The sequence below is a fragment of the Gekko japonicus genome, unplaced genomic scaffold (assembly GCF_001447785.1).
Source record: "Gekko japonicus isolate JY-2015 unplaced genomic scaffold, Gekko_japonicus_V1.1 scaffold4245, whole genome shotgun sequence".
Classification (NCBI taxonomy): Eukaryota; Metazoa; Chordata; class Lepidosauria; order Squamata; family Gekkonidae; genus Gekko; species Gekko japonicus.
In genome coordinates, this window is record NW_015165369.1 from 35,758 (window position 1) to 98,778 (window position 63,021).

Here is a 63,021-nt window from a genome sequence, read left to right on the forward strand (position 1 = left end):
GTTGGCCTCTAAGGTGCTACGGGACTTTAATCTCACAAGGAATATTATGCATCTTCTAAAAAGCAGGACGGGGATACTTTGAATATGGCTAGTGAAAGGCGGAGAGCTTAGCTCTGGAAGCTTGCCTGAGACACAAAGTTACTTGTGCAATAAATGATTATCTTGGCTAATGGAAAGGAAGTGCTGAAACAGGGCAGAATAAAAGGGCAAAAATAGTATTGTGTGATGTAAGAGCCTACTTCTGGGGGTGAGGGTAGATTTTCTGTGGCCAAGCTGCTTAGGGGCCTTACTGCAGCCCTTCCCCATATGCTCTGCGGTGGGTATTCTGCCCCTCATCTCCAGGCTCCAAAAGCTGAGGATCTCATGGCTCTTTCTGAAGTGCATGTTAGTGCTTCTTACCAAGAAGGTGAATGTTTTAGCTGCCCATACGTTTAAGAGCAGCAATATGCCTCTCACAATTCAACAAAAGAAGAGTGAGAGCATAGCAGGCTTGTTCCTTGCAAATGTGTCTGCCATAATAACTTTATCTCAAAGGGCAGTGTTTCTCATATTGGAGGCCAGGTAGCCCTGGGGGTCCAACATGGGTATATCTGGGGGTGCACAAGACAATCGAACAGCCGTTCTTGTGCCATCTAGCTAAAATAAAAATGGATCTTTCTCAGTTTTCTCAGAATGGAGGCACGATAATCTTCAACTCAAGGGAAAGTGAACAAATTGGGTTCCTTGTCTTTTGAAAAACAGAAGCTTGTAGAACTGCTGTCACCCATGTAGCTTCCAGGTCCTTTCAGAGCACACTATAAAGCCAAACCATAGCATCATCCCCCAGTATCATGATGTCACTTCCCATTTTTGCAGGCAGCGATGACAGTTGTTTATTACGGTCATCGTCCAGCAATATAAAACATAAATTAACAAAAAATATTTACGTTGACACTCCCAACCCATTTTTCTCCATTTCTCCCCTCCACCACCCTTTGGGAGCAGTGCCAGGGGAGAGTGGAGTTTTACGGGATGTGATGTCACATTTCCCATGAAGCTCTAGGAATTTCCTCAGTCACTATGGTAAATAGAGACAGGGGAAATTTCAAGAATGCCATAGAGGATGTGATGATACTGCAGGGTAAAGGCGTAGAGAAGGTGACATCACATCTGGGTTGTCAATCCCCAGTTGGGGGCAGGGGACCCCCCCCCTCATTTGGGGCCCCTACCCATGCTTCAGGTCTATCAGAAAGTGTATGGGAAAAATAGCTGCTGGGAGCTGCCGTGTACACTATGAAGAACAGTCCCCATAGGGTATAATGGAGGCTTTGACATTGTGCATAATGAGTATCAGGGTATAATGGAGACTGAAAAGGCCTCTGGGGGGGCTGTTTTTTTGAGTTAGAGGCATCAAATCTTCAGCATAGCTGCTGGTGCCTCTCCTCAAAAAACTCCCCAAGTGGGACTGGTTAAGTGGCTCCAAGGAGGTTCAGTCCTAATGCAGATATCACAGTTACTTCCAGTATGAAACTGGACTGTTTTTCACTCTGTTCCCCAATGCAAAAGATTTCAGCATTAACAGATGGGGCGCTGGAGTTGGGGAAGAGATTGCTTCCATGGGCAATAATACTGCACCCCACCCAAATTGCTAGTTGCAACCCAAACACTGGAAGTAAGGAATATTCAGCACAGCTGTAGTTACAGGTAAGCAGGTGCAATCACTGTGATCCAGTTGCAGCACTGCAATTTGTGAGTGAAAACAGGTTTCTTCTCTTGGATATCTGCTACTGAGAATACCAGAAAAGCTCATGAGAAAAAGAAGCAAAAGAGAAATCCACATTTCATAGAAAAGGGGTGATGCTCGGTGCCCCAACAACCCCCTGCCCGCTCCAGAACATAGTTGTAAAAATCAATATAATGGGAGTCAGCCGTCCCCACAATATGGCTCTTTCATAGCTTTAAAAATTAACTATTCTAAGCAAAGTGAGCAAGTGATTTGGCTGCTGCATAAATTAGTTTGCTCTGGAGCCATCCTTCCTGAGCTAGAACAAAAAATGTGTGAGCCAGAGGCTAGAAAACTGAGCGCTAGCTCACACTAACTCAGCTTAGAGAGAACACTGCTGCCAGGCTCAACCATTTCTGTATCAATCAGACAAGATGCCCAGGCCAAATTTCTCCCTCCTACTTCCTGCCATGTAGGACTATATCTCCCACCACATAGTGCTTCCAAATATGTTGTTTATCTACCACTGACCATCCAAAGTTCCCGCTCAGATTTGTAGGGTTGCCAACTCCAAGTTGGGAAATTCCTGGACATTTGGGGGTGGAGGCTGCAGTATGGGGAGGAAGGGACCTCAGCACAGTATAAGGTCATAGATTCTACCCTCCAATGCAGTCCTTTTCTCCAGCGGAACTAATATCTGTGGTCTGTAGATCAGTTGTAATTCCAGGAAATCTCCAGGCGCCCCCTGGTGGTTGACAACCCTACTTGTGAATCAACTACTGCTTTTCATTTCCATTTTCTTTTGCAATACAGCAAGTCTCCACATTGAGAGTTATTTTCAAAGGAACATATGTGAAGACTACAAGATCTGGAGAAGTACAAGCAGCTAAGAACAACTATGGATGCTGGCCTTGTTACACCAGATCACTGTACAGCAATGGCCATCTACATTGACCTGTACTTTATATGTATATTGTTTTAATGTGAAAATTTTATAGTATTGCATTTATGCATTGTGTTTTATTGTATTTTAACTTGTTGTACACCGCCTTGAGCCTGCCTGTGCTGGCAAGATGGGATATAAATCGAAAATAATAAACAAACAAACTTTGGTCTGGCCTAAAATCTAAGGATAAAATCAGCCATGCTGTGAGATGTAAGTAGCTGGAGCCACCTAGTGATAGTTAAATGTATACGTCTTCCTCAATCTTGCTTTTATTTACAGTATTTTATTTACATTTATTGTATGAATTGATTTTGCTGGTCTCCTGTCTCCCAGCTCCTTTCATATACTATTCTGAAACTAAGGCATAGTTGCATATTGTGCTATAATAATTATTTGCAACTGCACTGACTTGTTCACACAGGACTATTCAGTCACAAATGGACAATATTTCATGATGTGTGGATGCAGCCATAATTCTTAATGCAGTTACTACATATAAGACATCAGGGAAACAGCATTAAAAAAAACCCAAAAGTATTCACTACCAGGGACAGGAGAAATAAGGAGGTTCAGTAACGAGGATTACAACTATTTGCAAGTAGCATGTAGCTTTTGCTGGGCTCATCAAGTTATACCATTTTAGCTTCAACTCCTGGGGGCACAGAACAGTTAATAGCCAAGCTTTTATTCTTGAGGCAAAGACTGGTCTTCCTTAAACCTCAGGATTCTCACTCTGTAAATGTGAACCCTAGGGTTGCCAGGTCTTACTTGGCTGCCAGCAGTGGGTGGTGTCCGTTTTTTTCCTCCGGGAGATCTTCAGTGCACCCTTGATGTACTGTGGCCATAGTTAGGGTTTCTGCATAGGTCTTTGCACCATGCACGGTGTAAGCCGCTCAGAGCCCTTCGGGGGTGAGCGGGGTACAAATAGAAAGTATAAATAAATAAATAAATAAATTGTGGGGGGATGCTCTATCGTTCAAGGAAAAACCATAGAGTTTTCCCTCAAATGATAGAGCATCCCCCACAAGGTGCCTGCACAATGACGTCACCTCTGGGTGATGTCATCACACCAGGCATGTTGGTGCAAACGCAGCAATTTGGGGGCAGGGTTCCCCCTGCAGCCTGATCTGGCCCTGCAGATCAGGGGGCCATAAAGCAGGCAACCCCCCACCCCCAGTGGGGGAATGGCAACCCTAGTGAACTCCTCTCAGAAACACGAGTGGAGGAATGGCAACCCTACTGAGCTTCTCTCAGAAACACAAATCATTTATCAGTTTTGCCGAGTTTTTGGGCTCAAGCATTCACTATGCTAGTTTGTTTTATCATAAAAGACAGACTCTGGAACTTATAAAGTCTCTTGAGAAGGGATCATCAGCCTACCCGCTGTAAGCACAAACCCTCTCCCCAAACATTCACTGGTTTACCCTGTTTGCATTCAAAATGGACTCTCTGTGACCTAGTCAGTCTCCTGAGATAGGCTCGCCCCCAAATAATGCTCTAGAGATACAAACCCTATCTGAAGTGAGCTGACAGTGTAACAGCTTTTTCTCTCTTGCTTCCTCAGACATCAGTGGGCCCTGATTGGTTGTTGGCTGGTCTGCAAACCCAACAAGCATACAGGGATTGGTGACAAACAGAAAGTAGCAGAACTTCTGTACATCCATCACAGGTACACTAATTTTAAATCAATAAAGAACTCGTAGCATGATTATATGCAAATAACTTTGCTCTGGTGCAGTGCCATATTGGAGATATATGGATTCTTCTAAGAATACTGTGCATGCCTTTTTGTGATAATTACTGAATGTATAAATTGGAGATGGGAGGCAATAATGGCACACATCACACACATCTAATTTCCATGCCTCTTAATTTTCTTAGGTAAATAGCCCATCTCTTCACACATGATTGTGATTACACACAGATGGCACATGACATGTATCTCACAATGTGTTTAAGTATTACTGCTAACACAACTATTCAATGCATCATCAGACCCCACCCCCTGCTCTTCCTGCAGCCTTACCTGTGACAACATCAGGCCCTGTGCAATGAGTCTCAGGGTTTAGGATTAGGAGGGTTTGGCAATCTAATCCCCCAGGTACTCATGGCCCCACATCATAAAAAATTTGGCTATAGGTGTAATTAGATCATGAGAATTCCTATGTATACTGCAGATACATACAACATATTTTCAAAGATATGTTAATTGTTTAAATGCCGAACTGGGCTGCAGCGGGCTATGCCGATCGGGTGTGTGCACTAAGTTTGGCATCAATGTTGGCCACAACTAATACACTATAACGCAGAGGTGTCAAACATGCCGCCCAAGGACTGGATCAGGCCCTCAGAGGGCCCCATTGCGGCCCCCAAGGACCTGGCTGTTTCCTGCTTCCTTTTCCAGTTTTGCTACTGCCATGTCACAGATTGCTTTACCAGTCTCTCTTAATCCCACAGGAGAGATAGATAGGCAAGCCTCTCCTGTGTGATTGAGAAAGTCCAGTAAAGAACTGGCTGAGGCTCCTCCCCCTTCCCCTCCCAAGGGGAGGGAGGGAACAGCCAGAGTTTACTTCCTGGCCAGGCTGCAGGAGACAAAGGGAAGCCTTTCTTTCCTTCCACTGGCTGAGGATCCTCCCTGAATGGAGGGAGGGAATGGAGGGAGGCCTTGTTCTGCTGGGCTGCCTCAATTGCACAGGAGAAATACCAAGCACCTTTAAGGCCAATAAAGTTTTGTTCAAGGCCCTCAGTCTGTGTCAGGATGCCTTCTCATGTTCTTGACCAGCACATGAAGCAACTTACGCACAAAAGGTTACAATGCCCAGCCATTTCATGTTTTCCCCTGGGTCCTAGTCTTAGAACACTGAGCATGAGATTTCTGTAATGAATGTCAATAAATCAAAAGTAGATTTGCAGCTTAGATACACACCTGAACATCATACTCAAGATTGCTACAGCACAGTCATTTTGATACAATAATTCAAAGCAAGAGGTATCAGTTATCAGAGACTGTTAAACAGACAAAATTTTGTTAGAGTGCTAATGTTTTAAGCATGTTTTATTTAAAGTTTAAAAATATTTAATTGTGTCTGTCTGTGTTCTTTATAAAGTTTATCTCTCCACTACCTGGCACTACATTTTATGACACACATGGCCCAGCCCAACAAGGTCTCATTTATGTTAGATCCAGCCCTCATAACATATGAGTTCGACACCCTTGCTAAAAGGTGTGTTATAACAATAATACATTATTGAAGAGTTCTCTGTCTGCAATAAAGTTTAATTCTATATCCACATAAGCTGCTAGTACTATTGTGACTGTATGGGACTGTTTTGCCCAAATAATATACTTCCTTTGGCTTACCATAGAAGTTACTTTCTATTTTCTATTTTTATTTTTTCCTACCTCTCAGATGGCAAAAACTATGATACACAAGCTAAGACAGAATATGGTACAAGCAATCTGCATCTCTCTCTCTCAAGTATATTCAGAATTTTTGTAAAGAACTAAGACATTTATAGTTAAAATAATAAATATATAATTATAAATTCCATAACTCTGCATTCAGCACATATCCAACCTGTGGTGCGTGAGCACTGCCTTCTGGTCGAGTACTGGATCAGGTTCAAGGTTATGGTACTAACGTTTAAGGCCCTTAATGGTCTGGGACCCACGTATCTTTGGGACTGCCTCTCCTAGTATACTCCCCAGACACTACTGCACTTGGTTGACAAGAGCCTACTAGTGGTCCTTGGCCCAAGAGACATCCAGCTGCCCTTAACCAGGGCCAGGGCATTTTCTGCCCTGGCCCCAACCTGGTGGAACTCTCTGTCGAACAACATCTGTGCCCTGCAGGACTTAATGCAGTTCCGTGGGGCACGTAAGGCAGAGATGTTCTGCCAGGTGTTTGGTGTTAGGAGCATGGACTCTAATCTGGGAGAGCTCCTCCACATGCAGCTAGTGGTGTTACCTTGGGTCAGTCACAAGTTATTTCAGAGCTGTTCTCTCAAGAGCAGTTCTCAAAAGAGCTCTCTCAGTCCCACCTACCTCACAGGGTGTCTGTTATGGGGAGGGGAAGGGAAAGGAGTTTGCAAGCTGCTCTGAGACTCCGAGTGAAGGGTGGGGTATAAATCCTCCTCCTCCTCCTCCTCTTCTTCTTGGTTGAGGACAGTGACAGCTTTCCATCTGGCTGGCACTCCCGTATTTCCTGCCTCGCCCCCCCCCATGAGGCAGTGGCATATTCTGGCAGTCGTATTGCCATCTTATTGGTTATAGGCTCACTACTGTTTTATTAATATAATATCTGAATTTTATTTAATTGTGAATGTATTATGTTTTAATTGATGCGCACCACCCTGAGCACTGTTCCACAGGGAAGGGCAGTTTAAAAAGCTAATGTAATAATAAATAAATATTGCAAATACTAAAATGTTGTGCTAAGTTATAAATTATATATTTTGTGGTCTTAAAGCAATAAAGTAAGCTATTATTGATATACATTTCAAATTTCTGCCAAATTTCTGGTTTCCCTCCCCCCCCCCCAAAAAAGAGAGAAGAAAACCTGTTCTATTTTAATAGTTAAGATCTCCACAAGATGCACATTTCTACAGAGATTAGAACTAGGCTACCAGAGATCATTTGGAAGGGGAACGTTTCTGCCATATCCATCCATGGCCACATCCATCTCATTGATCTCAACCTATGGCAGTTAATATTTGACTGTATGGCAATTACCTGTAACTCTATTCATTCCCTGGCCATAAGGAATGGAAACAAACCATCCCACATACAGTTGAAATGAACATTTTGCCTATTCTCTCTAGCATCAACTATAGCTGTCTTTCCAGCTATTTGAGATAAGCAAATTGATCTAGACATAATGTGAAGATAGCAGAATCTTTATTTCTATGGAATAGTTCTTGTCTTATTAAGTAACACTTTGCATTGATTAGGCAATAAAGAGAGGCTTAATTATGCAATGGGCAATTCCATTAATGGTTTTGTAAGTCCTAAACATTTCTTTATATCTCAGAGTATAACTGTCATAGATGCAACGAACATGCAATTGAGCAAACTTCAGAGGACGGCGGAAGACCGGAAGGCCTGGTGGGAGCTGGTCCATGGGGTCGCGAAGAGTCGGACTCGACTATGCGACTGAACAACAACAACAATAACTGGTTCTATCAGCAAATTGTTGCAGGGATTGCCTTTGGTCACCAAATTGATCAGAATGAACCAATCATCAAATATGAATGCAGTTAACTGCTAATTAAGAAATCCTGTTGAATTAGTCTGAACTTGAAATTAAATGCAACTAGCGTCATGTGGGGCACACAGAGAGAGAAAATGGTCCTATTCCATCAGATCTTGACTGCTACCATGGGAACCTATCATTGGCCTATAATCCAACCTTTATGGGGCCTTTGGGCACAATCAGTTTATTATACTATGTTTAAGTTTGCAAGTATATGGGATTTTGAACGCAAAAAAGGTGAAGGAATATCTTAAAGGGACCAAACTGTTATACAAGAAATATGTGCCCAAATTAGAACTGTTAAACTGTTGAAACACCTGATTCTTTCCCTTTCTATTTGTATGATTATAAAACTGATTAATAATATGGTACCATAGATAACATGAAATATAGCAGATAGGATATAGAAAAATGAACTATATATTGGGAATAGAATTTTGATTAATGATATTTGTTGTGGAATATAAAGTTAAACAAGGAGGAAAAAGGAACTATGTATCTAAAGATGTTGTGAGCGAGACAATGTCTAGATATTTTTAAAATGTATTGCTCTTTCTTTTGTTTTGTTTTGTGTAATCCTTAAAAAACTAATAAACTTTGCCCATTTGGGCAAGTGTTTTAAAAAAAGTTTATTATACAACAGAATTACAATTTATTGCACTTTATCCTCCTATCTTTCCTCAAGTTGCTCTTCAGTTTTGAGGGTATTGTATTCTGAAAAGGCAAACGATAATATTTTGTACTTGGAGAAATGCAATATTGTCTCAACATACTGTGCTTATCGGTATTGTTAAGTGGAAAGTGGCTGACAAATAGCCATGTAAAGACAATCCGTGAGCTGAACATGCATGGAGGTAGAGCATATATAAGTGTGCTGCCCTCCCCACACCATCACTGGATCATGAGCACAGCGCCTACATGCAGAGGAGGTTTCTATATGTATACTCCCTCCCCGTGACCAGCAATGGTGCTTTCCAAACACTGGTGATCATGGGAAGGGAACGTGCATGTGGACACTTTCTCCATCTCTGGAGGCCTCATTTATACTTTTACTCTGTGCCTAGTGGTTTCACTTTGGAAGTAAGTCAATATGTTTTTAGTAGAATATAGGTATCATTTATTTATTCATCTTATTATAGGTATTTAATTTCACATTTTTCTATTTTTACAGCAATTCTTTCCTGGTCCATCTTGTATCTATGCTACACAATTGTATGATGGTATTGTACTATGATATAAGCCAATATGCTCCTCATTGTGTTTGACCTCTGAAGAAGGCCTATACAGGCCGAAACACATCAGGTCAAGTCCACTGGCCCTTGTGTGCTACATTTTGGCATTTTTATATGAGGTGTGATTGGTCCCATATATGTTTTTTTTAAAATTCTTTCTTAATAAATACATGCATCTTTGTATGCTATATAAATTAAGTTTTTATTGTTGGCCCTCTATTCTGTTTGACTTACCTTTTAGGTTCCGGATCCCAGGTTTCAGGGTTAAGTCCCCCCCCCCTTTTCTGTCCCTAGCCCTTTCTCCAAGCATTCAGATGGTACAGACAAACCAGGGCTCATTCACAGGAGGGAGGCAGAGCTGGTGCACTAGTGTCTGCTGTTCTCCTTGCGCGTTCAGTCAGCTCATGAAGGGAGAGTCATTTAGCAATAAGAGACCTCACACTGTCTTCATAGGGTTGGCAGCTCCAGGTTGGGACATACCTGGAGACTTTGGGGGTGGTTCCTGAAGAGGATGGGATTTGGGAAGCGGAGGGACTTCAGTGGGGTATAAGAAGATCATAGAGTCTACTATATGCCTGTGATACGGCTCCAGAATGGGAATAGTCTTTCCCCCATGTATTTTAAAGTAGCAAATAACAGCATGGCTACCTTTCCCCCACCCTTGTAAATCTGCCCCACAATTTGTGAACATTTAATTTATGGTTGGGCATAAACTGGAAGTAATAGCAGCTCAGCTATTCTCTTGCCCATCTCAACTAGTTTATGTGGGTGGAATATAAATGGTTATTGTAATAAAAAAGACATTTGCAGGAATATTACATAAACTCTACAATGTGACCAGTGTTCCCTCTAAGCTGAGTTAGTGTGAGCCAGCTCACAGTTTTTTAGCCTCCAGCTCACACATTTTTGTCTCAGCTCAGAAAGGATGGCTCCTGAGCAAACTAATTGATGCAGGAGCCAAATTGCTCGCTCACAACTGTAATGCCAGTAGCTCACCAAGTAGAAATTTTACTCACAAGATGCCACAGCTTACAGGAAGCATTGAATGTGACCTATTAATGTAACAGTTCCATCAGCCTTTTCATCCAGATTTGCCTTCTGGATCCTTCAATTGAACCTTTGTAAACTAATAGCTCAGGACATTTGTCTTGTATTCCATCAGGTTTGGTTTTTACTGGTAAAGTTGTGCTTTAGTGAAATAAATACACAATATTCAGAATCCATTTATTTTCTTTTTTAAATGTATATCCCATTTTAACCATTTTAACCCCATTAGGAGTCCAATGTGCTTCACAACAACAGTAGAACTATATGAAATACCGTGTTTCCCCGAAAATAAGACACTGTCTTGTATTTATTTTTTCTCAAGAAGACACACTAGGGCTTATACCACAAATGCATAGAAATCCTGCTAGGGCTTATTTTTGGGGTAGGTCTTATTTTCGGGGAAACAGGGTAGCATTAAAAAATGCCAATACAGGACAGAAAGCAGCAGACTAAGATGAAATTATAATCAACAGCAGCAAAAGAGTTCAATTGCAAAAGCATTGTGAAATAAAACTGTTTCAATCAGTTTTCTAAAGTTCTAAAAGGAAGAAGCCTTGTGGTTGTCCTTAGGGAGAAAGTTATGGAATGATGGTGCCATTATTTTTAAAAAACTGAAATTCTTGAGATCATTAGACAAGTCTGTGATAGTAAATTAACTCAGAGCAGGGCTTCACTAGACCCGAGTAAACAAGCAGGTTCAGGTTCAGATAGGGATAGCTGTAGAGCTGGTAATATCACAAATATTTGGTAGGAGCTCCCAAAGCACTTTGAGATCAAAACGTCCATCTGTGCAATGGGTGGACACAAATGTGATGACCAACACTTGGAAAAAGCAACGTGCTGTGTAGAACACACTGTCATTTCAGCCTTATGGTGAGATATGTAGTGGTTGTAACACCAATTGTGAACAGTGACCACAATGCTATTAAGTTCTGCATTCAGATCAATGGAAAATTACCCCTAAAGTCCAAAATGGTAACATTTGATTTCAAAAGAGGGAAGTTTACAAAAATGAGGGGAACAGTAAAAAGGTAGCTGAAGGGGGAAAACAAGTGAGTCAAATCCCTAGAGGATGCTTGGAAGCTATTTAAAGCCACACTAATTGAAGCCCAAATAGAATGCATTCCACGGGATAGGAAAAGCACTGCCAAGAAGGCCTGTGTGGTTAACAACGCAAGTCAAGGAAGCTATAAAAAATAAAGAGGCTTCCTTTTAAAAATGGAAGGTCTGCCCCAATGAATAGAACAGGAGGGGACCAGAAGCTATGGCAAAAGAACTGTAAGTCAATAATTAGGCATGCAAAAAAAAAGATTTTGAGAAGCAGGTTGCTAAACGCATCCAGACAAACAATAGACATTTTAAAAATATATCCAGAGCAGGAAAGCAGCCAGAGAAGCTGTTGCTGTCTGGCATGACTCCAAGCCCCACTGCTCACCTCGGTGCCTGGGTGCACCAGTGGCAGTGTTTGGGAGCTGCTCCAAGCTCAGAGCAGCGCCTGGTATCTGCCGGCACCTCAGCCGGACCCTAAGCAGCTTCTACACAGAGGCCAAGCAGCAGCTCCACCACTGCTACAGCCTCCATAAAGCTTTGCTGCAGCTACTGCTGGGCCTGCTGCTCCCAAGATCCTCCAGACATGCTGGTGGGCCTCTCTCTAGCTCTGAACAGGCATTTAATTTATTTAATTTAACCCCCTAATTAGGCCTATAGCCAGAAAAGTTTTATGGGGGGGGCAAATGAGTACAGTGGTGGTCAGCCCATCATTATTTATTTACTTTATTATTTATTTATTTATACTTTATTAGTTATTTACCAACTTTCTACTTGAGGCTCAAGGTGGATTACATGGTATAAGAACATTTTAATCAAATAGCATGAGAGAGCTAATAAACAATGCAATAGGACTAGCTTAAGAAAACTTACAAAAATGCAAAAAAGTATCCAACATGCTATGTCAAGCAATGCAGAAAATGGAATTACAAAAAATTAAAACAATGCTATAAGAGCATGATAGAACATACAACATAGACTACAGACCTGTTCTGTATAAGCTTTATAAAAATGCCCTCCGAAACAACTGTTTTGTATAGTTTGCAGAATTAAAGTGTGAGAGCCTTCTTCCAGTTACTGAAACATGAATCTTTAAATTCAACCTTATTTTTTTTGTAAATCACTAACTCAAGGCTTTTAACAGTGCCCTGTGAATGAGATACCTGTGGGTTAGCATATATTAGCAAAAAGAAGATTTGTGCTCTCTGGACATAAATTCTGGACCTCTGGACCTAAATTCCTTATTATTTGTCTCCTGTTCTGTCAAAAAAAATTCTCCAGCAAGAAGAGTTCTACAGGACTGTTGTGGAATACTGTCCAGTCTCCTCTGTCTTTTTCTTTACTTTCTTCTGAGTCTGCTACAACACCTTTTTAATCCCTTCATTCCTTAATCTCTCTCTCTCTGCCTTACTCCAATATGATTTCACTCCCCCCACCCCTGCAGGCTTTTAAAATCAGGACTCCTCAGCCCTGCTAAATGCTAATCAGACCATCACATTAATTTCTCACACAAGTAAAGTAATGCTCAAAATCTTACAATCATACATGGAATGAGAAATGCCAGATATTGAAATTGGATTCAGGAATGGAAGAGGCACTAGAGATCATATTGCAAATTCACTTTGGCTAATGGAGCATATGAGAGAATTTCAGAAGAAAAGCAGCTTGAGTTTCATTTATTGCAGCAAAGATGTTGACTGTGTAGATCATGAACAGCTATGGCTGGTTTTAAAAGAAATGGGTGTGCCATACCATCTGATTGTTTTGATGTGCAATCTGTACTCCAGACAAGAGGCTAGTCCAGACAAGAGGCTACTGTTAGGACAGAATATGGAGAAACAGAATGATTTCCAATTAGCAAAGATGTCAGACAAGGATGTATTTTATCTCCATATCTCTTCAATCTATATGCAGAACATATGTTAAAGAAAACTAGATTAGATTTAAATGAAGGTGGAATGAAAATTGGGGCAAGGAACATTAACAATTTGAGGTCCCTGCCACATGGCAGGAAAAATACTGTCAAAAGTGCGGCTTTTAAAAGCCGCACCAAAAAAGAGACGCCGCGGCGGGATCCCACGATTCCCTGAGCCACGGCCGAACTGCGCATGTGCAAGCATGCGCAGTTCGGCCGGGGGGGCAGGGATGCGCCGGCGGAAGGACGCGCCGGCAATTCCATGGCCGGCATTGCTGCGGCCTTTCGAAAACAACCACCTAAGTAGGTGGTTCTTTTTTGCTGCGGTGTTTGGGCGGAAGGGGCTGATCGGGAACGGACACGGCACGCTTCCCAGATGTTGCTGTGGGATCGTGCCCGTTTGCTGTGGCCCTGATCCGTTCCTCTCCCGGCCCAAAACCTCTTGTGTGACCGGGGCCTGAGATAAGCAAATTATAACACATTACTGGCAGAAAATAGTGAAGACTTCAAAACAACTCTTGATGAAGGTTACAGCAGAAAGTGCCAAGGCAGGATCACAGCTGAACATTCAGAAAACAAAAATAATGATTACTGGGGAATTACACAACTTTAAGGTTGACAGTGAAGGAACTGAAATTATTCAAGATTTTCTATTCCTTGGCTCCATCATCAACCAAAAGGGAGACTGCGACCAAGAAATTAGCAGGAGACTGAAACTTGGAAGGGCAGCCATGAAGATATTCCAAAGATTCTTCAGAGTAAAGATGCATTGTTGGCGACCAAGTTAATTCATGTTATAATGTTTCCAATTACTATGTATAGGTGTGAAAACTGGACAATGAAGAAAGCTGACTGGGAGAAAGTAGGTTAATTCAAAATATGGTGTTGGAGGAGAGTTTTACAGCTACTGCCAAAAAGACAAATAAGTGGGTTCTAGATCAAATCAAGTCTGACCTCTTCCTAGAAGATATGATGACTTAACCAGAGGTAACAAACATGCGGCCTGGGGGCTGGATCAGGCCCCCAGAGGGCTTCTATCAGGCCCTCGGTGGAACTGGCTGTCTCCTGCTTCTTCTTCCAGTTCTGCTGCTGCTACTGCATTGTAGCTTGCTTTCCAAGACTCACTCAATCACTCAGGAGAGATAGATAGGCAAGCTTCTTTTCCCTGCAAGGGCTGAGGTGACTCTCCCTGCCCCTTTCCCTTCCAAGGGGAGGGAGGGAACGAGCCAGAGCTTGCTTTCTGGCCAGACTGTCTCAATCACACAGGAGAGAAAGGCAAGCCTTTCTTCCCCTCCATTGGCTGAGGCTCCTCCCCAAAGGGAGGGAGGGAAGGAGGGAGAGCTTGCTTTGCTTGGCTGCCTCAGTTTCAGGGGAGAAATACAAAGCACCCTTAAGACCAACAAAGTTTTATCCAAGGTATGAGCTTTTGTGTGCCTTGCTACAGTATGAGTGTTTTGTTGGGCTTGTTATTGTTAGCCGAACTGCTCTATCTACAACAGTTGGCAAATTTTACTCTAGGTTATTTTTGCCAGCTATACCAAGGTCCAGTCCACCCCAAGGATTTTACCAGTAAAAGAGTCGAGGCTGTTGGTTCCAAAATAATCTGTCTTTTACTTAAGGGTTTGATCTACCTCAAAGGCAAGTGTGAAAGTTTGGCGTCAAGGAACTTCCTTGATGTGCAGATGAAGCTTGGCCTTTCCCAGGTAATCAAAGAGGCATCTGGCAGGAAATGCTCATTCAGATGTAAAGCAGAGATGTGTACAGATCATCAATGGGGGTTGCCTTCATGCAAGTTGTTGTTTGCTGACCATAATGGTGATGTGTGCTTTCTCTCTCCCTCAGGCTAGTAGCTGTGTATTTGAAACCTCATTAACATGTGGTGCAGGCACCTTCTATGTGTAACTTCACAACAGGTGCTTTGAACAGCTTTCTTTGAGCCTATGGCACAGTCCATGTAGTGTTTGGCAGCAAATATAAATCCATAAAGCAAAATATCAGTCTCATTCATAACATTATGCTGTGGTTCTCCTGGGTGCAACTGGGTTCCCTCCCCCTTTTCATGATCCAGTTTTTCTCAGTAGCAAAGCAATGTGAACTATTTAGATGAGGAATAAGAACAAGCAAGTGAGGTGGGTTAGGCTGAGTTTATGTGTCCAGACCAAGTTCACCCGGCACATTTCCTTTGGGGATTTTGAACATAGACTTCCCAGACAGTTGGCTGGTACTGACCACTGAGGAAGACTAGTTTTGTAGACAAACACATAGCCTTCAGTCTGTGTCATGGTGCTTTCTCATGTTGTGGACCAGCACATGAAGCAATTTATGTACAAAACATTTTATGTTTTCCCCTGGGTCCTAGGCTCAGAATTCTGAGCATGAGATTTCTATAGTGAATGTCAATAAATCAAAAGTAGATTTTCAGCTTACAGATACACACTAGAACAGCATACTCAAGATTCCAACAGCACAGATGTTTTGATGCAGTAATTCAGAGCAAGAAGTGTCAGTTATCAGACACTGTTAAATAAACAAAATATTGCAAGAGTGCTAATGTTTTAAGCATGTTTTTATTTTAGGTAAAAAAATCCTTTGTGTTTGTGTCCTTTATAAAGTTTATATCCCCGTTACCTGGCATTACATTTTTGACACACCTGTCCCGGCCCAAAAACAATAACAAATTAGTTCGACACCCCTGGACTAAACTGAGGCTATCGTGCTTTTGGTCACATTATGAGAAGACAAGAGTAACTGAAAAAGGCAATAACGCTAGGAAAAGATGAAGACAGCAGGAAAAGAGGAAGACCCAACATGAGATGGATTGACTCTACAAAGGAAGACATGGCCCTCAGTTTGCAAGACTTGAGCAAGACTATTAACAATTGGACCTTTTTTTTTTTGCTGTCAAGTCATGGCTGACTTAGGTGACCCCATAGGGTTTTCAAGGCAAGAGACGTTCAGAGATGGTTTGCCATTGCCTGCCTGTACATCATAACCCTGATATTCTACGGTAGTCTCCCTTTCAAATATTAGCCAGGGCTGACCCTGCTTAGCTTCTGAGATCTGACAAGGTCAGGTTAGCTTGGGCTATCCAGGTTAGGGCGTTTTTGAGGACATTAATTCATAGGGTTGGCATAAGTCAGAAGTGACTTGATAGCACTTAACATATACATGCAAATAAATATTGTGTCAAGAAAAATTAATTCTCTGCATTCGGAGACTGTATTCTGGGCACACGCAGAATGCTTTCTCCTCACTACACAGTAACCATACACATCTATCTACCTGTAATTACCACTTAATTTCTAGGTCAGAAGAAGTTATTTGCATACAAGTGTAACTTGGAGATCCCCATTTAGGGACTGATTAACTGTTATCTCCTGTACCTACCCACCTCCAGCTTTCCTAACACAATTTTTAATCCTGTCCTACAGTCTTACACCCTGCAACATCTCGTGAGTATAAGTACACTAATTAAAGGACTCATGAGCAAATCTCTTTGCTCTGGATAGCTGATGTTGTTCCATATTCCAGATATGTGGCTTCAATGACTTCTGTGCATGTCTGCTTGTATAGATAACTACTGCACATATAAATTGGAGATCCAACTACAACTTACATTTACATATAAATGGCATGGCATGTTTGTCCCAATCAAAAGTGCAAGCAGTGAGGCTTCTGAACTGAACAGGAAACTTTATTCGAAAAAAGGCAGGACTCAGGTATCAAAAACCTGAATTCCAAAGGACAAGTGAAGCTACAACCTTTTTTTATAATAGTGCAGTCTTTTTGACATGTGCAGATGCCCATTCTTTTGTTTAACTCCACATGCTTCTCTGTCCCATCCATGGTTATTCTCACAAATTCTTCTCTTGCCGTTAGTGCCTGACCATGCAAGTAATTCCCTAAAGCTCTTAGTACCACTCTAATTGGCAAGGGAGGGTAGAATCTTTGACTGTTAGGTAACCTTTCTAAATTATGGTGCTTACCTTACATTACCTTACGTGCCATACAAAGGAATTTCCCTTTGCTATTATACAAGTGAGCAAGCAGTGAATTTTTCCTATTGAGCTATTATTTTTCATTTCTAACCAGAAACCCAAAATGGCGTTTCTTTGACCCTTGTACCACAACTACATGCAGATACCATGTGGTAATACAACCAATGTTCCCTCTAAGCTGTGGAGTCCTGTGAGCAAAAATTCTATTTTCTGAGCTACCGGCATTAAAGTTGTGAGCGAGCAATTTGGCTACGGCATAAATTAGTTTGCTCCAGAGCCCTCCTTCCTGAGCGAAGACAAAAATGTGTGAGCTGGAAGCTAAAGAATGGTGAGCTAGCTCACACTAACTCAGCTTAGAGGGAACACTGAATACAACTATTCAGTGTGGCATCACTAGGCCCTATAACATCACTAGCACCTCTAGCCATAACATCATCAGGCCCCACTCAATGAGCCTCTAGGTGTAGGATCATGGGAGTGTCATGTACTGCCACTTTCAGAGGCTATGCCAGTAGGCGTCAGAGCATCAGGAGAGTAGGAGGGACTCAGTGCTTCAGTTTCTCTTCTCAGTCTCCATGCCAGCAGGCTGTAGGAGGGCAGGGCCTACTAAGAATCTGAAGAACCAGGCCAGGCCTAGAGCTCTAGAAACAGCTTAGTTAAGTACGGTTATTCTTTATTTCAATACCCAAAGTTCCCACCCTAGAGTTACTGTTAATGAAGAGGCCTTCAGCCAAACAGAACTGGGTGTTTGTTGTCTGTGCCACTACACAAAAGGGGGCTTGGAAATCCTAGTGCTATCTCACCCTTGGTCTACTCATGCCACCTCCCTATAATGTTTCTGGCTTTGGGCCTGATTCTACCAAAGTGTTTGTTAAGAATTTTTAAAATGGCTAATTGTATGTGTTCATTATGCTTACAAGCAATGTTCCCTCTAAGCTGAGTTAGTGTGAGCTAGCTCACAGTTTTTTAGCCTCCGGCTCACACATTTCTGTCTTAGCTCAGGAAGGATGGCTCCAGAGCAAACTAATTGATGTAGTAGCCAAACTGCCGGCTCACAACTTTAATGCCAGCAGCTCACAAAGTAGAATTTTTGCTCACAAGACTCCACAGCTTAGAGGGACCATTGCTTACAAGTTACCAATCCATACATATTGGTAAAGGGTGAGCAATAAATTAGCATACAGCATAATGAAGATGTTTAACAGAATCAAGGACCAAACAGGAATAGCAAGCTTGGTTTTTATGGTTACCATTTGTTTGGGTTTAATTCCGAGAAAAACACAGCGATAGGAGATAAAAATGTCAACAGTGGCAGATGTATCCTCAGTTGTGGAATGTAACTCTCAGCATCCTTTGTGTCAGCTTATGGCAGAGAGAGACTTACAGCTCTCAGAGTCCTACAGGCCGTTTACTGCGATTGCCTCACAATAGAGAGTAACAGGATGGGCGGGGGACCCTTCACGATCTGCGTGTCCCTCCGCATCTAAAGCCAGTCTCCTTGCGTCACTTGTGCCGTCATCCACCTGCCCCCCCTTAAAGTTCCACATTCTTGTGACAGCAACAGCAAGTAGAATGATATAGATGCCAACCAGACACCAGCCAACAATAGCTTGGGAGACATGATGACACTCTAAATTCACCCCCGCCCGTCGCTTCACTCGGGTTCTCCGGTCCGTCTCCTACAGCCCTCGGGAAGCCCCGCCTTTTCCTCCTGCTATCCGCACGCCGATTGGCGGCCAAGAGGCCGCGTGTTGGGCAGCTCCCCCTCCCCGCCCCCTCCCCGCCCCCGGTTTCTAATCCGGGAGGGCACGCGCCGCTTTATGGCGTGAAGAGGGTCGGGCAGTGTGCCGGCTTCAGGGTTCTCTTCCTCATTTCCTGCTCTGTCAGGGTCGCCTAGGAGACAGGCCAGGAGTCGCGCGGACGGAGCCTCTCCATGGCAGCGGCTTTCCAGAGAGGGACGATGGGCCCGCTGGTGGGGTCCATCGATCAAGGGACCAGCTCTTCGCGCTTCTTGGTAAGCGTGAGAGAAAGCAGACGCTCCCGGGAGAAGGGGGGAGGTTGCCCTTGATGAGAGGACGCAGCTGGGGGCAGAGGGTGGTGAGGCAGTTGGGCATGCGCTAGCCATGGCAGCTGCCTTCGGGGCTGAATTTTGGAACGCGTGAAGCAAGAACAGGTGTGAAGTGCTATTAGCAGGTGCAGAGGATCTCGCCCGTCAGAGTTTGAGGATGGTGTGCCCAGGCTGCCTTCGAGCCTCGCTGCGACAATACGTTTCTGTAAAGCGTGTGTTGTCCATGCAATTAATGCTGATCCCCTTTGCCTCCCTTACGCTGTGACTGGTGTCCTGGGGGGCGCTGGGTGTGCAGAAGTGAACTGTCTTTGGGAGGAGGGGAAAACTCTTTCCCTTCAGTGACAGCAACTGGCTGGCGTCTCATATCTCCTCCTCCTAGGGTTTAGATTCTGCGAGAGGCTGAGGACTGCGTTGGGAAGGCCTCTCGTTTGACCCTTATCTTCGGGTCTAGGGTGTGACGAACGGGGGTGGGCTGGTTCTCCAGCGCAGTGAATATTTCTGATCCTTCCAAGCCATGCATTGCCCTTGCCAGGTCTCTGGTAGCTTTCATGGAGCTGTTTTAGTGGTTAATATGTGCCATACTGAGGAAAGCAACAGAAATATAAAATCACCCTGCCTCCTTAGGCTACAGGTTCTGTTGAGTGCTGAACCAGGACTACCAGGAAGTTCTAGTATAACTTACATTATTGTCATCAGAAACTAACAGAGGCTGCATAGTTGTAGTTGTCAGATCTTTAATGCCTTTTGGTGTTGAGATTGATGAAGATAAAGGTGCCTGTGGCATGCAAGAAATGTTGCCCTGTATTTACCAGAACCTTGTATCCTGTTTAAATAACCTGTTTAATACAAATCTATGACTGCAGTACCCTATTTCCTCCAAGAGATTCTGGAAACTAAGCAGGGTCAGCCATGGTATTTGGATGGGAGACCACCAAGGAATACCAGGGTTGCTACACAAAGGAAGATAATCGCAAACCAGCTCTGAACATTTCTTGCCTTGAAAACCCTACAGGGTCGCCATAAGTCGGCTGCAACTTGATGGCAAAAAGTAAGAAAGAAATTTACTACAGAATAACTGTGCTATCCTAAGAACACTTTCCTCAGAGTAATCTCCATTGAACAAACATGAGTAAGACTCTAAGTAGACCTGCTCAGATTTGCTTTGTGTGTTTCACAGAACAGTTACTTTCATGTAAGATCAGAATACACAGCAGTTGTTGGAGATCTCTGTAGCTGTTGTTGATATACAAGAAGATGCAGATTTTGTATACTGGGGTTTTGTACATTGACTGCCTTTGTATGGAGCAAGTTGGAGTCTAGGTGGCTGCCACTACAAATTAATATTTCCCCAATCAGGCTCTTGGATGAGCACACACTGGTCAAAAGCTTACTTTAAATGTCACCCTTGCTTGAACTAGAACAATACAATTTATTTCTGTATGCCCTGCTTTTCTCCTCAATGGGGAACCAAAATGGCTTACAGCATTTTTCTCCCCTTCTCCATTTCATCCTTCCCAAAACAGCCCTATGAGTTAGGTTAGACTGATAATGTGTGACGATGCTAAGGTCACAAGCCTCTGGGTCAGAGTGGGGATTCTATCCTGGTTCTGTAGGATCCTAGGCCAGCACTCCAACCTCTGGCTAAAGTCCAGGAATGTGTTGTACAAAGGATTGTGAAAGATTATAAGGGTATGGGGCTGTTCAAAGTCCCTGTTGTTGCAACAGAACCGTGTTGCAGATAAGGAGAATGAGTAAGAAGCAAGAGTGAGCCAGTTTCGTGTAGTGGTTTAGTGCGCGGACTCTAATCTGGGAGAACCGGGTTTGATTCCCCACTCATCCACTTGCACCTGGCTGAATGACCTTGGGCAAACTGTAGTTCTGATCAGAGCTGTTCTTGAAAAAGAGCAGTTTCTGTCAAGAGCTCTCTCAGCCCCACCTACCTCACAGGGTGTCTGCTGTGGGGAGGGGAAGGGAAAGGAGTTTGTAAGCCACTCTGAGACACCTTTGGGTAGTGAAGGCCGGGGTATAAATCCAATCTCTTCTTCTTCTACAATGCAGATTATGAGACAGAAACACTTAAGGCTGTGGTCACACTAAATAATCTACTTTCAGTGCACTTTCCAACTGGATGTGTGGACTGGCAAAATCCAGTTGGAAAGCGCATTGAAAGTTAATAGAAAGTTATTTAGTGTGTGAGACCGCAGCCTAATTCCATCTGCACCTGCACATATTACCTTAGGTAGACTTTCCACACGTGCTACGTTCAACATTGTGCAATGAGTAATTTGTCATACAGTCTGTCCGTATGAAGGTTCTGCTGCTTTTTAAATACCTAGAACATCAAGCTACCAGAATTGGTAGGAAACTCTTATTTAAGCATGTGCTTTAGGAAGTAGGAGTCTTCCTTCTGGGATTCCAGTGCAACAGGAGGTTTATATGAATTCTGGAGGGAAACAAAAAGTTCTCATCCTACGCTTGCAAACATCTTGATGACTCCTCAGACATGAAAAGAAAGTTTGAGTCCAGTGGCACTTTGAAGACCCACAAAGTTTTATTCAAAGTATAAGTTTTCATGTGCATGCACACTTCTTCAGATACAAACATCAAGTTAGCCTTTGGTGTGATATCCATTTTGTTATTACTTTTAATACTTGTTTACCATTCTTCCCCCATTTTTCCTCAACTTCTCTGATGGTAGAGATTGCAAAGTAACTTAATTTCTGTGTGTTTTCCCCTTTTGGATGTGAAATGTTTCTTTATGGTAGTATGTGTATTGGCAGTATACACAAAGTGTTACAAAGCATTATACAGGAAATATGATGGCCTGAGTACAGTATTGGATTTAGCACTTGTTCATTTTTTTTAATAGTTAATGTACTAGAACTGGAGCTGAATAAGTTCAATGCACCCCTGGGCAATAATTAACAAATGTTAGAATTCCTTGTTCTCTTGTGCTTTAGGGATATTTGGAAATATCTCTGCTTTAGAAACACTCATGAGTATACTCCTGTTGATTCCAGCCTTGGAAGCCTTTCCCGCTTGCCTACCTTAACTGAAAACCCATAAACATATTATGGTGTTTGTTAAGGGGCTCAAACCTGAACTCCGTGAGTCCCCAGGGTAGTTGCACACAAGTAACCTGGCCGTTAGTGGGTTGTTTTTTTTAAAAAAAAAGGATTTACAAATTTATTTGAAATTTAATCAATTAGAAAAGCTCACTAAGCAGCCAACACATTACTCTAAAACAATGGAGCAACATTTACTCTAAAGCAAGATGGCACAGAATGACTTTTGCTCAATCTTGGAAACAAGAAAAAGTACCTGAAATCTGGGAATAGATTAAAAAGTTGCTTTTTATAGCTGAAATGGACAAATTGACAAGGAAACTGAACAACGAGGTTCCAGAGGAATTTATGGCTGATTGGATGGACTTTAAAGAATATCTGGAGAAAGATTGGGATGTGAAGAATAATCTATTTTGCTTTGATAACTTCTAAGGATGGAGAAAGAGACTCCGAAATAGCTGATATAGATAAGAGATATATTGATGAAACAGTTACTGATTAATTTTAATTGTTGGTGTTTAGAGATAAGAAAACAAGAAGGGAAGAAGTCAGTGGAGGGGGTGGGATCACTGTGGGAAGCCAGAGGAGAGGGAGGGGGAAACTGAAAGGGGTATGTGACGAATAGAATGTTTTAATGTTGAACATGTTACAGTATTCCAATAATAAAAGTGTTCAATAAAAAAATAAAATAAAACAAGATGGCACAAACCTTAAGTTTTAAAGTCAAGGCTAAAGCTCAGCAATTCTCTACATTACTAGCAATTGCAATCCAAGCAGGTCATAGTTCAAGTCTTTAGTCCATCAGGATCTCAGCTAGCCTCTCTTCTTCTAGGCCTTAGCTAAATTATAGTTTTTGACCCAACAACATCAGGTGAGGATGACATCCAAATAGAACACATTCTCCAGAAATACTCTAGAAGATTACGTCATCACCCCTGACTCTCCCCCCCCCCCTTCACGGGCAGCAAGTTCTCATGAGAAATTAATCACGTCACCTTCATCTCTGGCCTTGAAGTTGGTAAGAGCTGTATAGGCCAAGGAACCCATTAGTAACACCTGCAGAATGACCTAGGCCCATTACTATTCACATGAATCCTTGAAGGGAGGCCAGGGGAGCTTTTACCTCACAGTGTTCTTTTAGACTAAATGTTGTAAAGAAATAGATTTGATAAAGAAAATTATGATGAAACCAGTCGTGGAATGGGCTAATTTTTAAAAAAACTGAGAGAAAAGAAACATTAGCATTTTTTCCCACATAGTTGGAAGGGGCCATCTAGTCCAACCCGCCTGTTCAATGTAGGATCAGCTTAGAGCATCCTTGAAATAAATTATATGGATGGTGCAGTGGTGAAGGAAAAGAGCCAGAATATGGAGATTACTTTCCAAGATTAACGTCACTTTTGAATTGGCCTGCTAGTAAGAATTTTGCCACAATGATCTTTTTCATGACTTTAGACTGAAGAATGTCTGCACTCTGGTAGTAAGAGTTGAGTTGAGTCGAAGTTGAAATAATTCAGGTATTTGTTGCTTTCCTTTAAAAGCAATTAGATATTATTGTATAAAGAATTGGTAAAACTGTTAAATGCCTTTGTCTGTTTTTAGCTGTATCAGATCATTAAGAACATAAGAACATAAGAGACGCCAATGTTGGATCAGGCCAAAGGCCCATCCAGTCCAACACTCTGTGTCACACAGTGGCCAGAAATACCAGTGCCATCAGGAGGTCCAGCAGTGGGGCCAGGACATTAGAAGCCCTCCCACTGTTGACCCCCCCCAAGCACCAAGAAGACAGAGCATCACTTGCCCCAGAGCCCCTAGCTATACCTTGTGGCTAATAGCCACTGATGGACCTCTGCTCCATATGCTTATCTAATTCCCTTTTGAAGCCATCCATGCTTGTAGCACCCACCACTTCCTGTGGCAGTGAATTCCAAGTGTTAATCACTCTTTGGGTGAAGAAGTACTTCCTTTTATCCATTCTAACCCGACCGCTCTGCAGTTTCATGGAGTGCCCACGAGTTCTTGTATTGTGAGAAAGGGAGAAAAGTACCTCTTTCTCTACCTGCTCTTTCCCATGCATAATCTTATAAACCTCGATCATGTCACCCCTCAGTCGTCTTTTCTCCAAGCTAAAGAGCCCTAAGCGCTTTAACCTTTCCTCATAGGGAAAGTGTTCCAACCCTTTTATCATTCGAGTTGCCCTTTTCTGCACTTTTTCCAAAGCTATAATATCCTTTTTAAGGTGTGGTGACCAGAACTGCACACAGTATTCCAAATGAGGTCTCACCATTGATTTATATAGGGGCATTATTATATTGGCTGATCTGTTTTCAATACCCTTCCTAATAATCCCCAGCATAGCATTGGCCTTCTTTATTGCAGTCACACACTGTCTCGACATTTTCAGTGAGTTATCCACTACAACTCCAAGATCTCTCTCTTGCTCAGTCTCTGCCAGTTCAGACCCCATCAATGTGTATTTATATTTAGGATTTTTGGCTCCAATGTGCATCACCTTGCACTTGGCCACATTGAACCCCATTTGCCATGTTGACGCCCACTCGCCCATCCTTGACAGATCCCCTTGGAGTGCCTCACAATCCTCACTGGTTTTCACCACCCTGAACAACTTTGTATCATCCGCAAATTTAGCCACTTCACTGCTTACTCCCATCTCCAAATCATTAATGAACAAGTTAAAAAGCAGTGGACCAAGTACTGATCCCTGCGGTACCCCACTGCTTACCACCCTCCACTGAGAAAATTGCCCACCTACACTCACTCTCTGTTTTCTATGAACTAGCCAGTTTTTGATCCATAAAAGGACTTGTCCTTCTATCCCATGATTTTTGAGCTTACTTAGGAGCCTTTGATGAGGAACTTTATCAAAAGCTTTCTGGAAGTCAAGGTAAATAATATCTATTGGATCCCCCTTGTCCACATGTTTGTTCACCCCCTCAAAGAACACTAACAGGTTAGTGAGACAAGATCTTCCCTTACAGAAACCGTGCTGAGTCTGCCTCAATAGGTTTTGTTCATCTATGTGCCTACTAATTCTTTCCTTAATAATGGTTTCCACCAATTTACCCGGTATCGACGTCAGACTGACTGGCCTGTAATTTCCCGGATCTCCTCTGGAACCCTTTTTAAAGATGGGAGTGACATTAGCTACCTTCCAATCCTCAGGAATGGAGGCAGATTTTAAGGAAAGATTACATATCTTTGTCAGGAGATCTACAAGTTCACATTTGAGTTCTTTCAGAACTCTCGGATGTATGCCATCTGGGCCTGGTGATTTTTCAGTTTTTAAGTTGTCTATCAGTTTTAGGACCTCCTCTCTCATCACCTCAATCTGACTCAGGTCTTCCAACACCCCTCCTGAAATCAGTGGTTCTGGAGTGGGCAAGCACTTCTCATCTTCCACAGTGAAGACGGAGGCAAAAAATGCATTTAGCTTCTCAGCCATTTCCCTATCATCCTTCAATACTCCTTTTACCCCTTGGTCGTCCAAGGGCCCCACTGCCTCCCTGGCTGGTTTCCTGTTTCTAATGTATTTGAAGAAAGTTTTATTGTTGGTTTTTACGTTTTTTGCTATATGCTCCTCATATTCCCTTTTTGCCTGCCTGACCTCAGACTTGCATTTTATTTGCCATAGCCTGTGTTCCGTTTTATCAGCCTCACTGTGACTAGCTTTCCACTGCTTAAAGGAATTCTTTTTACTTTTTACAGCCTCCATTACTCTGTTTGTTAACCATGCAGGCTTTTTCCTATACCTGTTTGTGCCTTTCCTAACCTGCGGAATATATATTTTTTGAGCTTCTAGGATCGTAGTTTTAAATAGATCCCAAGCTTCCCCAATTGTTTTGACCCTTTCTACTTTTCCTTTCAGTTTCCTCCCCACGTGTCCCCTCATATCAGAGAAATTACCCCTTTTAAAGTTAAAAATGGTTGTGTGAGTCTTTTTGGCCAATTCTCTATTTGTACAAATGATGAACTCAACAACATTATGATCACTGTTTCCAAGCGGTGCAATCACTTTTACATCTCTCACCAGGTCTTGAGTGTTACTTAGGACCAAATCAAGGATCGCCTCTCCCCTGGTAGGTTCCGTGACCATCTGCTCCATAGCACAGTCATTTAGAGTGTCTAGAAACTCAATCTCTTTTTCCCGACTAGAACACATATTGACCCAATCAATGTGTGGGTAGTTAAAATCACCTATTATTACACAGTGTTTTTGTCTAGTTGCTATCTTTAAGGCATTCATCATTTTATAATCCTCCTCTATCTTTTGATCTGGTGGGCGATAACAAACTCCCAGTGTTAAGTTTCCTTTTGGCCCCCCTATTTCAACCCATAGAACTTCCAGAAGCGAATCCAATTCACTTAGCCTCTCAATCTTTCTAGACTTTATACCCTCTCTGACATACAGAGCTACCCCACCTCCAACCCTTCCCCCCCTATCCTTCCGATATAATATATAACCGGGAATCACTGTGTCCCACTGATTTTCCTCATCCCACCAAGTTTCAGAAATACCCACAATGTCTATTTTTCCCTCCGACACCAAGCACTCCAACTCCCCGATTTTACCTCGGACACTTCTAGCATTTGTATAGAAACAGCTGTAATTTCCCTTACAAGTTAAGCCTGCATCCTTCCTCTTGCTATCTCGAGTCGTTGTCCGGCAGTCCATGTCACCAGCCATGGCCTCTGTGGACAATTTCAATCCACCTCCCTGTAGAAAAGCAACCGGTACCCCCTCACCTCTCTCAGATGAGCCAACCCGAACCAGAGACTTTTCATCTCCTGTCGGCTTTCCCCCAATATTCAGTTTAAAAGCTGCTCTGCCACCTTTTTGATTTTAAGTGCCAGCAGCCTGGTTCCTTCTCGGGACAAGTGGAGACCGTCTCGCCTGTACAGCTCCCTCTTGTTCCAAAAAGTATCCCAGTGCCTAACAAACCTGAACCCTTCCCCCCTACACCATCGTCTCATCCACGCATTGAGACTCCTGATCTCTGCCTGTCTCTCCGGCCCTGCGCGTGGAACAGGTAACACTTCTGAGAAGGCTACCTTGGAGGTCCTGGACCTAAGTTTCCTGCCCAGCAGCCTAAATTTCTCCTCCAGGACCTCACGACTGCATTTCCCCACATCGTTGGTGCCGACATGCACCACGACCACTGGCTCCTCCCCAGCACTATCTACCAGCCTATCTAAAACACGCGTAATGTCCGCTACCTTCGCACCAGGCAGGCAAGTCACCATACGGTCAGTACGCGGGTTCGCCACCCAGCTGTCTACCTGCCTAAGGATCGAATCACCCACTACCAAGAGCCCCCCTCCCACCCTGCTCAGGGATGGTTCCTTGGTGCAAAAGGAGAGCCGCTCACCAGCTGGGGAAGAGGTCCCTTCTGAGGGCACATTCCCCTTATCCTCAGCATGGTGCCCTGTTTCCCCTAGACCCTCATGCTCCCTGACAGCAGCGGGGCTGCCAGATCCAGAGTGGGACGAAGCTAACAAGTCCCCGAGAGTCTTTTCTGTGTGCCTAGCTGACTGTCTCTGCTTCTCCAGGTCAGCCACCTTGGCCTCAAGGGAGCACACACGTTCCCTGAGAACCAGGAGCTCCTTGCACCGAGGACACACCCAAGACTTCTGCCCAGTGGGCAGATAGTCATACATGTGACACTCCGTGCAAAACACTGGATAGCCCCCAACCCCCTGCTGGCATTCTGGCTTCATAATTCTTTTAAAATAAATAAATATAATCCCCCTTTTAAACCCTTGGTATTTATGTGGGTTTTGTTATCAAGTCAAATTATTTTACGGGAAAGACAAAGAGCCTAGGGCCTTGTCTTTCTGGCTCTTTTTGGGCTTCTTACAGCGCCCCTAGTCTAAGAGTCCCTAGGCTAAGAGCCACAGGCAAAGAGCCCTTTAGCTCACCCTTCGGCTCGTGCCAGAGGCTCGTGCCTCTGCCAAGGTGCTTCCTTAAATAGAGGCCTCCCCCAGCAGAGGTCAGGCAGCAGCTATTCAAATTCAAATTCACCCAGGCACTCAATCACAGGCAAAACAATGCCCCTTCCACTTCCTCTCAATTACAGGCAATCCCAGTCAAACAATGCCCGTTCCTCTCCCACACTCAATCAGCCAGGACTCTGCAAGAACTCTAAGTGCTTCCACACACTGCTAAACACAGTTTTCCCACAAAATATCCTTAGCTGAATTCTCTCAGCTGAAAGCAAGTAAAAGAAACCCACTCACCTCTCTCACAGCTCTCTCTCCTGCTCCTGCTCAGAGCTCAGCTGGTCTCCTCTGCCTCTGGCAAGGTGCTTCCTTAAATAGAGGCCTCCCCCAGCAGAGGTCAGGCAGCAGCTATTCAAATTCAAATTCACCCAGGCACTCAATCACAGGCAAAACAATGCCCCTTCCACTTCCTCTCAATTACAGGCAATCCCAGTCAAACAGTGCCCGTTCCTCTCCCACACTCAATCAGCCAGGACTCTGCAAGAACTCTAAGTGCTTCCACACACTGCTAAACACAGTTTTCCCACAAAATATCCTTAGCTGAATTCTCTCAGCTGAAAGCAAGTAAAAGAAACCCACTCACCTCTCTCACAGCTCTCTCTCCTGCTCCTGCTCAGAGCTCAGCTGGTCTCCATTGTATCATTGATACTCCAGTTTAATTTTTTAAAAATCTCTAGGGAGATCTCTATCTATACACTCAATCTTAGTTCAGTTTTTAATGTTTTACTCTATACGACATTACATTTCCTTAAATTTATCTGTCTTTCTTAGCCCTACCCCTTTTTCTTCTTCCCTCATCCCTTTTTTTGTGATGATATGGGTGAGGTCTGCTTAATCCTTTCTTGTCAGTAATCCTCCTTAGTTTGGGCTCCAGAAAATGTTTGCTTGTTAATTGTCCTTTCATATTGTTCCAAAATCCCTTCCTATAGTTGCAAAAGCCATAGATTGACTCATGTTCCAGAAGTTCCTGCTCATGATGATTTCTCAAAAGATGTGTATTTAGGGGTGTTTCTCTTTTACAGCAATGTAGAGCAAAATATAGCTTGTTTCTCCTTTTCAAAGTTAAGCATTTTCACAACATGATTGATTTTCTGTTATGTATAAAATTACCTTTTGTTAGTGCTATCAACTAATCAAATATTTTCTTAGATAACCTGGACTTTAAGGTCATCAACCTTACTGGAATGCTTCCAAGTGACTGCATTTTAGACTGGGTGCCAAGTTTTCTTTTGTCTACCACTCCCTATGGCTTTCCAAACAGGTTTGGTGACTCTCTCTCTCTCTCTTTGACATCATGTTTGCAGATCTTTAATGCGAACACTGCTGAGCTGCTGAGTTACCATCAAGTGGAATTAAAACAGAAGTTCCCTAAGGAAGGGTATGAACTTTCCTGTTGTATTCTTGTATAGTTGTCAGCGTGTGAGTGAAATGGGATGAATCAACAAAAAAGTTAATGGAGGGAATTGATGGAGCAGTTCTTTCTCAACCTTACCCTTCTTTTAGACAACTTTTGCATATCTTAAAAATCCTGCTTCCTCTGCTGCCCATACATGAGCAAACTTTCCACTAGTGGAGGAAGGAGAAGGAGGGAATGGTTTCACCGACTTCTCCTTCCTCATTGCAACAGTAAAGCAGAATGTTTTGTTCATAATACTACCCAGAGCCTCCAAGGAGATCACAGTGCACGTTGGGCAAAGTAGAAGGTGGGGAAAGATCTGCTTTGCTATCTTCTGTAAGCTTTACCTTGGGATCCCACCCTATATGTGATTCCATTGAGATCAGTGGAATAGCTTATAAGAGTATAAGACTGGTTTGGAGACTTGTTCCAATGGGAAAAATGTACAGTAGGAGGAATTCATACAGTCATATTATAGTTTCACATGTCTCCTAAAATAATCAGAGGAAAAGGAAATGACAGCTTTGGGAGGGGGGACTCCATAGCATCATATCCTTGCTGCGCTCTACTTTTCTGTAAATTAGAGTTGCTGTTCATGGAAAATTTATCGTCAGTTTCACAGATAGTATAGCAAGCTTTATGAGCTGTAAAATCTAGCTTTCAAACATCTGTTCTGCGTTTATGCTGATTATTGGTCTCTTTAAGGTGGGTAGAACAAGATGCAAAGGAAATTCTACAATCTGTCTATGATTGTGTGGAAAAAACATGTGAGAAATTGAAGCAGCTGAACATAGACATTGGCAACATAAAAGGTAGTACTATGTTTTCTAAAACATTTCTAGAACTTACTCTAGAGGTCAAGAGGAACAAGGTCTGAACATTAGCAATAAAACTATTGTAGCCACATTTCAAGTGAGAGCCAGTTTGGAATAGTGGTTAAGTGTGCGGACTCTAATCTGGGAGAACCGGGTTTGATTCCCCACTCCTTCACTTGCAGCTGCTGGATGACCTTGGACAAGCCATAGTTCTGTCAGAGCTCTTCTCTCAAGGACCTTTCTGTAAAGAGCTCTTCCAGCCCCACCTACCTCACAGGGTGTCTATTGTGGGGAGGGGAAGGGAAAGGGATTGTAAGCCGCTCTGAGACTCCTTTGGGTAGTGAAGGGTGGGGTATAAATCCAATCTCTTCTTCTTTTCTACTTCATTTGTACCCTGTCTTTTTCCCTACTGGGGACCCAAAGCTGGTATGACAGACCCCTGATGCTTCCCCAATCTCAGGCAGATTTTTCCACCAATTTTTTTTTTTAGTTTCCCTCAGTGACTGAGTCACACTTTAGTAGCATGTATTTCTTCTTTATTTTATAAGCGTTAACTGTCCCACCCTGTCACAGATATTAGTTTAGGCTTATGTCCCAGCACAGGAACTAGAGGCAATACAGGAGCTGTCTTGTTTTAAAATACCCTCATGAAATGGCACGTGAGGCAAAATTAATATTCAAAACAGAATAATCTCTCTCTCTCTCCCTCTCTCTCTCTCTCACACACACACACACTCACAGCCCCACCCACCACCCACCCCAAATTGGAAGAGCTTCTGAATTTGCTGCATTTGGTGAAAGGAGCAGCAACCAAAACAGAAAACTGGTATCCTCTTCTCTCCTCCCTCCCCTGCCAATTCCAATGCATGCATGCAGACATCTTTGGGGCAAGCCAGTGAATTTGAGCTGTAAATAAAGGATATAATAGAAAATGTATAGATTAAAATACAAATAAATAAAGGCCCATTCCAAATATTTCTAAAATATATGTCATTTTAGGAAGTGTTTCTCTTTTGTTTTTAAGCTATTGGCGTTACCAATCAGAGAGAGACAACTGTGATTTGGGACAAGACAACTGGAGAGCCTCTGTATAATGCTATTGGTAAGCAGAATGTTGTCTTCAGAATATGTGCCGATCTATTATTATTCTGTATTCAGTTCAAAATTCAATAAAATAGACATTGATAAATGACAGTGGGTAAATTCCACTGTAAGCAAATGTAAATTCCTTGAAATATTTGGGAGAATAAAATAGATGAAGAGGAGAAAAATTAAGTAAGTTATGTGCAGAATCTTTGCTGTGACAAGGCCTATTTGCAGTAAAAGCTTCATCACAACATCATACTGGAATCAGGAATAGAAGTCTTAAGAAGAGGTCTGTAATGTAGGAAAGACTACTTCCACCACAATCCTAAATTCAGTCTGTCACTCCTCCGACATACAATACAAAGTATGTGCAGAAATCACATTAGCTCAGCAACTGTCCTGCCATATCCTGAGTAAGGATTGGAGAAATGCTGCAGGAAGCCCCTATGTAAAGTCATTGCAAAAATAAAGCACTGCGAAGTCACCAAGGCTTGGGTTGTTTTGCGAGACTCAGGACCAAATCACATTTGATGATGGGAGTTTTGTGAATGGAGTTCCTAGTGTCTTTTTTCTCTTTAAATAGCAGGCACACATGGGCCCAATTTGGATTGGGACTGCAGGGCAAGGAAGTAGGGGTTAAGCCTCCCCCTCCCACCATTTATCCTGAGTAAGGATTGGAGAAATGCTGCAGGAAGCCCCTATGCAAGGGAATTGCAAAAAAAAAGCACTGCGAAGTCACCAGGGCTTGGGTTGCTTTGCAAGACTCAGGACCAAATCACATTTGATGATGGGACTTTTGTGAATGGAGTTCCTAGTGTCTTTTTTCTCTTTAAATAGCAGGCACACATGGGCCCAATTTGGATTGGGACTGCAGGGCAAGGAAGTAGGGGTTAAGCCTCCCCCTCCCACCATTTTCCTAACCTGAAGCAGCCTAGTAGAGCTGCTGTTTGTCCTGTCAGGGAAACATACAGGTACTGATATGGAGTTTATGGAGGTCCCTTTATAGTTCCAGGCCCCTGATCTTGTTTAGTTGGTCGAATAGTCAGCAACACAGTCTTTAACTCTTACAATGTTTGTCTTTGGATTCCTAGTGTGGCTCGATCTTAGGACCCAATCTACAGTTGACAGGCTGCTTAAAAAAATTCCAGGGCAAGATAAATCCTTTTTTAAGGTAAGATTGGTAGGCATGTGCTTTTATCTTATTGGTAGGCATGTGTTAATGTGAGGTATTGAACGAAAGGAATAGAAGCGTGTACTCTTTTTGGCATGAAGTCCTTAATCAGATCAAAGTCATCACAGGCTATGAAGTACCCCTGAAGCCAGAAATACTCTTTCTCAATATCTGGAAGGATCCTCAAATCCCATCAATCAGAAAAGATCTCATATTCAGCCTCATAGTCGCAGCTCGCTCTTGCATAGCTGCCAGATGGAAATCTCATCTACTCCCTACAATTGACCAATGGTACACGAAAGTCTGGGACCTCTATATCCTCGAGAAAATTACAGACTATGTCAATAGCATTGAACAATTTCCTCAAAGAACCTCTTTCTCTTCAAAATGGCTACCCTTCTTCGAGATGATAACAGCACAAGACATCCAGCCACACAAGCAAATATACCTCAAATTACTATACATCTAGACACTATTCCTCAGCCTACCGATTAACAATATCACTGGTTGTTTATCAATATGTTTATCAATATGTTTATAAAACTGACTACCGTTGAAACAAAGACATTTACTAGTTAATACTCCTCAAGCTACTTTCCTATGAGATGATATTAATGACCTAATACTCTGTATTTAAAGTGCTTTAAAAGTTTGGAAGTTAATGTAATTTTGTTGTTGTTACATATTATCAAAAGATTAATAACAAGTTTATGATTAAAAAATAATAAAAAAGGAATAGAAGTGTGTAGCTGTAGTCAAAGGAGTCCCATGATTTTTGTCCCCCAGATACTTATGAAAGTGGTTCTAGTAGTTTAACAGGCATCCTCTGAGCAAAATAAAATTTGAAACTCCCCAAAACCTCTTCAAAATTTTACTTGAAGAGATTACTTTAGGTACCTAAATTTAAATTCATCAGTTTTTAGCTATATAGCAACTGTCCTTGAGTGCTGGTTTCTTTTTTTTAATCCATAGGGAATACACTAGTAAATTGCTGCCCTGAGCCTGCATCAGTGGGGAGGGGAGGGGTATATAAATCCAATAAATAAATAAACCACTATGTGAATCTGCTTGCCTTGAAAGCTATTACTATGCATAACTTAAGAGCTGGTTCTTTCATTGTGCTAATGCTCCCCTTAGTCATTTATAGTTACTAACCAAATACAGGTGCCTGCCTAAAATATGACCTTTGGAAACGTTCTCTGGTTTTTGCTGTGTGGCAGAGCTCCAGACTGTCTTTCTCGACCCCTTTGATCTTTGATCATAAAATGTTAGAGGTGGATATTAGAATGTCTGAGGTCTACAATACTGTTAAAAAGACAGTGAAAATGATTTTTTATAAACGTGTATGAGATAGGAAACTTGTTTAATAACTGTAATGCAAATGTTCATCTCTTCTGACTGGCTTTCAATCTTGCAGAGTAGGACTGGCCTGCCACTTACCACATACTTCAGTGCTGTGAAAGTTCGCTGGCTTATGGACAACGTGGAAGAAGTTGGGCAAGCAGTGCGAGAGGGGAGAGCTATGTTTGGTACTATTGATTCATGGGTGATATGGGTATGTCTCAGTAGGTTATGTTGAAACCAAGTGTGCAAAATTTCCTTTGTTTCAGTCATCTTTGAACTTCAGTCAGGTGTCAGTCCTATATTACCTTCAGCCTCATCCAAATGATTTTTCTTTCCATATCTTTAAGGGTACTTACATATGTGCATAATCTTCCTCTAACATTACTGAATGAGATAAGAAGTTAACATAAATTAGGGTCAAAAAGTTAATTTTTAAACAATTATCAAGTTTCAGCCAATAGTAACGTAGCATTGTGTTCACAAGAGGAGAATCTTAGTACAAGTTGTCATAACAGGTACTTTCAGAAGTATTTTAACTATGAAAGATGTGAATCTGTGTTTTGTACAGTTCTACTATATAACATTTTTGTGTACACATCTTAAATTAAGATCTGCAATACTTGGCTCTGTATTTGTATTGTCAAATAAGGAGCCAAAATTTGCACAAATTTAGATAGTAAGTGAAAAAGATTTTCAACTTTTATTACTTGTGCAGTGATGGATGAGCTTCTAGTTTGACTGATTTATCTTTGATTATATATTCAGAGTCTGACAGGTGGAAAAGATGGAGGTATTCATTGCACTGATGTAACCAATGCCAGTAGGACAATGCTGTTAAATATTCATACGTTAGAATGGGATGCTGAACTCTGCAAGTAAGTAAAAAAAAAGTTGAACCCTGAAAAGGCAGGGTTTGTTGACTGTGTTCCAAAAGCCAAACCAACAGCTTTCTCCTAAGCAGGCTTACTTACAAGTAGTCCTGTTTAGTAGAACTGGATTACTGGCAGGCAAGTATGCACCAGATGGCAGCTTTTTGAATGGCTCACAATCATATGCAGAAGAGACTATCTGGTCTCATTTGTGACACTGAAGAACAAGGTGCTCTTCAGTAGCAAAGTATTTGTTTCTCATGGGTTGAGATGATTTAAATTTCCCAGTATGTGGTGGGTTCATGTGCAGATGTATCTGTCTGAAGGATACATTACACAGTGGATTCTACAGCAACTGTTTGCAACAGCTTCAAATACAGCTGGCCATAAGTGTGGTCACAACCACTGTTCCCTCTAAGCTGAGTTAGTGTGAGCTAGCTCACAGTTTTTTAGCCTCTGGCTCACATATTTTTGTCTTAGCTCAGGAAGAGATGGCTCCAGAGCAAGCTAATCTATGCAGCAGCCAAATCACTCGCTCACAACTTTAATGCCAGTAGCTCACAAAGTAGGATTTTTGCTCACAAGACTCCACAGCTTAGAGGGAACATTGGTGTGGATGTCTGTGTGCAGCGGAGATATAAATTAACTACTTGTTTAACAAGAACCAGGACTCCCCCACGATTTTCCTTCCCTGAAAGCCTCTGTATCCTGTCCTCTTCCTTTTTTCTTTCCCATCCAACAGTGAACCTACCTTTATCTGCCCCCCATCTTCAGTTTTCACTCCTTCCTCCTCCTGGCAACCTATACCTGGGAAAACTATGGTCTTAGTTGGGCAGTGAGGAACCCATGAGGGCTTGCAAGGGGCACTTCATTTGCCTCTTTACTTTCCCCACACTGTTTCTGCCTTCCACCCTCCTAGCAACCCCTGTATCGTTACCTTTTTCTGTTTGCTTCTCTCCTTCTCATTCACCAACCTTTTATCTGCCCTCCTTCTTCTGATATATTATTTATTTACTTAATTTATTTCTTTACAATGGGACTCAAAGCAGCCTATATCTTTATCCTCTCCTCCCCATTATTCTTACAACAGCCCTGTGAAGTAAGTTAGGCTGAGAATGGGTAACTGGCCCAAGGTCAGCCAATGAGTTTACATGGCAGAAAGGGGATTTCAGCCCAAATCTCTCAGATTCTAATCTGAAACTCTAACCACTACACCACACTGGCTTTCATGGGGTAGCTACTGTTGAGTACTAACAAGTAGCCAGCCCTGTGTAAGTCATGCAGGTTGCATGCTGCATGCTATCAAGTTGCCTTGTGGTTGGTGCCAGGCTTGGCCTCTTGAGTCTTCCCTCAAAAGTAAAAACATCCCTGGAAAGGACCCTGTCACCTCCCTCTGCTTTTTACTGGGGGAAAACAAGGCTTGAAATTGGTATTACTACTGTGGTTGCCGAGCAGCCCCCACATCGGTCTCTGCAGAGAGCATTCATTTCAAAAAGATGCAGGTACTGCTGTTATTTTGGAGGGTTAACCTTCCTTCCATGTATTATTTAGATTTCAGATTTTTCTGCAAACCTGGGGCCTTTTTCAGGTTTGTAGAAAGATCTGTCTTATCTGTTCATGGCTTCAGTCTCTGGATTTAAGTGTCTCACAGATTTGAACACATTGAGAATTAGATATATGATGCTGTATTGTCCTACTCTTCTGTCCAATTGTTTGTTACTTCGTTAAATTTTCTTGTGAGTCATGTGGTAGGATAGGAATGTTTACAAATATTAATTATGACTGCTACCAAATTAGAAGCAAAGCCTCTGTTTAAACTCAAATGGGTCTCATTTCAGAGATGCTGTTTCAAAGGTTTCAAATTTGGCTTTCTGGCTCATGCTATTCCTAGGATGCAAGTTGTTGTTGTTGTTGTTGTTGTTGTTGTTTTAAGGGTAGGGAGATATAGACCATTAGATATCTTCCTACATTTTAAAAATAGTTGCTGCATTTTTCTACTGTTCTGAAATGGCAGCACATTACATGAATGAATTAGCATGATTTTATTTATTTAGTGTATTTTTATTCAGCTCTTCTCCCAAGGAGATCGGGCCACACACAGGTCTATATCCCCCCCTCTATCATGGAAGCTCACTGGATTACCTTGGGCCGGTCACTCTCACTCAGCCTAGCCTACCTCACACTGTTGATGATGTGAGGGTAGATTGAGGAAGCGAAGCCACTTTGGATCACCACTGGGAAGAAAAGCTGAGTACAGATATCTGATATAATATGTAAATTGCATCTGGCTGGGTTAGATGGAATTTAAAACTGATACTGATAATTTTTGATGGTTCTACAGAATGTAGTTGATCTTAGGTGTGGATTACATTAAAAAAAACCCTGAGCTAAACACACAGGGGTTCTGTTATACTAACTGGAAGCTTCTTGCCCCAGAACATTTTGGGCTTACCTGAAAAATGCCACTTTATGCATTTCTGAACATTGCCAGCAAACCATCCTGGAAAACTAAAGCCCTGGCTTCATTTTTAAACTACAAATGTCTGTCTCGTAGTGGCTGCCTGTAAACCTGCTCTTGGAGTCATGGAGGAGATTTCTTATTGTAGTCAGATGTTTTCACTTTGCCCTTTTAATCATTTGGAAATATGGGTAGCATGGATGTGGGGACAAAAGTTCCTTGTGCAGCTATCCATGACAGCTATCCATGTGGGTTAGTCTAAACTTAGGATGCCACCACAAGGATAAGTCATTAGTTTCTAGCCATACAGATGTTGCCAAAACTTAACAGTAGCATTAAAAGGTTTCAAAGTCGATTTTCTTTACCAAGAAATAAGATCAAATGTGAGATATGAATCAATGGATAACTCTTTGTTGTTGTCCAGGTTTTTTGATATTCCTATAGATATCCTTCCCAGAGTGCGGAGTTCATCAGAAATTTATGGGCTAATGGTATGTGTTCTTCTTTCTCCCCCCCTCCCCCCGATGAATCTAATTTAGTGTAATTGAATGAATTGGGCCTATTTAGGTGAGAGGGAGCGAAGAAGCAATTTCTACTTTTGAAAATATTTTTACCAGGAAGTGGAAAGATTTTATATTTTCATTGTTGCTACCATGTAGAAAAGACTTTAATGAAGTTATAATTTGCTTGTGTCAGTGATTCTTATGTATATGATTTTTTTGCTGTCAATTGCATATATATTTCAACTAGTGTAGAAATTAATATTAATATGATGGACTAGAGGGGGAGGGAGAATCCTGTTGTCCCTGCTTTGTTTTCTCTTGTGTCCCCCCCCTTCCCTGTGCAAGGGAGCTGATGAAGTCATCCTGCTCTCCCTCTTGAACCAGAGCTAGGAGTGGCCTGCGTGGCCTGCATGCTTTCTGCCTCTACCCCAATCACTGCTGGCTATGAGATGTGGGTGGGGTTAAAGTGGCAAGCATGGCAGGTGGACTTTACACTCCAAGCCACCTCTGGCGAGGTTACCACTGAGATTTTGGGACACGTCATGACATCTCGTTTATCTTTTTTGTTAGAGTTGCAATGTGTTGGATCAAACCAGCTTTTCCACTGTTTGAAAAAGGGTGGAGAAGATGGACTTTGACCACCAACAAATATGTGCTTACATGGAAAAAAGACACACAAGTGTGATGAAGACTGTAATTGAATGAAAAAGTTGGCTGGATCCAACCCTGCGTCTATAAAAGGAATCAGAGATATCAATTCTCATTTGTGGGAGTTAAACCCTGCAAATGCCCACCCCCACCCCGTTTTCAGACTTTTTTTGGTTGAAACGTCTCCCTTTATGGTAACTGACCCCATGGTGCTGACTGCTTTATCTGCCCTCTGGTGCTTAGTTTGCAATTAGAGAGATACTTTCCCCTCAGCTAAGGTAGATACAAATCTTACAGGATTTGTGCACATAAGCTTCCGTTGTAGAAGGCTGTAGAATATGGGTTGGTATAAATAGTATACTACTTGTACTGTAAAGTTGGAAAGTAAAACAGCTTTCCTACAAGCACCCCCATGCTCAGCTTGCCATGGGAAGCTGCTGGTGAAGAACACAGCTGTGTCTCCTGCACAGTTTAAGAGGTATAGACTAGTGCAGACTGAAGCATTCTTCACAGCTCAACTGTGTGGGATGGTTGTGTGGATAAAGCATAGCTGAACTACTGCAGAATCACTTGGAGGTGTTAACCAGTCAGATGGTGTAAAGGATCTTTGTAAAAATGAAATCTGTGAGTAACTGACACATTAAAAATGGTATCAGAAGATAATGTTCAATCTACCTGGCACTTTTTTTCACAAAACGAAGTAACCTGATTGGCGTCGCCTTATAAATTGGCATTCTGGCATCATTAATGGGGTTGGGGGGAGAATTCTGTGTTTGACAATAGAAAATTCATTATATTGTACACTTTAATTTATAATCTTCTTTTTGAATGTTTACATCAAAGGATGCCTTTTGAAGCTAGTGCTTATTCATGGGACTCAAAACAACAATTTATATGGGAAATAATTTCTCTGAGGAATGGAGATAGAGTAGTAGGATCTGAAACTTGTGTTTCTCTTCCCCCTTTCCACTCCCTTTCTTGCTGACTATAGAAAATCTCCCCTAGCCTGGTGAGTAGAGGATTTTGTTAGGATGTCCACCAGTCTTGTTGCCATACAGTTTGCTCAGTTACAGTGCATTTCCTCAAGGGAACCCTCATTATTTTCCAGAATGTCAAATGACCTGTTCTGAAGTAGAAGCTCTTATTGTATTTTAAGTGCTGCTGAGGAATTTGCTCAAAAATGTTCAAAAGCATGAGAGAACTAATATGTTTGCTCATATGTTCTCATCTTTGCAAGAGAAATGTTAGCCAGGAGCTCCAAAGAAGAATGTGGAGGCTATAAATGCTAGCTTATATTGGTATATATCGTTAACACTGAAATGCCAGTTAAATTGGGCTTGGGAAAATATATCCCCAGTTGGAAATGCACTGGCTGCACTTTATGCATGGCTTTGCTAAACTGTTGCACAACCTGAAAAGAAAAGCTGTGTTTGTTTGGGGGAAGAGTAGGTGAGTACTTATGTTGGTATGTGTGGCTGTTTGCAAGAACTCAGTGGCATATTTCTTCAATGTCTTGCAGGGGCTGGCAGCTGCAGAATCATGTAGCAATAGAAAAGTGCAAGAGTCCAGTAGCACCTTAAAGACTAACAAAATATGTGGCAGGGTGTGAGCTTTCGTGAGTCACTGCTCACTTCTTCAGATATCTGGATATCTTCAGATATCTCTTTTCTACTGCTACAGACAGACTAACACAGCTACCCATCTTGCAGAATCATGTAGTTTTGCAATATCATTAGCATACTTTTTCAGAATGAGATCACCTGCATTTTCTCCAACTAATGCGCTGTCACAGTCACGCTTTAAAAACATTGTGATGCTGTTTTGCATTTTGAACTGTGGTGATGGTATCAAAACACACATTGTATTTTGTATACTGTATAAACGGATAGATGACAGAGCTTGCTTTGTCCTCTTATTTCTTTTTTGACAAAGGTAGATGGAGAAGAGAAACAATTTCCCTTACAAACTGTGTTGATGAATGAGAGAGATGGTCAAGGGTGTGGGAGATGGGTATCCTGTGATTGCCTGCTGTATATGGGGAAAGGAGTAAACGGGTCTATTGTGCCATATGAGGAAAGATTGTGCTACTTTTATGTATGTGTATTGACCCAGTTACAAATGTCTTGCAGTCCTGAATATTTTTTCTTAAAATTTAAATTGGTATTGGTCCCTTGCAGTTTCAGTTTTGATTTGGATGTGATTAGACTGCAGTGGTGTCAGAGCAAAGTGGACATCTAGGGGGTGTTCTTTGATGTAGTGTCCATGTGCCATTTTTCCTGTTAAATAGCAACAAGTTATATCATATTCTGTTTTCAGCCTTAGTGGTGATTCTACAGTTCAGAGAGACTTGATCATATTTATGTAACTTCAGAACTGTACCCTTTGCTCTAGCTTTCATTCCACAATTTTGATATGTTACTTGTTTTTATGCTGTTTACCACATCAGAAGTTAAACAATTTGTAGGAATGACTTTTTTCCTTTATAAAAAAGCCCTGTGCTAAAATTGGCCATTTGTCCTAGGACAGGGGGTTAGTTATTCATATCATTAGGATAACATAAACTTTACTATGGACTTCAACTGGTTCATCCTTAATAGTGCAAGTAAGTAGATTTGTATGTACTTAGTCTGGATTTCTAGATCATAACATATCAACATTATTTTCTCTACCTCCCTCTCCCCATTCATTGACAGAATAGTTTTCATGACGTTTGCCACTTCCATGACAACAGGGTTTGAATTGTACTTTTGAAAGGTTGTGTTGATAAATTTATACATATACACTTCGATTTTTACTTTTAAAATAGTTGATATATTAAAGTTTCTTTACTGTGGCTCTGATGGTTTTCCAGATGAGCATAGACTTCATTGTGAGTTAAAAATATTTGAAAAAATGTATAGCAGAGAAATGGATTTATAGACTAAACTAACAAATTTCTGTCTTTATTGGTAGAGTTCTGGAGCCTTGACCGGTGTGCCAATTTCTGGGGTGAGTTTCCTAAATCCCAAGCGAACTTTTTACAGGACAAACAAATCCAAACAAATATGGAGACCTATTAGAATGCTTATAGTATACCTACGTTTGATAGAACTTGTTTTATTTTAAAAAGGCGTGATTGGAAAATGTTTAAAGTGTAATACGTTAGCAAAACTAAGGTGGTTTACAACACAAGAACATGCAAACAAGTAGAAAGTCATTTGGATACAGTAACAGTAAAACCCAGTTTAAAACAGTAAAATCAGAGGTCATTTCGGGGGGGATCGCGGCGGATCGCAGTTCCCCCGGGTGAGGTACGGGGGGCGGGGCACATGACGAATCCCCGCCCCCTGCTTCCGGCCGCCCCGCTTCCGGCCCTCATTCAGCCAGGAGGAGGCAGGAGAAGAGGGAGGATAAGTTGCTTCCTCCCTGCCTCTCCCCACTCCTGCCTGCCTGGGGCCAGGGAGGGCCTTCGTGGGGCTTCCTTGCACTCCCGCCGGCCTTGCAGGTCCACCGCCGGACCCCTCATGGGGCTCGGCAGTGGAGCTGCAAGGCCGGCGGCAGCCGGGACCGTTGGGGGCAGGGGGTGTGGCCTTATGACACACTTCCGGGGATGTCAGGGGGTGTGGCATATGCTAATGAGTTCCCCTAGCTCTTTTTCTACGAAATGACCCCTGAGTAAAATGGATATAATATGATCAATTTGATAATATACAGTATTTCAGTAGTGACACTCCTCTTTAGGCCTGCCAACTCTAGGGTGGGAAATTCCTGGAGATTTGGTGATGGAGACTGGGGAGGAGAAGGGATCTCAGCATGGTATAACACCCATAGAGCCCACTCTCCAAAGCTGCCATTTTCTCTGGGGGGAACTGATCTCGGTAAGATCAGCTGTAATTCGAGGAGATCTTGAGGCCTCACCTTGCGGCTAGCAATCCTACTTCCCTTGCCACCCAATTTCTTACAGGTCTAACTCAAAAAGCCCTCTAGAAAGGGGCTCACTCAGAAGGCCTTTAGGGAAGTACTTGTTCTCAACTCCTGAGAGTGGAAGTTCCAAAGTCAAGGACCCTAAGGCATGTTCCCTAAAGGTGAATAGTTTGTAGTTCTGGATTGATTACAATGAGTATATGTGAACAATGAGGTGCCCCTTTGAAAGTGAAGATGTGAACAGCTGGAATGTTGTCTTGTGACTTCCAGTCTTCTCCCTAAGAGCAACTTTTTGCAAGAATACTCAGCTCTCCAGGATAAAAATTTCCATTGGTCCCAGAAGCTTTCATGTGTCATAATAAGCAGTAATTAAACTGCAGTTAGGCATGAACACAGCTACAAATTGTAGCTCAGGGCAGCAGTGGTTGAAGCTGTCTTGGATGAGGTTAACAAGGATGGGGCAATCCAGACACTAGCACCTTTCGGTGGGGTTGATATGATCTGCCTATAAACTGTCAACTGAACATTGTGATCCTTCAGCTCCTTTAGACTACCTAGTCAATCAAATTCTGCAAAGTGTTCTAGTTAGACTTGCCAAGTCCCCCCGGGGGGCGGGGAAACCCCCGCCCCAGAGGCCCGTTCCCCGCCGCCGCCGGATCAGGCCCCGGGGGGGACCCCACCCCGACGTGCGCGTCACCCGGAAGTGACGTGACGCCGCCGGGCATGCTGGGGGCGGGGCATGCTGGGGGCAGGGCCATCCAAGGGAAAACTCCCCCGTTCCGGCAATATTTTGACTTGGCAACCCTAGTTCTAGTTCATAAAAAAAAGGTTTTACATGGCAACAGGACAGAGGCTGTATAAAAAATCAACAAACACCCAATGTGGTTCAGATTACATGTAGTGGGATGTTTTGGCTGAAATTTGTGGTATTCCTCCTTTCAGTGCTTAGGAGACCAGTCTGCTGCTCTAGTAGGACAAATGTGCTTCAAGAATGGGCAGATTAAAAATACGTAAGTTTAATGTGAGAAGTAAGAAACCTTTTCTTTTTTTGTACTGAGCCTAGATAAGAGTGTTAAACACTGCCAATTAGAGGACTTTCCTTTGGGCTTTTCCACATGGTTTTCTTTCTGTCGGTTTTGGCTCCATACTGCTTTGGTTTATTTCCACATGCATTTTTGTGCCTTTAGTTTTTGCTTCAGTTTTTTATTTTTCCCCAGGGGGGGTTTCCAGTTGTTTTGAGAGCCCTTTTACCCCAGTCTCTTCCTAGAAGCCGATTTTGACTCATCTTTTTTCTTGTGTGTAATATTTTCCATTTTGTTTTGTTTTTTATTGTTGTTCCACTCACCTCCAGCCCACTTTGAGATGACTGGATTGTCATGATCAAACTGCTCCCTGTTTTCCCCACCCAGAAGACGAGTGGTTTCGTTTTAGATATTTTTAAGGCAGTAGAATATTGATGTAGCATTGTAATAATAGATTTAGCAGGTTCTCTGAATTCTCTGAAGTAAGTCTCTAGTGCCTTCCCTCATGGAGATATGAGGACGAAGGGAAGGGGCTAGATTCTTTTTTTTTTTAAGTATACATAAAGAACTCAAAGAACCTGCTAAACCTATCATTACAATGCTATAACAATATATCAATATAACTATGTCCAAAAATTAAAAAAGAGGAAAGTGCTATGATGCCACTAATGATGACAGTGCCCTCCCTTGAAAATCCTGATTATTTAAGACACATGAAGAATAAAATAAACTGAGTCCACAAATGTGAAAATGCAGGAGGGGGACAAATGTGCAGAACAGTGCCCACACTCATTCTGACGGTTGCGGATCGATTGACAAGAAAATCAGGCTTAAGTCATGCATGCAGAAAAGCCCTTTGTTTGTAACACAAGCTGTTGGGTGAATGGTGAACCAAAGTAGCTAAGACTGATCTCTGAATCAGGGAATCACAACTTCAAATGTGGAATATGAGGATACTATCACCAGCTTACTGCGCAGGGCTTTCTGTAAGGATCGCATCAAAATAACAAATGCAAAGCCCTTTGACAGTTTAAATTATCACCATGAACAGGCACATGAAGCTGCCTACACTGCAGCAGACCCTTGGTCCAACAAGGTCAGTAGTGGCTATGAAGACTGGCAGTGGCTCTCCAGGGTCCCAGACAGAGGTCTTTCGCGTTACCTACTACCTGTTCCTTTTTAGCTGGAGATGATGGGGACTGAATCTGGGACTTTTTATATGCCAGTTTTTCTACCTCATTCCTGATAGGCATGGTGTACTATTTTTAGTCACAAGTTAAATTTGTATGGTTATGTTGTTCATTTGTGTTCAAAGGTTTGTTGGCTTTAGTTAAAATGCTAGAAAATCAAAATTTATCTGAAATAGCTTTTTACATAGACATTAGCTCTCAAGTACATAAACATCTGTTTTTCTGAGAGTATTCCAAGCCATTGTAGGTAGAGTAAGGAGGAAAGGCAAGAAAGTGATGGTAATGTGTACTGAATATGGCCAGGGATTGGTAGTCGCTACAGTGAGCTGTCAGGCACAACCTATCTGCACTCAGCTTATTCTTTTTCCCATCAGGGTTTTGACTGTAAAGGAATGTGCACAGTTGTTTCATTCAGAAAGTTAGCCATGTTTGTTCTGCCCTGTCTGACGATGAGAGACTTTAAACATGCAGACCTGAACACTTCCCATGGCCTTCAACAACATACTTCCCATGGTCCTTTGTACGGAGGATATTGAACAAGTTCCAGTACAAGTTATATGAAGCCTCTTAGATGGGATTGCCAGCTCCAGGTTATGAAATACCTGGAGATTTTTGGAGGTGGAGCCTGAGGAGGGCGAGGTTTAGGAAGGGGAGGGACTTCAATGGGGTATAATGCCGTAGAGTCCACCTTGCTAAGTGGCCATTTTCTTCAGGTGAACTGATCTCTGTCTCCTGGGGATCAATTGTAATCCCAGGAGCTCTCCAGCTACTGCCTGGAGGTTGGCAATTGTACTGTTAGACTGGAGCAAGCACAACATTTGAAGTATACATTAGCATTTTACTCATGGCAGCCCAGCTGCCACTGTACACTACAGCCCCTGGTGACAGTGGCAGAAGGAGATTAGTGGGTGCCGTTACTCTCCCCCAATTTGGTGCAGTGGTTAAGTGTGCTGACTCTAATCTGGGAGAACCGGGTTTGATTCCCCACTCCTCCACTTGCAGCTGCTGGATGACCTTGGGCAAGAGCTCTCCTTGAAAGAGCAGTTCTTGAAAGAGCTCTCCCAGCCCCACCTACCTCACAGGGTGTCTGTTGTGGGAAGGGGAAGGGAAATGAGTATGTAAATTGCTCTGAGACTCTGAGTGAAGGGTGGGGTATAAATCCAAACTCTTCTCTTCTTTTCTTCTTCATCCTTGACAGTTCAGTAAGTCTTTAAAATTAGTCATTGCTGTTTCTATGAAGAACAAGTTTTTATTTCTTACTATTTGAACTGTTTGTCTTTTGTGGCTACAATTTGAGTATATAAAGTCACTTTGTGGTATGTGTGTACAGTTTAGTCATAGATAATATTGGCAATGCATCTTCTTGTTTTGAAGTAGATCAATGACTTTGTCATCTCCACTGTAGATATGGGACAGGCTGCTTCTTGCTCTGCAATACAGGCCATAAGGTTAGTGCCATGAATAATACCACTTGACTGAAAAACTTGAAACCCTGACAAGCTGCTACTTTTCTCAAAGGTTTTTCTGGATATGACTCATGGAAGAAGATTATCTTTCCCAGGCCTGTCATGTTCCAAATACCTTAAACATAAGCTGCATTCAGATGTCATGACAAACAGTAATTAAACTGCAGTTAGTTGTTGCTGTGTTTGTGCACTCCCTTCTCCAGTCCCACCTCAGTTAAATCCCCTGTCGTGGAGAGTAAACAAATTCTGACTGGCCAAGATAGGTCCATTCAGACATCGGGCAAATAGGAGTTTGATCAAATCAGGACATTTTCAGTGAGCTCTGTTAATGAGAGCAGGAGGAAACTGAGAGGAGAGAAAGAGACGTGATCATGGCAACACGCTGTGTTCATATTGACTGGCAATTTAATTAAAGCTTTTTTCAGTGTCTGAATGCAGCCTTTCATTGAAGCGAAATGGTTCATATGTTAAACAACAGCTTAAATATTTTCTTTGACATTAAGGTCCCCAAGGAAGAATATGCTGGAAGGCTATAGTCAGTTATGCAGTCTTTAAGATAACTGTAAAATATAAAAATTAACTTACTACAACAGAAATCTTTGTCAGCTGAAACTTCCAGAGACTTGCATATCAGCAGTTTTTGAAATGTAAAATGTCAAAACTGCTCTCCTGAAACACTGATTGATATATAGTTATTGATTAAAGTCTGTTTGCATCTCTAAACTGCTTAATGTTTATGCATTAGTTTTTCATATAAAACAGTAATTTCTTTGAGAAACAACTCAACTTCTAAAGTATTGAAAACAGATCAGCCAATATCATAATGCCCCTATATAAACAAATGGTGCGACCTCATTTGGAATACTGTGTGCAGTTCTGGTCACCACACCTTAAAAAGGATATTATAGCTTTGGAAAAAGTGCAAAAAAGGGCAATTCGAATGATAAAAGGGTTGGAACACTTTCCCTATGAGGAAAGGTTAAAGCGCTTAGGGCTCTGTAGCTTGGAGAAATGACGACTGAGGGGTGACATGATCGAGGTTTATAAGATTATGCATGGGATAGAGCAGGTAGGGAAAGAGGTATTTTTCTCCCTTTCTCACAATACAAGAACTCGTGGGCACTCCATGAAATTGCTGAGCGGTCGGGTTAGAATGGATAAAAGGAAGTACTTCTTCACCCAAAGAGTGATTAACACTTGGAATTCACTGCCACAGGAAGTGGTGGCAGCTACAAGCATGGACGGCTTCAAAAGGGAATTAGATAAGCATATGGAGCAGAGGTCCATCAGTGGCTATTAGCCACAAGGTATAGATAGGGGCTCTGGGGCAAGTGATGCTCTGTCTTCTTGGTAGTTGGGGGGGGTCAACATTGGGAGGGCTTCTAATGTCCTGGCCCCACTGGTGGACCTCCTGATGGCACCTGGTATTTGTGGCCACTGTGTGACACAGGGTGTTGGATTGGATGGGCCTTTGGCCTGATCCAACATTGGCGTCTCTTATGTTCTTATGTTATGTTCTTATGTTCTAAGCAGCTAAAAATTTTCAGCATTTTTTTTAAAGCCTGCGCTGTCTGAACATGGCCTTCTGACCACCGTGGCTTACAAACTGGGAAGAGACCAACCTGCGTGCTACGCTTTAGAAGTAAGTATAATTACTTTTCTATACTGCATTTGTCCCTTTGGTTTTGCACCAAGAAATAACTACTGCATATATTCCCTGGGTAGCCGCAAACCTAGGATAGTTGGGATTAGATGTTTCTGAAGTGTTCTGTGGCACCAAGTCAGCACAGTGTTTATTTTTGCTTGATTTCTCCGTGTACAGCTGTTCTATAGTCAACTGGCAGCTAAATCTGTAACAAGAATGTATTGCTACATCTTGTGTTTTGAGGTTATATGAAATAATAATGCTTTTATCAGTAAGGCCAATTTATTCTTACATGTTCATCATTTCATAACAACAAACACAGATGCATATGTGAATTTGTAATAAGTTATTGCCCCCACAGGGGAATAACGAGACAGACAACCATTTTGGGTTAAACAAGGGCCACTTTATTAACTATATATACTTCAGGAATATCAAGCCGGCAAGGGAGCACTTCATGAGTAGCGGAACAGACAAGGCAGGTGTCAGGCTGACCAGCCTCCTTGTCTGATACATACGGGTGATGCACCAACCCTGGTCCTGGGCCATTAGCCTGGCTTGCGACCAGCAGCCCTCCCGGGAGCGCCTACCCCTGAAACCTTACAGTTTGCAGAGAGGAGCTTTACCCAAGAGGCTCCCCTAGGGGGTCCTCATTTACCGCCCGGGGCCTTAATAGCCCGCAAGCCGTTCCTGAAGACCCCCCATTTCCCAAAAGACGGGACGACTTAAGGAGCTCACCAATTCCGCTGCCTTATCCCTGCCCTATTCTACCAAAGTGACCGACCTATTTACCGCGGCCACGCCCTTGCCCTTACTTCAAATGATCCAGTGTAAGGTAGGCGAAAACACTACCACCCTCATTGCCAATCTTGGGTGATAGCGAAAAATTCCTACCTGGCCCCCAATTGGGCGACCAGCCTCAGCCTACACTAGCTTAACAGGGTGGGCGGGCGGGCGAGCACGAGGCTAACACACAAACAAGAAATCATCCAAATAGTGAGCTGTGGAGTTTAACCCCGTTCTGGACCGCAGGGTCCATTCCAAAAAGGAACTAAACCTCTCAAATGCCGCACAGGATACCGAACATCCCATGGGTAGCGCCCTGTCCATGTAGTAACTCCCCTCAAAGGTGTCTTCTTTGGTACCACGCCCAACGGAGACACCCGTAGGTTGGGCAAGGGGGGGGGAAGTGAAAGGACCCAGAACCCTCCCCGCTGCACATTCTTTCTCGATCTTCTGCCTCACTATATATTCCATTCCGTGTACCGATTTCAAATTGGGTGCCCAAAACTGGGACCGGCCGCCCTGACAAGGTATCCTAAAACCGCATGAAAAACCATCTAATAAGTACTTCCCGTCTCGCACGTTGGGGTAATGCCGCAAGAATTTCCTTAACACACTCAATTTAATTGGGCTGGGCCCCTTTTTCGCCACCTGCCCTAATATCTCCTGCCTCTCCAGGGCGCTTGCCTCCCCTCGCTCCTGCGCGTCCCCTTGCTCTGGGGCATCCTGAAACCAGATGGGGCCCCCCACACAAGGGGCACTCATGGCGAAAGGAGCAGGCCTTCCTGCTGCAAGTCCCATGGGAGGAGAACTCCCAACACAGCTGCCGCCTCTGGGCCGCGGCCCCCCTAGCTGTGGCCCCACCCAGGGAGCGGGCAGGGTACTGTGCTTGTGCACGGTGTATCACATGCCCGCTGTCCGAGTGTTCATGAGCCCCTGCTTTTGGCGTGGACACTACCTGAGGCCACAGGTGCGAATGAATCCTGTCCCAACGCAAGGCCGGGTCCGCTGCTGCTCGAGCCCGGAAGCCCTCATCGTATTCCATCCAGGCCTGACCGGTGTAGCCCGTAAAGGCTTTATATATAATGTCAAAGTATTGCCACAGCGCGGCCGCCCGCCACGGCTGGTGACGCACAATCACCCCCGCATATATGACAAACCCCGACACCCAATTCGGCCATATCCTATCCACCCTCCGTCGCTTGAGGCGCTCCTTCTCCCTGTCGTCAAGGTCCTCCCTTTCCCTCTTATCCAGCTCCCGAAATAGGAGCGTGAACACATCAACATAGCCTCCCTTGAGTATCCTCTCCCTCGTGGCTACTGACAGATGATCCCCCAAAGGCATGGCTATGTCGCCCTCTGGCAGCAACTTTGTGGAGGCAGGCTCATGGGCTTGGTCCCCGGCGTCCGGCGGGTACCACCCCCCTTGTCCCTCGTCCTGTGCAATCCCGCCTACTGCTGCAGGCGGCACGAATTGCCATGCCCCCCGCGTGTTCGAAGCCTCGTCCGTGGCGACCGTGCCTGAAGATGAGGAGGACCCTGGAGCACCCTGGTCTTTTGAGCCCCATGGCCAAGATGCGTCCTTCTTGTTGGGCTCGCCGTTCTTACTGTCCTGATCCGCAGCAACCTCGGGACCGTCGTAGACTTCCTGCTGCAGGCTCCCCTCGCCTTCTGGCCCGGAACCGGGGTCTTCTTCCGGCGCCGCGGACTCCGAGGCTTGGCCATCCTCTAGGCGCGCCACGCGCGCCAGCAACTGCTTAATAAAGGGAGAGACGTCAGGCTCTTTGGGCTTCTTAGGTGGGGGCGGAGTGGGATTCCCCCGCCGTGTTCTAGCCCTCTGCTTTTCCAGGGCCACAACCCTGGCCAAGAGCGCTGCGGTAACCGGGTCGCTCGCTTCGTCCGTGGGCGCCCGCGGTGCAGGGGCGGGCTCCTTAGGCGCCGGCCGCTTGCCCGCCGCCCTGCCCTTGCCCTTGCCTTTCTTTGGAGGCATTCTTGAACCACCGTCCGCCTCGAGGCGTGCGCTTGCCGTCCCAATTTACCTCTAAGCTGTGGAAACCTGTAAGCAGTTCGGCTACTGCGCCCAATTAAGCCCTTTTCCCGACCCAATCAAGGTGACCTAGCTAGAGGTGAGCGACTTGCCTTAAATTTTAAGCCAGCCTTAGGCCACTGCCTTAAAACTGATTGATCTTAAGCACTCCTCCCCCGCCAAGGCCCAGAATGCCTGGGCCCGAAGGCCAAAATCCCAAACCAGCACACCCGTCCTAGGCTTCAGTGGAACCTGCCCTTGATCCCCACCAGAAACTATGGGGGGGGAGGAGCCACACCGCTGCGGGCGACGCAAGACCCAAGGTGGGAGGAGGTGCCAAGCCCAGTCAAAGGGGGCCGACCTCGTGCAGCCCGACGGCGCCCCCTGTGGCACCTGGGCGCCCGTCCGCCCTCAGCACGACCCCCCCCCTGCTAGAGGCAATACCAGTTACCGCCAGTTACTGGACGGGGTGGGAAACCGGAGCGGACCGGCCAGCCCGGGCGATGGCGCGGAGAGGGGGGTGAACCAGTTAAAGGATGCCCTGCCACACTGCGCGTCTGCAGGCTCCTCTTCCTGGGCCGCTGGACCGTCACTGAGCCGCCTCAACCCTCCCCGGAAAGCCGAAGCAGAGGGTTTGGGGTGGGGGGGGGGCGACCGGGGGAGCCGAAAAAGGGGGGAGGTGCCGGGACCGCCCCCAACGAGCCCTAATCCCGCACCCTTCGAAGGGGACTGCCTCTCCGGGCCACTAAGCCTCGCCGCCGCTTCCTCCGCCCCTGGGGAGCAGCCCCGACGAGCAGCCTCCCGGCCCTCACGTTCCTTCCCCCGGCCCCCGACCACCCCCAGAGTACTCCCTGAGGTCGAGCTCCAGTCCACTGACGTCGCCGCAAGCTCCGCTCCGTGCCGCGGCCGAGCGCTCGCCTCCGTCACCGCTCCTGCTGCCTCCCCTGGACGATCCGGCCCCTGCGGCCAAGCGATCGTCCCGGCGCCGCCACTGCCCTCGCTGTGGTCTTCGGCCCACAGAGCCCCGTCAGCTAGGCCCGGCCGCAAGGCAGCACACCAGCCTCCACCTGCTCTGCCGAGCACGAGGCTAACACTGACAAAGGGAGGCGTGGGCAGAGCCGTGCCTAGCCAGGCCAGCTCCGCCCCTCCCCACGCCCCAGCTCTCCGTGCTGGGATGGGCATTCGCCCCGCCTTCCCCGCGGCAGCAAACCAGCCCCCGGCCGCCATTGCCTTCAGCGGCGGCCGGGAGCTCTCATGTTCTTGCTGCCTGCTCCACTGATGGAAATCTGTTCATCTGCCACAATTCCTAGAGTGTGTGAGATTGGTTTGGGGAGTTATAGGCTACTTTTGTTATGAGTTATTTAAAAAGGCCCAATTTTTTGCATGTTTTGTAATTCTGTGCTCTAAGGAAGATATAGTAACTGGCAGTGACCTGTTCTCCGCTTTAGGGCTCTGTTGCCATAGGAGGTGCTCTTGTTCGTTGGCTGAGGGACAACCTGTGCATTGCACAGTCCGCAAAAGAAGTTGGTGAGTATTAATAATTGGCTTAAAGTATTTGATGTTTTAGTAAATGGTTGCGAGACTTCTCTATTTGCCCACTGTTTATGATTCTAAAAACGTGTTCCTCTTCTCCCATATGTCAGTTTAAAGGTTATAACTGTGGTATACACTTAGTATCAGGAAAAAAATTAATACAATTTACTATGAAATATATTGGAGTGAGCTACTCTCAGAGAGATAAGAATTAAAAAGGATAGGTATCAGAAACCTGTGTATTGGTTTTGATAAGCTTAGAGTATATTGTCCGGATTCTGATGGCTCTGTGTGGGTGAACATGAAACACTAAGTAAGAGTTTCTGTGTTTATAATTTACTGAGGCCTTTTTTCAGGACAGAGTGTACCAAGTGAAGAGTTGCAAAACTTGGCATACTGTCAAAGGAACAAATACCTGTAGAAAACAGCATACAGCATTGCAGATATTTAAAACTGTGATGTTTGCTTTCCTAACCTCCTGTATTTACTGGAATAATCTGTCTGATAACTTTTCACCATGATAGATTGTGCTTTGGCTTTGGTTTTAGAGATGATTGCTGCTGAAGTGGGAAATTCTTATGGCTGCTATTTTGTCCCAGCATTCTCAGGATTATACGCACCATACTGGGAACCTACTGCAAGAGGGTAAGGTTTTTAAATATGGCTAAAGTTACTCTTAAAGTTTTGGGTAGGGAACTGCTTTTCCTATACACTTTTTTATCCTCTTTACAAATGGATTCTCTTTCCTGCCATACACACACATACACAATCTATTAATAATTGGGGCTGACCTGCATTCAAAAGCCTGGATGTGTCTCTGTCACATGAAGTTTAGGCTATGAGTCTGTTTCCCTAATGGGAATGCTGTGGGTGCTGCTAGTACTATTTCAGCTAAGCAAGAGGGAATTTGCTTTCTCAGTACAACACAACAGCATTGTGTTGCTACCACATTATTCTTTTTTTAACTGGCTGCTGGACAGACTAACAATGCAGTTGTAATAAACTCTAGTTGGATCTCTAAGTCTTTAGCAAAACCCCCTAACTCTAGTGTTTAATTTCTCATTTCTGTACAGAATTATCTGTGGCCTTACTCAGTTTACAAACAAAAAACACATTGCCTATGCTGCACTAGAGGCTGTTTGCTTTCAGACACGAGAGGTATGTATGAAAAAATAATCAACATTCCTCTGACCTGAGTTAGGAAAAAACATGATTTCTAATTGCAGTAAAAGCAGAGGTCTATGTTAATTGTCTGTTTATGTAATTTATTGTTTATTTTTAAACCATTTATAGCCTGCATTTCCCAATTGCTCAAGGCTGCTTACAATATAAAATTAAAAACAACCTAGTAACCCTTTAACAAAAACATAATACAAAAAAAACCTAATAAGAAAACCACCTCAAAATAATTTACACATAGATCATTAGTTTAAGCACTTAAATGTTCATGGAACCAGATTGCTATGAAAAGCTTTGCTTTGCTTTGCTTTGCTTTGCCAACTCTCTCCTTTGTGTACACCATTTTGAATGGGGCATGGATACCTGGGTCCGTGGTATCTAGAACAGTCTGCTGGATTGGCTTCAGGAGTAGGAACATTAGTAGGAGTGGGGCCTGGGGGTAGCCCCACTCTTTGGTGGTTTGGGGCATTGGGACAGATCTGTTGAGGGGAAGGCTGTGCCTGCATGCCCACCTCCCCACAACCTAGTAACAACAAAACCAACCCCAGGTTACCCCATTAGCATGCCAACTTTTTCTGATCTCCTTTGTGTTGTTTCTTTTAAGGGTAAACGTTTGTGTTCTCTCTGACCATAAGTCTCAAGACAGTTTTCAAATGTACAGAAACAATTAGAATGCCCCCCTTTTTGTTTTTGAAAGGCCTGTTATGTTTAATAAGGAACCCTTTTTAGTGGGGGAGGGAGTTCCCAAGTTCTAGTCAGAGCATGTCTAGCACTCAGAGTAATATTGGAGAGTTCGAGGTGGGGGGATGGCAGAAGTTCCCCAAGGGTTCTAAGACTGTTTGCCACAGTATGGCGTCTCCTGAGGTTGCAGGGCTTCTTACCTTTGGTATGGTGGTGGTGACATGGATGGGATGATGGGTCTCTTCTCTTTGCATGTCCCCATCCCAAGGGCTGCAGTAGCCATGGGTAAAGTGGGAAGGAAGTTTTGTTTTTTCCAGGTGTCCTGAATACTGCAGTAATAGCATACAGTGTGCCAGGAGAGGGATGCAAGGTCCACTTCCTGATCTCATAGTGCCACAGGACTTGCCACCACAGTCCTTGAAAGGGGAGAGAGACAGACCACTTGCTAGAACAGCCATCTAAGGTCAGAAGTGTAAAAATTAGAAGGGAGGTCTTCTCAGGCTTGAATTAAAATTAGGGCTGTAATTCGTGCCATCGTTGCTAAAGGCGAGAACTGTAAGTTTCTGAGGTTGGTATTCTGATCCTAAGAATAACAGTTGACATTGCAATTTAAGATTACATTCCTTCTACTGTGGTGTTAGTACCTCCCTAAGTATTGATGGGAATCTCCCCCCCCCCTTATGAAGCCTGTAAATGTATAAATGGTTCTATTTCAAGATATTGGATGCCATGAATAAGGACTGTGGGGTACCACTAAGCCAGTTACAAGTTGATGGAGGAATGACAAACAACAAGATCCTTATGCAGCTCCAAGCGGACATTCTCTGTATTCCAGTAGGTAAGAGTGCTGGAGTCACTTTGAGAACTATGACTACAAAAAATTAAAGAAGTATGAATGCTAAATAACTTAAATTTTCTCTGGTTTGTTTACCTCCCTCTCTTTTTAGTGTGGTTACTTAAGCATTTATATTAAAAGCGTTTCCAGGTATAGCAGATTATTGAATGTTGTTTGGAGAAGTCCATCTTGCACGAAAAAGCTGAGCTCTAAAACTATCTAGGGATACTGCATGCATGCTTTTTAACTAATCCCATCTGCCAATTTTATTGTGAATACGCAAACAGGCATCTACAATTAACTCTATGTGTGAAGTCAGGGCTGGCCCGAGGGGTTTGTGTGCCCTAGGTGAGGCCGCCTCGTGACGCCCCCCTCAGATGCCAACCTCCCGGTGGGGCCTGGAGACGTCCGAGCTGGCCGCCGGGGGGGGGGAGAGATGGAGGGACGCCATGTGCTGGGCAGAGCCTGCTGCCCTGGGCCTGGACTGCTGGAGGAGGAGGGAGGAGAGGCAGGCAGGAGCGTGCGCCACCCCCCCCAGCCCGGCCAGTCGCCTCCGTGCAGGCTCCCTGCTCCCCCCCCCGGGCAACCTGAAGAAGCGGAGAGGAGGGAGCGCGGGGAGCCCCGCCACCGGGGCCTGGAGAGAGCACCTGCTGCCCTGGGCCTGGCCTGCAGGAGGAGGAGGGAGGAGGGGCCGGCAGGCAGGCAGGAGCGCGCCCATGCTCAGAGGAGACCCTATTCCCTCGCAAGCCAGCTCTGGCCAGCGAGAAGAGGTCCCCCTGCCCGGTCGCCCGGCCTCCCCTCCCTACCTGGCCATGGCTGACCTTCTGGTGCTTCCTCTCCGTGACGAGGGGGCGACAACGCTGCCGTCCATGGCGCCATGCCGCCGCCTCCTGCCCAGCTCCGGCCGACGAGCCTGGCAGGGAGTCCTTCATAGGCAGCCAACGCCGCCGAGCCCGATGCCCCGGCCCTCCCTGCACCGCCCGCCTAGCAAGCCCGATGGTACGCAACGAAGCTGACTCGGCACGGGCCACCCAGGGAGTCCAACTTGGCCGGCGCCCCCACCCAAAGGCTCAGCCGTGGCGGCCTCCGGCTAGCATCGCCACTGGAGACGAAGAGGAGGAGGATGCGCCTGGGCAGCGCAGGGCAGCAGCGGCTCATTGGCGTGCGTGGGGGTGGGGGGCCAGCAGGCAGGAGCACACGCCACCCCCTCCCTCTCCAAAGAGACCCCCTTTCCCCCCGCAATTCCCTGAGAGGGTGCCCCGCCCCCCACCCCCTTGTTGTGAAAAGAGCGCACCAACACCTGTGGCAGCCGCCGTCTCCCCGCCTCACCCTTGCAGTGCCGCCGCTGCCCGCTCCCCCCGAGGCCACTCCAGGCGCTGCGAGGGCAAGGCACGCTTGCTGTCCAGGCAGTGGCGCGCAGGGAAGTAGTGGCTCTTTGGTGCGCGGGGGCGGGGCGCAGTTTGACGCCCCTGAGGCCGGCGCGCCCTAGGCCAGACACTAGCTGGCCTAGTGATACAGAAAAGATCTAGGAATACTTCCTTGAAAGTACCTATGCTGTCAGCCTACCCAATTTCTGGTAGAAGGGGGGCTGTCCTCCTTGTTATTGATAGGGCAATATTTCTACTACTCCTGCAGTTGCTATGGAACAGAAAGTTTTCTGAGAGACCTGTATGGGAAAGTTACATACGTACCAGCAGCATACCAGGTATCCATTGTAGCTGTGGATTGGATGGCATATGTAAGATCCATTTTATGTGTCCTTCATAGCAAACTTTATAGGATACCTTTGGTTTTGGTGACCTGTCCATAAAGTTCAAACAAAAAAAGGGAACATAAGAACATAAGAACATAAGAGATGCCAATGTTGGATCAGGCCAAAGGCCCATCCAGTCCAACACTCTGTATCACACAGTGGCCAGAAATACCAGTGCCATCAGGAAATACCAGTGCCATCAGGGAACAAAACAATTTTTTAAAGATGCTATATATGCAGGGTTTTTTATCCATTCATCCATTCAAGAACACTTTTTTCCTTCATTTCTTTCTTTCTTAGTAAAACCATCCATGCCTGAAATCACAGCACTGGGAGCAGCGATGGCAGCAGGAGCTGCAGAAGGAGTAGGAGTCTGGAGTCTGCATCCTGATGACTTGACAGCAGTGACTTATGAAAGATTTGAGCCACAGATTAATTCTGAGGGTAAAGAGAAGAAACTGATACTTGATCTCTGTAGTCAAGGGTACTATGATGATCCTGCCATCTTCCCCCCTTCACATGTGGGATTTCCCCTTCTGTCTTCTTTCTTGTTGAGCAGCCCCTTTATCTATTTTCTCCTTATTTGTTTATCTATGGCTGTCCCACCCAGACACTTTATTTTATATAGATAGATAATAGATAGGTACTGATATTGATGCTGGCCCATCCCTGGGAACTGAAGGAACAGACAAAACTAACTTCTTATATTCTGCTTTTGAAGTGGCACACAACAGGCTTTTGAAAGTTCAAAATAAGTGTTTCTGCTATTCAACAAGGTCTTTAAAACTTTGAGGAGTGAGGCTTTCTTTTTGGTTTCTGCTTAAACACTCAAGCATAGGTTTCTGAGTTTCACCAACACATAAACTTTAGAAGGTGGGAACACACAACCAAGTTCCCAAATCCTTCTTTATGCACAGACCAGGGATCATTCGTCTTTTCTAGAAATTATTTCCTTTCTTAACTAGGCAAGGATCACTTCTCTTTACTAGAAGCTATTTCCCTTTTTTGGCTTGAATGAGGATCCTCCTTGATCCACACACTCTCTTAGCCTCCTTCCCAGTCCACAGTCAGTGCTTAACTGGCTCTTCTTCAACTATCAGTTCACAACTGTCATTCCTTAACAGACTCTCTCAACCGAATTCCATTTGAACAGCCTGTCACTCAAAGGTTCTCAGACACTGTTAGGCAATAACCCTTGACAGTCTGTCGCAGGTACCCCAAGCCTCTGCTAATTTGATTTGTTGGCTGGTTCATATTGCTCATGGGGGCTGTCACAGTTTGTCCAGTCAGCATAGATAGCCTCACACAATGTGTGGCATGTCCCAGAAAAATGTCTGCCTGTGACACACTTTCTTTCTTCAATTTGGTTACTGGAACTATGGAATAAGGAGTTTAGGAAGTTGCTATTTCAATGTGTCTTCAGTCTAGAGTTCATACAACTGGACAACTGTTGTTCCTGCATCACACATATTTATGAGATATGACAAATTAGAATTTGGAATGAAAGTATTCCTTCTGGTTCCAGAAAGCGATTGTCGCTATGCCTGGTGGAAGAAAGCTGTTAGGCGATCAATGGGCTGGGTGACCTCAGAACCTCATACTGGTGGTAAGCTTTGTTACTAGAAGTAATCCTGGCCTTTTCATTTCTTAAAGCTTGTAGAGGAAATCTTGAGAAAAGTGCATATGGTTTCCCTGACCCTTGTTTCTCTATTCCTGTCTCTTATGGGATTTAGCAAGCTTGAGAAGTTGCAGAAGAAACCCAAATCTAGAGGATAGGAACAAAAGTGCCCTTGCAGAAGTAGCAGCTTCCTTGATTAGCTGAAGTTGTCAGGCCAGGTCTGACCTGGGGGATTTGGTAGAGGTGTTGCCAGATTAGACCCTCCTACACTTCTCCTGATCTGGCACAATAATCCAAATGTGTGGGTCTTTCTTGCAACAAAAGCAGCTGTATGGAGATATAATGGCATGCAGATTAATGGGGCAAATTCTACCATCTTGTCTTTTCATACTCTTTTTCACAGAGCTGGAAATAACTAGCTGGCTCTATCCTGGCTAGGTCAAAGTCTGGGTTAAGTGGCTTTCAAGAGCCTAAAGGGTACTCTGTGTACTCAAGGGCTGGGTCTCTGAAGCTGGGTCCTTCTGAAGCAATAGCAGCAAAGAAAACCTTGGATAACAGATTGCAGAGCAATTCCCACTTTTTGCCATTGTTAACCTCTCATCCTAAGAAGCACAAACACTACCTGTGTATACAAAAGGGAGGGGGGTTGAAGCAGTTTGAATCCAGGTGTTTGGGAGATGATTATAAGAAGCACTTAAATGTTCTAAGCCATGTCCTGTGAAAACTACTTCCTGAGCCCTTTGGTGGCATAATGGAGAGACTGATAGAATAGGCTCTTAATTGTAAGAAGTCTGTTTCTGTACTCCAAGTGGTTTGACTGTGCATTTTGAAACACTGTTGGGATTGTTATATAAGGCAAGCTTTAAATATATTTTGCTGCAAAGACAGTGTATTATTTTTATAATGAAAAATGGCAGCTTCTATAGCTCATATGGGTTAGAAGTGATGGCAAGTGAAGAATAGGAAGAAGTCTTAGTCACCAGATCAGGGTGCATCTTTTGGGGGTGGAAATATGAGAACCATTGAAATAAATGCAGTAATTCACTATTTTGATGCTTGCTTAACTAATCATGCTGTTTGTAATCTCACATTGCTTAATGTCTAATTGTAAACTATTGGCTAGAAAAAAAGAGAAATTGTTTAGAGGGCAGTGGTTTTAGCACAGTTATAATTAAATAGATATACTAGCTGTTGTTCTGTACTTTCAACCCTAGTCTGGGTACAGCACATGTGATGAAGAAGCAGAGATGTTTCACTGGTTTGTAAAATAGCATGTGATAAGTGTGCAAAAATGCACATTCAGAAAGATTGATGTAATCCTACCCTCTTTTCCTTTCAAGAGGGGAAAAAAACCTGTGTTATGAGCCTGTGAAAGTAGCACTCATGTCATATATTGGCTTGCACATGTACATTCACAAAGAAGCTCATATGTGTCTGCTCCACCACCACCTATGCTGGATTCTTGGCTGGGTGACTATGTGAACTAGCTCTTGCTATTGAGCAAAATATGGGTATTAGTAATTCCATAGTGTTCAATAAATTAACTATAATTATTTAATTTAATAATCTGCTCTTAATTTATCTACTTGATTAGGATTAGAGATTGACTCTGCCTAAATAACTCTGAACACAACGTAAGGTTGGAGTAGACTTATAGGCATCAAAGGGCTGGTCCATCTTTAATTATTCCAGGGCATTTAGTGTTTTGCAGTCATTGTGGCTGTCATGTAATTCTACTATTCATGTGATTTTTAAAAAGTGCAATTTACATGTTTCTCTCTCTTGATTTGCTTGATTGGAACCTCTCCTACTGAATGACGTCAGGCGAAACTAGTATCTTCTGTAGTCTGCCTTTGGGCTTCTTTATAATGAATAGCCTGTTAATGTTAATCGGAGCAAAGTACATCTCAGGTTAGTTTTATTATTTTACAAGGTATCTCTGCTAGTTTAAGTGTCTGCTTCTATTATTAAAAGTGTTCAGTGTTTTTCTATGTGAAGAAACAATAAGGATTCAAGCAGGAACTCATTAGCATAATAGGCCACACCCAACAGCAGAAACTCATTAGCATATTAGGCCACACCCCTGACAGCACAGCTCATTAGCATATTAGGCCACACCCCCATGCCTTCCCTTGGCTTGCCCGGGCAAGCCGGCCCTTGGAGGGGAGGCTGTTTAAACTTCCTTCCCTTGGCTTGCCCGTGCGCCCTGCGGCCCTTATCTAACTCATCTGGTAAACAATTTAACAAAAATATTTCTGGCTTAAATGATATTGTGATATTCAAGACTGACTGTAAGAGATTATGCACTTCAATCCAAAATTTATGAACTTTTTTACATGTCCACCACATATGGTAGTATGACCCAATATGGTTATTACATTTCCAACATATATTACTCACATTTTTATACATTTTAGCTAACCTATTTGGGGTTAGATGCCATCTATAAAACATTTTGTATATGTTTTCTTTGAATGTAACAGATTTAATCAATTTAACATTCACTTTCCATATTTTACTCCACTGTGACAGATCGATGTTATTATGACCTGCATTTTGCATCCATCTAACCATACATTCTTCAACTATTTCGTCCTGCATTTTCAATTGCATTAACATACCATACGTTTTCTTAATAAGTTTCTCTCTTGAAGTACATAATAATTTTTCAAAGGCACATTGTTCTGAATAGAATCCATCTGTCTGTTTGTCCTTACTATATCTAGAGTCAACTTGCACTCTGGTCCATCAGTCTAAGTTTATTTCATTTTTTTTAAATTCTTCCTGAGATTTTAAATTATTTTCATCATCTAACAATTCTGCGTATCTAATAACTGCTTGTTTTGAAGTCAATGTTGGTTGAGAAAAAGCTTCCACTGGAGACACCCATCTTGGAATTTTAATATATATCAGCGGGCAATTTTTTTTACCACGTTGTCAATAATTGTCCTCTTATCATATGATTTTTAAAATATTTATGTCCAGAAACTTTCCCATACCATAAAGAGGAGTGCAATCCCAGTTTTAAATCGTGTCTAGAGCCAGCAGCCTATGATCTTCAAGTAGAATACATTTCTCAGCCAAACTAAACTTGCTGCTCTGTAATAATTCTTCTAGTCCGGTATTCCAAATCCAGCCATTATCTTTCGCATCTTGCAAGGCTTTCAATTTAATTCTTGGCTTTTTCCCTTGCCATATAAAACACTGTGTCAGTTTATTCAATTCATCAAATAAATTTTGTTTAATGTATATCAGTAACGTCTGAAATAAAAACATCATACGTGGTAAAACATTCATTTTAGAAAATGCTATTCTGCCCATTAGTGATACTTGCAACTTTTTCCATTTCTCTAAATCCTTTTTAATATCTTGCAACACTTTGTTATAATTATCTTTCATCAGAGAACTACATTTTGCTGTCAGTCAGTCATTTATTACGGCAACAAGCCATAGAACACACATGCTTAAATATAACATTCATATAACTGAATTTAGGACAGTAAAACAAAATTCTATAAAAATACAGTTGAGCGTAATAAGTAAAAGAAGAACATAAAACAGAGACTATTAGGCAACTATTATTATACATTTGATTGTGTATTTCAGATGCAGTAGCATGCTACCCAAAATTTTGCCACAGTTTCGGTAATTGTCCGGTTCCCATCAATTAACAATCGGTTACATTGCTCAGCACCTGATTGTCCCACCATATCTGTTATAAGAGGAGTAATATATTTGTCACGGATCTTGTTATACCAGTTACATCTGAGCATCATGTGCTCAATAGTTTCTGTCTCTCTTGAGCCGCATCGACAAAGTCTATATTCAGTGGGGATCCTTTTGAATCTGCCCTCAAGCATCGCGGAGGGGAAAGCCTCACATCTGGCTAATGTGAAGGTTTTCCTAAACTTATGAGTATCAAGCTGTGATAAATAGGACATGGGTCGCAAGTGATATTTGACAGAATCTGGGGCTCTAAAATTAGGACATCTACCGAGATCTGTCTGTCTCTCCATGTCCATCATTCTCTGTTTTAGGGCTGATTTTGCTACATCCCAATGCATACTCAAAATCGCTTGGGGGGAAAAACCAAGCTCATATAATTTTGCTGTAATATTAATACCCAAATATTTGACTTTCTTCTCCAGTTGAAATCCAGTCAGTTCTGCTAGTTTAAGTCTTTGTTTCAATGTCATATTTTTCATAATCATTTTCATCTTCTGATTTGTTTGTTTGTTTGTTTAATTTGTATCCCGCCCTCCCTGCCAGGAAGGCTCAGGGCAGCTTACAGAGTATACATAAATATATTAAAACAGTGAGATACATTAAAACAGTAATAAAATTAAAACTACAACATATGCAAATAAGTGCTAGCAAACATAGTACTAATAAATGGTGGTGGTGTTATCTCAGCATCTAGATGGTCAAACTACCACCACAGTCTGAGTTCTTGCCAGGCTATTAGATCTTAAGTGAGGGCTGATGTTGGTGGGCCAGGGCCTCGATGTTAAAAGATGACCCCTAATCAAAGGCCTGGTGGAAGAGCTCTGTTTTACAGGCCCTGCGGAACTGTAAAAGGTCCCGCAGGGCCCTGATGTCATCCGGGAACTCATTCCACCAGTAAGGGGCCACCACAGAAAAGGCCCTGGTCTTCGTCACCTTGAGGCCCTCCCAGAGGCTCCCATCGTAGCAGAGGGCGGCCAGGTTGATGGGTGCCATGCCATTGGGGAGGAGGCGTGCCCAGGCCAGTGAGAAGCAGTAGTGGGAGACACCCAGAGCTGGATGTTATGCCAACTTCTCCAGG

At 43.5% G+C, this 63,021-nt stretch overlaps 1 protein-coding gene across 1 annotated transcript; it reads left to right on the plus strand.

Annotated features, from left to right (window-relative positions):
* Positions 1 to 18,954: 18,954 nt before the first annotated feature.
* GK (glycerol kinase) lies at positions 18,955 to 60,133 on the plus strand. The gene is made up of 19 exons (XM_015410620.1): positions 18,955 to 19,153; positions 29,598 to 29,671; positions 30,395 to 30,501; positions 31,529 to 31,606; positions 32,682 to 32,761; positions 34,179 to 34,316; positions 34,871 to 34,980; positions 37,857 to 37,923; positions 41,536 to 41,571; positions 43,429 to 43,496; positions 46,104 to 46,146; positions 47,726 to 47,806; positions 52,067 to 52,145; positions 52,700 to 52,796; positions 53,225 to 53,309; positions 54,729 to 54,849; positions 56,900 to 57,043; positions 58,125 to 58,205; positions 60,042 to 60,133. The coding sequence occupies exons 1-19, from the start codon at positions 19,073 to 19,075 to the stop codon at positions 60,131 to 60,133; spliced, it is 1,662 nt and encodes a 553-aa protein (XP_015266106.1). The 5' UTR covers positions 18,955 to 19,072.
* Positions 60,134 to 63,021: the final 2,888 nt, after the last annotated feature.

Coding starts and splice junctions, on each gene's coding strand:
- GK (XM_015410620.1), top strand. CDS start 19,073: ATGGCAGCGGCTTTCCAGAGAGGGACGATGGGCCCGCTGGTGGGGTCC. Junction 41,572..43,428: donor CCGGTGTGCCAATTTCTGGG/GTGAGTTTCCTA, acceptor TCCTCCTTTCAG/TGCTTAGGAGACCAGTCTGC. Junction 54,850..56,899: donor CATTCTCTGTATTCCAGTAG/GTAAGAGTGCTG, acceptor TTTCTTTCTTAG/TAAAACCATCCATGCCTGAA.